Genomic DNA, 62,304 nt, shown 5'->3' on the forward strand with positions numbered 1-62,304 from the left:
TCATTTTGCCAAACTATCCACAAAATATCGTATATATTTGGGAGTCAGATTTCCGGTACGAGTTTGTTGTCTTTGTAATTAACCTCTTCAAGGATTGTCTGTAACCTTGGTCTAGCTAACATTAGTAATAATGCATGATTGAGTATTCTAACCGTTGGTCGATTAACGGCAGTTTGAGGTCAATTTGTAGTACATATATGTATATATCGTACTTAGAAAACTTTCCGAGCTGTAGCTTTTTATTTCTAAATTAATTGGTTCAGAAGTCTCTACTGGGTCGATTGTTACAGAAGTAATACTTTTGTCAGTTCGGTATACTGAATAACATATACTGGGACATTATCCGCCATTAGTCCGACTGGATGTTTCAGCCGGACAGCTATAAGTTTGCTGAAATACAGACGAATATCCAGGTTTCACAGAGTAATGAGCCTAGTACAAGAATTTTCCTTTGCGGTAAGTTATTTTGTAGCTAACAGTCAACATTTGCTAAGTACCTGAGTGGTTCTTCTGCATTTCTAAAGTCCGTATCAAGACCCAAGACCATGCGTCAATTATTGACGCCCGTGAGTTGATGAGACTAGAGCTCTAATCATTTATTTAAAAGAATTTGCACTCTAGGAATAGCGTAAAACAGTGGCATAAATTAATGGATTTTCTTTTTTCCATTGGTATCTTCGCCGCCCCCTCTCCCTTTCTGATTGGGCAAGAAGGGCTTTGTAATATAAAGTGGTTTTTCAGTCTGTTTAGCATCACTATTATGTATATTTCTTAATTCGCTTAGTATCTGGCAACAAAATGCTAGTTAATTGCTACCGAAGCTCCACCCACACGTTTTTAGATGTGGAAGTGGATTTTCACAACGTCAAACCTGCTAATAAACCTCTATCATGACGAGCATTCTAAAAGTTGACATGACAAAATACGTTGGCAATAACGGCGTTGCTTTACAGTAATTGGATCACACATTCGTCATCATTATGGCCGTTCAGATATTCACGAGTGAGATAAATTTGGACATTCCTCACAATCATTCATCTGTTGGTCAGGTGACCACGCTGATTATGTATTAGCTAATTAGGCAATTGAGACGACGCCGTTGTCGTTCACTTTACCTGTCTAAAACGACCCCACTTATGGGAACCCATCACGTGATGATTTTTGTCTAATAAGACAATGACTAAACTGTGTAATTGTGTATGTCTCAGGTTAACACGTACGCTGTGGTTCTGATTCAAAAGACCTTCTACGAAGTACATATGGTTAGAAATACCTTATACAAAGTATGTTTAGCTAAGAGTTGTGCTAATTACCGCAAAGTAGATGTTAAAGCGACATAATCTCATTGAGATTCGAGTACTAATACAACATTTTGCCTCGTGATCATAACGCTCGTCTCATGACACGAAAGGTGAATTAGTGCATAGCATGTAATAACCCAATGGGTTCTCACAGGATGTCGTAAATCATCGCATAGGGCAACGAAATCCAAATTCCAAGTCGCTGCAAAGTTTAATCTTTTACGGGGCGACGCTTGTCAATTTCTATGACAGTGTACTTTTTCGCACAGCACAACTTTACTCATGTTGTCTCTAATGACGAATCATGTCTGCACAATGAATGATCTCCTTTGTCATATCACGAGGCGATGCCCTATCGGATCGTGGGCCCTATCTTTTCATAGGCCAGGTTATCTAATGGGACCTCATCTGTCGTTTCAAAACATCTTTTGTGTCCTGTCACCTCACGAGGCGAAGCTATGACTTTTCAAGGGACGAACCTATGTCGTCTCACGGGACGTCGCTCTGTCTCGTCTTACGTGAGCGTGGCATTTGTCCCTTATATTCTTTATGACGGTGCATAGGATTACACTGCGTCCCATCGCTGTCAATTTTCTTCATCGTCTCCATGCCACCACACAGGAACACACCCTGTCGTCTCGCGGGACAATGCAATGTCGTCTCATTGGACGACGCCTGTCGTGTCACAGCACGACGCCATGTCGTCTAACGGGACGACACCTGTCGTCTCACGGGACGATGCTTGTTGTATCACGGGACTACGCCATGTCATCTCACTGGACGACGTCATGTCGTCTCACGGGACGACGTCTTTCGTCTCACGGGGCGACGTCTGTTGTCTCACGGGACGACATCTGTCGTCTCACAGGACGACGTCTGTCGTCTCACAGGACAACGTCTATCGTCTTACGGGACGACATCTTTCGTCTCACGGGACGACGTCTGTCGTCTCACAGGACGACGTCTGTCGTCTCATGGGCCGACGTCTGTCGTTTCACGGGACGACGTCTGTCGTCTCACGGGACGACGTCTGTCGTCTCACGGGACGACGCCATGTCAGTCTCACGTGAGTGAGGCATATGTATCCGCGTATTTATGACGGTGCCTACAGGAGGTCACTGCGTCTCGTCGCTGGGCCAAAGGCACCGAGCGGAATATCACGAAGTTAGAAGTAATCATAATCTTTTCGATGTTTTAAATTTCTCGAACTTTTTAAGACTTGCTTTTGTAAACGTGTTGCTCGGCCGAGTTACAAAAGCGTACTGAGGAAAAAGCAGCCGAGCGCTGGTAACCGGGCGACACTAGTACTTGACTGGCGCGCCAGATGGCGCTACTAGTCGAGGAATTCACTCGATTAGGGCCGAGTTATGAAGGTGTTAATCTCATTAGTGGTTCAAGCGAAGGACACCTAAATAACGGACACCTAAATAACACAGGTACACCAACATTAAAGCTAAGAACATACTACGCGGACGTCCGTCGTCGATCGACCGCGGACGCGGATCTGGACAATGAATATACACTTAACCGTGCAAATTATCGGTCGACGGTCGTGGTCGTGGCCTTGAGCGCATGGACTTCCGAACGAAATGGCTCGCTGGATGTTTGAAGACCGTGCACACTGATCGGTCGCGGTCGCGGTTGCTCGACGGCAGACGTCCGCGTAGTATGTTCCAGGGATGTAACGGAGTTCTGCTTCTGCTTCCGTTACTGCGGAACTTCCGTTTTGTTTTACACATCCGCTTCTGTTCCGGTTCTGTTATTTTTCAAACGGAAGTTATAACGGATGTCGGAACCTAACGCGACGGTGGGACATGAGCGGCGTACATCAAAGACCAACAGGTCTATACCTATCATTCGCTCATCTCTCCGCTTGCCACGTGCTGCGATACTAAACATTAATCGCTTCATTCCATTGCGCGCCAATATTTGTCCTGTCCACCTAGTTAGTAGCGAGTGAACAACTATTCAGTGGTGCAGGGCTTATCTACGATCCCCTTAGAAGCTCCCCTTAGATTTGTTTATTAAATACAGTTTACTTCTTTTACAATCACTCCATTTAATTTAAAAATTTAATTGTGTGCTAACAATTACACATATAATTTTTACTGGTTAGTTTTGGATTGTATTATACTACCTACGAGTAAGTTTTCTTTTCGTTTCTAAAACCTTTTACGGCATAATAAAGGTTTAAAAGGATTCTTATGTGATTTTTAGTGATTACCTAAACAACAAACAATCTTAAAGTTCAAGGTGATTTAAATTTTTGGATTGTAATGAATGATATACTTAAGATAAAATATCAGGTAACTTTTCTTTTCGTTTTTAAAACCTAAGTGGGCCTAAAGGCTGATTACAAACTGCTGATTACAGGCTGAACAGTAAACACCTAAAAGTTCTAGGTAATTTAATTAGTTTTGGTTTATGTTATACCTATGTGGTATTTTTTCATTTCGTTTTTAACATCTATAACTTCCGCTTCTGGTTCCGGTTCCGCTTCTGCTTCCGTTAAACTAAATTCAAAACTTCCGCTTCCGCTTCCGGTTCCGTTAAAACCACATCCGTTACATCCCTGGTATGTTCCTAGCTTAAGGCTGATTTTACACATAAAGCGTTTTCCCGCTCGCAATTCGCGCTCGTTAGTTCCTGCCGGCGTCCGCTGGGCGCAACGCCAGCGTCCGGCGCACCGCTATCATTGCGCTTCGCTAAAAGTGTCCCAGAATTTTCATAAATGTTTGTTACTTTCCTCTTATGTTACCCCATACAAGATGTATGGAAAATGATAACAAAATAGGAAAAATCCTATAAGGCAAATGTTTTATCTATAAGGAATTAAGGATTGAAAATATTAGTGATTTTTAGTAGATATACCTAACAAAATTTATCCAAAATAATATCACATTTCCATTAAGTGGCAAAAAAAAAGAAACGCTCTTCTGATAAGTTTAAAAAAACACAACAATTTTTAGATATAAAACAACAAATGCTTTACATTTTAAGCCAGTTATTCCGTGTTTTCACTTCAGAGACAAACTGCATTCGGGGGTCGACTACGATATCGTTCGATATCATACTAATCATACTAATATTATAAATGGGAAAGTGTGTGTGTTTGTTTGTTTGTCCGTCATTCACTTCGTGATTTTTTATGTGGAGATAGTTGAAGGGATGGAGAGTGACATAGGCTACTTTTTGTCTTTCTAACGCGAGCGAAGCCGTGGGCAAAAGCTAGTTTGTCATAATTGTTTGTTTTTAATTGTAATAAATATTTAACATTTTTATTGATTTATTTGTGTTATGAAGAACCAACAGCTATTAAACTAACAGTGTACAACAAGATATATACCTACAAAGTAATATTAATTAAACGAATGTCAGCATTTTTATTAAATAAATGTTTTATTTTCAACAGCAATCATTCTTGGGCTTCCCCTGGGCTACTTCATGGACAGATATGGTCGGAAGTTCATGAGTATAGTCACATTATCGACAATAATGGTAAGTAACTAAGTCACTAGGCATAAAATAGTACATTACTTACGATACAAGTTGTGCGTAAAAAAGGAAATTCGTAACTCGTGTCGTATAATAGTTCTTGGCAGAACACTTGGCACGTTTGGCAGAAACACCTTACGCAGAATATGCTTTGGCATAAATCATTTCGCAGATTTTTGTATTACCGAATCGTCTGTTGTCACAATGTTGATGAGCATAATAGTCTTCTAGTCGAACAATACTTTTGCAGATAATATTTGTGCATAATATTTAGGCGGCATAAAGTTGCAATTTGCTATTTGATAGCGAGTTGGATGTGTTGGGGATGCAAGATACCTAACACTCCTCCTCGCTTCGCTCGTCGTCGTACCTAACGGTGACTCTGGGGCAGTTTTTCTTTTTTGATAGCGTGTAATAATTTTGCTAATGTAATATTATGCTATAAGGTTATTATGGTATATACATTATGCTAAATCAAAGTCGACCAAAGTAATATTTTGTAAAACAATATTCTGCCAAATGTGGCTTATGCGTGGTAGTAATAATGCCAACTAAGTTTTCTGCAAAATTACCATTCGACTGAAAGTGTTTCTGCGAAACATGTTATGCGAAGTTTGTTTCGGACTAAAATTATTCTGCCAGATGAGGGTAACCCGAATCAACGTTTTCTTGTCTGTTTTTTTCATGGTTACGGTCCCCCGAGTCATGCTGGTTTTACGCAAAATTATGCTACTTAAACGATGCAACCATACATTTTTCTGGTGTTAACAAGCCCTTTCCTTTATTTGCCACCTACAAACATGGACTATATTTTGCGTAAAACCAGCGTGACTCAGGAGACCGTAACCATGGCAAAAACAGGCAAAAAAAGTTGATTCACCCAAATACTTAAAGGCAAATTGACGTGTAAATTATTAATTCTCACGTTCTCAAAGGCTCATTTTGTCGCTCACCATAAAGACGATATTTGCCTGTAATTTTATATGGATAACGTGTTAAAACGTTCTTATGTCTAATGTGGTACCTTTTCTTGAGACCGACACATACGGCTTTAAATTTGACTGCTTTTGTTTTAATGATAATTTCGCAGAAACCGATAATAATAACATAAACGTTTTAGTCACAAAAAGTTTGCGACGCTTGATAAAGCAGACACGGTATTAGGTGAATGAAAGAAACGCATACAATGATGTCTAAAGTTACAGAAATTCGTCATAATTATGTTTACTACAGACAACAAGCTAAGCACAAGTTAAATAATACTGGACATCTTATCGTAAAGTATCTTTTTAGGGTTCCGTAGTCAACTAGGAACCCTTATAGTTTCGCCATGTCTGTCTGTCCGTCCGTCCGTCCGTCCGTCCGTCCGTCCGTCCGCGGATAATCTCAGTAACCGTAAGCACTAGAAAGCTGAAATTTGGTACCAATATGTATATCAATCACGCCAACAAAGTGCAAAAATAAAAAATGGAAAAAAATGTTTAATTAGGGTACCCCCCCTTACATGTAAAGTGGGGGCTGATATTTTTTTTCATTACAACCCCAACGTGTCATATATTGTTAGATAGGTATTTAAAAATGAAAAGGGTTTACTATGATCGTTTTTTGACAATATTAATATTTTCGGAAATAATCGCTTATAAATGAAAAAAAAAAGTGCGCCCCCCCTCTAACTTTTGAACCATATGTTTAAAAAATATGGAAAAAATCACAAAAGTAGAACTTTATAAAAATTTTCTAGGAAAATTGTTTTGAACTTGATAGGTTCAGTAGTTTTTGAGAAAAATACGAAAAACTACGGAACCCTACATTGAGCGTGGCCCGATACGCTCTTGGCCGTTTTTTTTATCAGTTAAAAATATAGGAACTGTCACAAAATGCTTCTGCTTGCCAAAAAGGATCGAGTAAATACAGCGCATTACTGTCAAAGAAAAACTAAAAAAAACAGCTTTCAAAAACAGTAACAAAAGAAAAAAAAAAAACTGTATGCAATACTCCTTAACCAACATTTGTTCAGCGAGTTTACCATAGCGAGCGTCTATTTATCATCGGATCGGAAGTACGGAAGCGTCGGAAGTAGGTAATTAGATATCTACTAAAAAGTCAATTAAATAGTCACGTCAGGTAGGTACGTTTTTGTTTTTGAATTAATTTGTTTAAATTGGTAATTAAACTGTGTCTCCAAAGCGTCCCTCTTCGACCTTCGTCAAGTTCAAATTCGTTTTGTTTTGTTTTTGCCCCCTCCCCCATCAAAAAAAATCTAGGTCCAGCGCTGCTAAAAGGTTACTAGTTTATTAAATTATGAATATGAAAAAAAAACCCGACATAGTGGACCGATTTTCATCAAACATGACTAAGACAACTCCCGATTAATTCAGCTTTAAAAAAAATGAAATCGAAATCGGTTCAATCGTTCGAAAGCTACAATGCCACAGACAGACACACACACACAGACTGACAGACACGTCAAACTTATAACACCCCGTCGTTTTTGCGTCGGGCGTTAAAAATCATAATACTTACATTTTACATGATCTTACTATCGACTAACTTATCCATCTTATCTTAAATCTGCGGGGGCCCTTACGGATACACTTCGACCCATCGGGATCTTTTGTGCAATTACCCCCTCTTATCCATACTTCCATACTAATATTATAAATGGGAAAGTGTGTGTGTCTGTTTGTTTTTCCATCTTTCACGGCTAAACGGAGCGACGAATAGACGTGATTTTTTAAGTGGAGATAGTTGAAGGGATGGAAAGTGACATAGGCTTTTTGTCTCTTTCTAACGCGAGCGAAGCCTCGCTCAAAAGCTAGTATGTATATATAGCCACATAGATGTATTGTACTATCACCACAAAAGAAAAAATACCGTTGTCTAAGTTTCCGTGCGTTTTTACTAACGTCAGAACTGAAGACAAAAACAGTTCCTCTTACATTACAATATGAAAAGAAGTCACCCGTGAAAATGGTAACAATAGCTACCTATTGCTACCGAAATAGAATCTATTTGGATAGTCTTAATTAAATTTCTTATACTTTCCGGATTACACTTCGGTATACGGACTTGAAGTACCTATTTAAAATTTTTTTTTTTTTTTTTTTTTTTAATTTTGACTGTTTAGACGATACAGGAGGAGTGAATTACACAAACGCTCTAGACTATTTCCTCCCTGGTTTTTGAAGATAGAGCACTGATTTTTTTAAAACACAGATTTGATTTTTTTGATCCCTACTTATTCTTATTTTTAAAGACGCTAGAGCCCATCAAAATATTGGAAAACGGCCTTATTGATTATGGCGCAAAAAAAGGTGTGGTACTTATTCAAAACTGTTAACAATTTGCCAAAAAAACTAAACGGTCCGGTACAAATAATTTTTATTGTTATTCAGATTCTCAAATTTTGATAGTCAAGAGCAGAACTTCGATTTTAAAGATTTTTTCGCAATATCTTTTAACTGAGTTGGTCTGAATGGACGATTTTTTTTCGATAAATCTAGTTAACAACAATAACAACACTAGTATATTTAACTAAAATTCCTAAATTGAAAGGCTCCTTTCTATTTTAACATTTTTGCTCCTATAGCGTCTTAAGACGATACGGTATCCTCAAGGTATCCTCTTTAAGAGGATACGGTAGCGAAAATGCTAAAATGGAAAGGAGCCCCCCTTTCAACTTGGGAATTTTAGTTAAATATACAAGTGTTATTAACTAGATTTATCGAAAAAAAAAAATGTCCATTAAGAACAACTGTCAAAAGATATTTCAAAAAAATCTTTAAAATCGAGGTTCCGCTCTCGACTCTTTCCTCCTTCAAAACTTAATCAATCGGAACGAAATTTGAGAATCTGAATAACAATGAAATAATCTATGTCGGACCGTTTAGCTTTTTGGGTTAATTGTTACCAATCTTGAGTATCACACCTTTTTTTGCGCCACAATGAAAAAGGCCGTTTTTGGAAATTTTTGATTGGCTCTAGAGTCTTTAAAAAGCAGAATATCAAAAAAATCAAAACGGTCCGACACAGATAAAAATAATACCAATCTGTGTTGAAAAAATCATTGCTCTATCTTCAAAAACCAGGGAGTAAATAGTCGAGAGCGTTTGTATTGGAGAAATGGGGGGTACCGTATCGTCTTAATTATTAGTAAACAAAGATATCCGTGCCTCGGAAAAACGCTTTCGTATGTACGTATGTTCCCAATTTCATCTATATATACACCGTGTCCAATAAGTCCGAATACTCACATTTTACCTCAGTTCTAAAGATATAGGGATCACAGGCCATCAAATTCTTATTTAAACTAAAGAGTATATTCCTCTTAATAAAATACAAGCACAAAGTACATGAAATTTCCGAAGTGTCTAAGAAAAACAAAGAGGTAAAGTGCCAACAAAATACTTGCTCGGCACGCAGGTGACGAGTTATTTTTTATAAGGAGAATCTGTATGTGATAAAACAGACGCCACGTGTCCAAAATAAACTATTATGGGTACCGAGGATAGATAACGTTCCGGGCAACTAGAAAAATGTGCCTAGGTTCCAGAGCTCACCATCGGCCCAGGCACAGTATAAAACCAGTAATAACTCTTCTTACAAACTTCACGCCGCGCGGTGTGTCCCCCTCCCGCCCCTCGCATGCGGCGAAAACATGCGAAACTGGTGATTATTGGGCTGGACAGTCGGGGCCGCGTTTGCGCGCTGTGTTGACGTGTTGAGTTCGGGAGAAAATGACGTCAGCACCGAAGACATATTTTCGTTACTGTAGTGTTTATGGGTGTATGGAAAGTTCTCAAAATGCGGAAATGTCATTCTTTAGAATTCCTAGACACCCAGAAAAGTAAGTGGTTGTTATATATTTGCAGTGTTAGGTACATTATTGCTTACGTAAATGGCGTAAAAGTGAGATTTAAAGCTAGAATGACACATTAAAATCAATAAGGATTTATCTGTAACGACATTTAGGTAGATGCTGCGATCTATCTAGCTCGAAAGTTTGGTACCTACTTAAATATTGTGCAAACATCTATTCAAACATTTTATGTAAATATGATTTCGTCAGTATTTAAGAAACAAATACGTACTTGAATCTTTATTAGATAAAAAGGTAGAAAGAGCGTTGGTACTAGCATAGCGCCATACACAGTTACTAATACGAGTAGGACAGTAGGTACCTACGTTTCTAGTTCAAACGAATCTTTTTTTTATTGTGATGGATTGGGTGTATTCTAGAGAAAACATATAAAATGAACACTTAAATTAACGCTTTTGCAATTATTGTTACACAATCTACTATTGCGCGTATGAGAGTAATATATTTATAATGATTTTTTGTATCTTCAATACTGACTAATGTGGTGTCATGACGTGGTATTGTTATACTAAAACCTACTTACAGTTAATAGTACCTATTAGATTTACAACAACTTACATTGTACGAAGTCGATTATAGTAACGTTGTACAACCCTGCGTGACCTTGCGCAGTAGTAACGACCGCGCCGCCGCTGCCGGAGATTAACTACTGATATATCCTTATACTGTGGCCCAGGTGTGGGATGCAGTATGTAAGCGAGGTAAACTACCTTCAGTACTTACAGATAAAAGCGTTAAAATCAACGTTTTTTTCTTTAAAACCAAGGTTTTGGAGAAAAAAATGCCTTAAAGTTAAAAAGGATGCTTGGGAATGAAATGAGTATCATGTGTCCCAACAAGACGCACCTCCAGCACATTCGGCAAATGGTATTCTAGCGTAATTTCAGACTAATTTGGCAGTTTTTTATCCGAAACATGAGTGGCCACCCAGGAGTAGTAGGGTACCCCCGTTACCAGCCCGGGTCTGGGGCCTGCTCCCAGGACCCCACCACCGCCCATCCATGGTCTTACTAAAAAACAAAAAAAAAAAAAAAAAAAAAAAAAAAAAAAAAAAAAAAAAAAAAAAAAAAAAAACAATAGCCCCCCATTTAGATTCATTGCGCTGGGTCTCGACGCTCTCAGAAGCCTCCTTCTAGTATTTACAGAATACGTTCTTTACACAATAAACCTTGTGCACGACGGTCACAAAAGGATTACCGACCCTTTCTATTGTTCGATCTGGACTCGGCGCTAGACCATTGTTACCCTACCCAGCTACCTGGCAGTGTCATGCACACCTTTTCCTTGTGTCTCATACTGATAGGTATTTTATAATTAATTTTTAGTATAACTTTGTAATCATATGGATTGCGATTCTAACCTAACCTAACCTAATTAAAATACCTAACTTTTCCATTCGTAACCTAACCAAATTTAATTAAAACCTACTCTTAGTTAACCTAAGTAGTCTAGACTTACCTTTATGAAACCTAACTGAGTTTCACCTACTTTTACTTTTATTTCTATAAATGTAGGTATTTATGAAATGTATTATAATTACGTTTTAACTTAAGAACTTCTGAGTTACATTTAAGTTTATCCAAATACCTAAACTTAACGATCCTATCTAGCGTATCTTTCTTTTTCTCGAATATTTATGATATCTTATACCTATTTCTATCATACATCTCTTTGTTGTATTACCAAATTTGTACATATGATTAATAAGTCAATTTTTTGATTACGTCTTAATAAAAGTTAATTTCCCATCTTATCAAACTTTTTTTTTTTTTACATATATTTCAATGTTTTGTATCTGAATAAACCTCGGTAATTTTGTGAAGTTGCGTTTTTGCTTAATTGCTTTATTTATTGTACCTTCTTTGAATAATTTACTTACCTATGTCTATTATTATTTTTTATGACTTGTGTATTGTTTAAGAGAATGCATACTTTCAATAAACTTGTTACGACGTGAGAAACTGAGAACCGGTTAAAACATGTTTAAGGCTAATTCTATGTGAATAAAAATGTCTTTTGTGCATTTTTAAAGATAATATATATTTATTGTTTCCGCTTATTTGAATAATTCGGGTTTTGGGTAAAGAGATCCTTCGACGAACATGTCAAGGCATGATACTTTCTATTCATATTTAACAAAGAGCATTAACTGGTGTAAACATGTTTTAGACTAACGCACCGGTAATTCTTGTGACTTGAATTTATTATTGTAACAACTTAGTTGCTTTATTATAGATGTTTATTGTATTGTAAAATGACAAAAAGTTTATTGTTTGCGTTCAGGTATAAGATGAACTGGTTGAAACAAGATTTATGGTACGTTCCCCTGCTCTCTACCATATTACGAGTATAAAAGCCAAAGAGAGTCGAGGCTGAATAAGTATTCCTGTAGAGGCAGCCTTCTGTACCAGAGCTCCTTGTATCTAGTGTGGTATATAGAGAAGTGGAGTGTGCGTTCAAAAGTGAAGTGTTTATAGACAGATCCAACAATGGACGTGAGTATGTTTTTCTTTTTAAATTACTGTAACCCATATTGCCTTTTTATAATATTGTTTCGTCTAGTGTTTTTTGTATTTAATTAATAGAATTGTTAATAGTGTTTAAAATATTGTCTTTCATTGTTTCAGTTCTCTGAAAATACTTTCAAGAACTATTACTACCCGGAAAATCAGGGTGATTCAACCGATGAGGAAGGTACAGCTGGTTTCAAAGTTAAGCAAGCCCTCGCAAAGAAACGTCCTGGAAATAATATTGACAGCTTCTTTGAACGACCTAAAAAGCAGTGTAAAACCTTGAAACGGTCTTCGAATGTAAGCAAAAGTTCGCCAGAAGGCGTGGCTAATTTATCATCTGGACAAGATGATGGGGCGTATTCATCTCACTTAATTAAAATAGAGATATATGATATGCAAACAATCAAAAACATCCCATCCACGGAACACTGGAAGCACGCGGACGTCAGACTGAAGTATTTTGCGTTGGAAGACGACTTGGAATTACAAAATACGCGAAATATTGTATATAATATTACAAAACAATTAGCTTCTAAGGACACATGTGTAAAATATTTTATAGATAATAAGAAACAGTGATAAATATAATTTTTAACGATCGCAGTAGGATAGTGTTAAACTGTTTCACATTTCTTATCTTTCCTTTTTATGATTTAAGTAAATTTCCTTGTAAGATATTCTTTTGCATTGTTTCACATTAAAAATGACGAAAAGTGTTAAGTCGGTCCACTACATTTGTTAATATGTAATAACCCTCTTTGTTTTATAAAATGTATACTCTTTATTGAATTACTTAACGCAGAAACTCAATGTGGGGAGGCGGCTTCGTTTGACAATGGATTCTCTGAACTGTGATGTTTATGATGCGGAACTTATAAGACTCTGTGAAGTAATCGAACTAGATGAAGAGTTATATGAAGCCGCCCGACTTGTGAGCCAATGTCACGGAGAGACGTAAGTTATTTCCACTTAAAATATTCATGTTCCTGCATGTTCAAACCATTTAACGAATACCTGCTTCATGTTGAGTTTTAACTTGTTATGACCGGATCTTGTTTCTACTTGTAGCGATTATTCCATTACCTGCTGAACAATAGGATAGTTTTTTAACGAGGCGATACTTGATCTTATTGTTACGTTGATGGTGAGGTGGGAGAGCCCACATATATAAACGGGGTATCTGAGATTGTTATCATTCAGTGTTTTACCACCGTGCTTCAATAATTGTAATACTTATTTGTGACGTTCATTTCCAAAATGGTTTTTACTTACTATCATATTGGTCCCACTTTACCTCGTGACAAGATTGCACAATTAAGTAAAGAATTTATTTTAAAATGTTTCCATAACAGTATAAGGCTCTGGTACACAGAAAATAAGTTACCTTCTACATTAGTGGAAGATTTTGATATTAAACCATACTTTACACCATGTAGTGGTCATTATATCAACGATTCCAAGAAGAAAACTGTATCTGAAGATGTAATTGACGGTGTTTTAATGATGCAAGCCTATTGTCAGCAGTGTCGAAAAGATTTGAGTTAGTATAAATGAAGTAACATTTAAATATTTTTAATTATATCTCGCATCAGAGTATTTATAAATGTATATGTTTTCGTTGTTTTAGATCTTCTCAAATAGGAGGTGGATTGAAAAGGTCGGCTACAGTTTTAGAGACAGAAGAAGAAGTATCTGTTAAGAAAAGTCGCCTAGCTGTTGAGCCTACATCATCAACGTCATCTAAACCAACCCCTTCTGTCATTGTAAGTACAAATAATAATGCTGAAATTGAATGTTCTGTATGTAAAAAGTTAGTGTCTAAAAGATATTTTAAAAATCATTTAAACAGTAATCTTCATAAAAATAATGTTATAAGATCTGACTTAGAATGGTTTGATGTTCAATTAATTGAGAATGCGTTTAAGAATAGGGTGGCCACTTATAGAATACTACTTAATGAAAAAGTTTACCAACCTTTTACACCTGAAACTATTTTACAAAAGAATAGAGATAAAATCTCTGCATTATTGGATCGTTCCCTTAGTAATCATTTTGCATTGAAAGTTAACTTTATTCTAAATGCCGATTTTACACAAGAGAGCAAACAAATCAATAATACTTTTGATTTCCAATTATGTAACAATATTATTGATACTAGTAGCGACAAGGATGAAATTTTCGAGTCCGTGATTAAGGATATATTAACAAAATTATCTAACTTTGAAAGAAAAGACAGTGGGTGGGGTTTAGTAAAATTTAACTATCTAGATGTTAATGTTAACAAATTTAATCCGTTGCGCGGTTCTTCTTATATTGAGTTACCACGAGATATTCAAAATAAAAAAGCAGTTATTAATGTAAAAAATAGTGATCAAGAATGTTTTAGATGGGCAGTATTGTCAGGATTATACCCCCAACAAACCATCGTTCAAACTGTACTAAATCGTATATTGTTCATAAAAATAAATTGAATTTTAGAGATTTAACTTTTCCAATAAAATTGGGGGATATTCCAAAATTTGAAAATAATAATAATATGAGCATAAACGTTTTTGGAATTGAATACAATTCTCAAAATAAAAAACATGATATAGTAGGACCATTGCATTTAACAAAGTGTAGAAAAGATATCCATTTGAACTTATTGTATATATCCAAAAATAGTAACGGACATTATTGCTTTATCAAAAACTTATCTAGATTAGTATCTAAGCAATTATCAAATACACAGCATGCTGTTCATATTTGCGATGGATGCTTATCCAACTTCACAACTCACGAAAATTTAATGAAACATCAAAAAAACGATTGTTTCCATGTTTGCACACATTTACCTTCAGAACAAGATAAAAAGAAAAACTGGTTCAATGAAAACGTTCCCACCAATGAAGTTACCTTCGATAATTACGAACGTAAATTAAGGGTGCCTTTTGTTGTTTATGCTGATTTTGAAGCCTTTTTAAACCCAATAGCAACACAGTCAAATAACCCTACAACATCTTCTACTACAAATATTCAAAAACATGAGGTATATAGTTTTGGATATTATATTAAGTGTTCTTATAATGATAAATTGTCTGTGTATAGAACATACAAAGGTAAAGATTGCATCCAGGTATTTATGAAGTACATAGAAAAAGATTTAAAAAGCATTTGTAAGAGGAATACTTTCGGAAAAACTCCATTGCCTTTATCCATTGAAAATAATAAACATATTGCTCAGAGTAGGACATGTTACATTTGTGATAGAAATTTAAATAGTGATTCTATCATTTCCTACAATTTCCATACTGGTCTTTACGAAGGCGTAGCACATACATTTTGTTCTGAAAAATACAAAGCACCTCAATTTATACCTGTATTTTTTCATAATTTGACTAACTATGATAGTCATTTCATAGTACATGGACTTGGTTTGGTGGAAGGGGACATTGAATTGATTCCACAGAACAAAGAAAAATACATTTCATTTTCTAAGAAGTTACAAATAAATAATCTCACAATCAAATTGAGGTTTGTAGATTCACTTAAATTTATGCCCAGCAGTCTTGATAAACTAGCAAAAAACTTGTTTCCTAAACAATTTCATGAATTAAAATTGAATTTCACTTGTGAGGACGATTTTAAACGCTTATTACGAAAGGGTGTGTATCCGTATGAATACATGACATCATACGATTCTTTAAAGTTAACTGATCTTCCCTCTAAAGACAATTTTTTTAGTTCTTTGACTGATAGTCACATCTCAGAAGATGATTATAATCATGCAAAAGATGTTTGGTCCCATTTTCGTTGCAAAAATATGGGCGATTACTCCGATTTATACCTAAAAACAGATGTTTTGTTACTGGCTGACGTATTTGAAAATTTTAGAAACCTTTGTCTTAAGACGTATGGTTTAGATCCCGCTCATTATTATACTGCTCCAGGATTAAGTTGGGATGCAATGTTATTTACTACAAAAATAAAATTAGAACTCCTAACTGATATAGATAAAATATCATTCATTGCAAAAAATATTCGAGGTGGCATATCGCAATGTAGTAACAGATATGCGAAAGCTAATAATAAATTTATGGGTGATTTTGATTCAAACATACCATCGTCCTATCTTATGTATTTTGATGCAAACAACCTTTACGGATGGGCTATGTCTCAATGTCTCCCTACAGGTAAATTTGAATGGGTTCATGTAGATACAGACTTCAATATAGCCGATGACGCTGATCATGGTTTCATATTAGAAGTTGACCTCGAATACCCTAACGAAATTCATGACTCACATTCAGATTTACCATTCTGTCCTGAAAACGTTTGTTTGGGTAATTGTAAAGAAAAAAAAACTGATTCCTAATTTAAATAGAAAAACTAATTATGTAATTCATTATCGAAATCTAAAACAGTGTTTGAAGAATGGTTTGGTATTAAGTAAAATACATCGCATTCTTAAATTTCAGCAGTCTATGTGGTTAAAAAGTTACATAGATTTAAATACCCACATGAGATCGCTGGCATCATCTGATTTTGAAAAAGATTTTTTTAAACTAATGAACAATTCAGTGTTCGGTAAGACTATGGAAAATGTTGCAAAACGTGTAAACGTCAAATTGTTAAATCACTGGGAAAATCGAGGGAAATCGCAAGGGGTTCAGTCTTTGATAGCTAGACCTGAGTTCCACAGTCTATCCATATTCTCAGAGAATTTAGTAGCTGTTCAATTGAAAAAAACTAAAGTCTTTTATAATAAACCGATTTATTTGGGGTTTTGTGTATTAGATATATCAAAAACTTTAATGTATGACTTTCACTACAACTACATGAAAATCAAATATCCTAACAAACTCAAACTTCTTTATACAGATACGGATAGTTTAATTTATCAAATTTTCACTGAAAATTTTTATGCAGATATAAAAAAAGATCTTAATTTCTATTTTGATACATCTGACTATCCTCCTATCAATAAATATAATTTCCCACTTATAAATAAAAAGCGATTAGGATTTTTCAAAGATGAAAATAATGGTAGAATTTTAAAAGAGTTCGTTGGTCTAAAATCTAAAATGTATGCCTTAGATGTTGAAAAATATGATGAGAATGATGACAAAAAAGGTAAATATGGTGTTTTATCAAAAGCTAAAGGAGTCAATGTATGTGTTACAAAGAAATTTACTCTAAATAATTTCAAAACATGTTTATTGAACAAAAATGTGCAACGTGCTCAAATGCTAAGATTTAAATCTATAAAACATGTAATATTCACTCAAAAAATTAATAAAATATCATTATCTCATGATGATACAAAACGTTACTTATTATAAAACACTTGTGACACCCTTGCGTGGGGACATTGTAAAATAAAAAAATAATTTAAATTTTGTCATGTAAATGACAGAACATTCAAATTCGAATTATTGTTTGTAATATATATTTTGTATGTAAATTTGAATAGTTAACTTAAATTTAATTGTAAATTATATTTTAATTAATTGTTTAATTTAACATTTATTCGTGTTTTGGCATAAGAATATTGTAAACATAGATTTATTGTTTTTTATGTTTAAATTTAAATTGGTGGTTGGGTATATAAAATGTAACAATAGATTAGAAAGAAAAGTGTTAATATCAGAATAAATATACATATTTTTTATCAGTTTTTTTTTTTTACTCTACTTTAGTTTAAATAGTAATATGTTTATTGAATAGCACCATTTAATGTCTATCCGCATTCATATCAACACTGTTAAACATATTACAGCATTCAAAGATGATTCATTTTTATCATCCTTTCACTACCATTGTCGCAGGTCCCAGTGGGTGTGGCAAAACTCAATTTGTTACAAATTTTTTGAATAATACTAAAGAGATATGTAACATAGAATTTGATGAAATTATTTGGTGTTATGATGAAATGCAACCTCTTTATAATCTAGAAAATGTAAATTATAGTCAAGGAATACCAGATTTTTCAACTTTCGATGGGAAAAAACCTAAACTTCTAATAATAGATGATTTAATGAGAGAATCAGATGGACGAGTTGTTGATATTTTTACTAATAGAGTTTGCATTATCCGACGGATTTTTAATATTCGAATAATTCGGATAATACAATTTTTATTATTCGAATATTCGAATAATTCGGATAATTTCGGATAATTTATGAAATGGAACAAAATTAATGTTACAGGTGCGTATAAGCGTGGAATTGATAACGGCTGACATAGATGAGCGCCATAATGCGAAATTTACCTACATATTTTATTTATTTTTTGCGTAAATCAGCAAACTGTACAAATTAAAACACACCTAGCTCTCTATCTTTAGTTCTATGACTAGAATCTTGCAATCAGATAGTGAGCTGTTGATATAAGACAGTTAGTAGTAGTGATTAGTTAGGTGTTAGGTATAACGAGAAGTTTTTCTGACAACACCTTTACCTTGGAAATGGATGGTAGAGAGGATGGCTTGTGTAGAGTGGAACGTGAGACAACATCATTGGATATGATGATGGTTATAGGGCCATACAGCGTTGTCATATTATCCGATCCGATATCGGATGTAGGAAGGATGTCAAAGGCAAAAATCAAAGATGTCGCCTTGAATGATTTCGAGAATGTATAGGAGTCGGTCCTTCGCTCGATCGGATCGGATACTCATCTTATCTTAAATCTGCGGGGGCCCTTCCGGATACACTTTGACCCATCGGGATCTTTTGTGCAATTTCCCCCTTCGATCTTAAGATCCTTCAGCTATTCAGGAGCTTCTCGACCATCTCCACGTATCGGATGATGAGGCTCATGGGTAGCTCTCTGATGTCCTTTGGTACTAGGTAGCCTGCTCCAAAGTTCTTCATTCTTTATCTGGCGAGGGCGTGACATTCACACATTAGATGTCTGACGGTCTCTTCCTCTCCGCCGCACATGCGACAATCTGTGTAGTCAGCGTGTCCCATCTTGGCCAAAATTCCTTTGATCCCGTAATGGCCTGTGAACACCCCCGTTATAATTTGGAGTTGTCTTTTGCCTAGCTTTCCTAGCTTTTTGCTCCATCCAGATTCTACCCTCTGCATAAAGAGCTTTGAATGCTTCAGACCTACCAGGGTATCCCACTCTTTTTGGTGATTAGCCTTTGTATGGTCTTTCATAGCCGTTTTAATGGTTCCTTGTGACGTTGTCTTCAGACCTGGCCTTGGCAAGTTCATCAGCATTTTCATTGCCAATGAAGCCTTCGTGCCCCGGTATCCATACCAGTTGCACCTTGTTTTGCCTTCCAAGCTTGTTAAGAGCTTGGATGCCGTTTAATACCAGTCTAGAGTCAACTCTTGGCGATGTGAAGGCTTTGAATGCCTGACTATCGCTGAATATTCTTTCCTTGGGTTTGTCTAACTATATTCTTATGTACACAGGTAATTATTGCGTATGTCTCGGCTTGAAAGACAGTGGCATAATTGTCCATGCTGATACTACCACAGTAGTCACTAGTCATTTGCATAAATGCCTACGCCCGTACCAGATGCCATCTTGGACCGGATCGGATACTTAATATAAAAAGTTGAAAACTCTTTTCGTAGGCTATAAACAAAAGCTTCCTGGTTAGGGTCTTAGAACAGGAATGAGCAAAGATATAGGTACTCGTTCAAAACAGAATAACCAAAAAAAGAGAAGACTAATTAGTCGAAGACACTTCCTATCCAGGTGTGGATCATTTTAGACCTTAGTTGCACAGTGGCTGGTACCAAAGTACCAATGGAAGGGGAGAGGTGATAAATAAGTAAGTAAGTAAATTCTTTATTGTACCACCAACATAAAATATATAAGACATAAAATTTAAAAGAATGAAGAAGGAGGAGGTACAAAGGCGAACTTATTTAAAATTCAAATCCAAAACGCCTCAAATTGCTCGGCAGCGATTTGATGGGTTTTAGTTTCCAAGCTGATCAGTAGATCGACTAAGATTTCAAAGTATAAGTAGTAATTAGACCGATTTTTGTGTATGCATGTAACTAAGGACTTAAAAGGAAAATGCCTTATATTTCTTAGTGAAGTGGAGGGAATTCTGGCGTACTAAATTGCCATGGAACTGATAACAGCTAAATTCGGAGTGAGGCGCTAAATTTCAATTTCAAAAAAACAAGGGACCAGGAATTCTAGGTATAAATCTCCCTTATTAAGTACGGTTTTACAGATAACTTCACGTTAGCTATTAGCAGTAATGAAAGTAGGTTGGGGTAACGTTTTCATATTAAAAAATAATACTTGAACGTTTTTCTGTTTTTTTAAATCATCCAATTAATCGAATATTTGATAAGAACAGTGCGTGGGGGTGAGGCATTCTGCTTACTTCTTGTCCACGAATGCTTTCTTTGTTTTGTAAATATTAGTTTGATTTTGAAGATAAATAGGTGTTAACTTGTTAGCAATAACATTGTCCGTATTAAGAATTGATCGAAATTGGTTTCAGTGACGTCTATCTATTAAATATATTACTTATAAATAAAAAATAATGTTTATAGAAATTATCCGTTTATCCGGATAATTTCACTTGATTATTCGAATATTTTCGGATAAAAATATTGGCGGATATTCGAATAATTCGGATATTCGAATATCCGGATTGCAAACCCTAGAAAAATGGATGCTTTATTCTCAAGCATTGCAGCGGTTTCTACATTTTATTGAAACAGATCGAAAACCGTTTAAGATACCTATAGTAATGGAGGGGTTCGATCAATTCAACAAAGAAAGTAATGATATCATAAATTCAAAGATACCCAAAAAGGAGGAGACAGAATATAAGGAATCAGCGAAAGGTGATGTAACTGAGATAGCTGCACCATCTTTGTTTAACACGACACCTGGTGAAATAAATCAAGAATCAATGCCGATCAGTCCATCAAAAATAATAGAGATATTACCTAAATCTTATGAAAAAAAAGCTAGAACGCTATTAGATTACATTGTTTTAAGTAAACCTAAAATTTGGTGGAAGCAGACTGGTGAAGTTGTTATAAACAACCAGACTATTCAAAATAGCAATATTACTGATTTGGTGAGCGACACGGTTAGATGTCTTAAACGTCCTAAACCAATTGGCTGGGAAGTGTTTGCTTTACTTTTAAAAGATATCAAAGTTCCTAAGTCATGCATAGGTAATCCTACAAATTTAGCATTTATTAATGACACTACTTTGATTGAGCCCTTTACCCCCTCTACTTCTATAAGAACACGAGCCTCGTTAGATAAAGAAAACAACACATCTACTCCTCTTACTACACGAGTACAAAAATCATCTGCAAAAACTATAAATTGGGAAAGATGGACTCCTTATTAGATATTAACAGAATCTACTATGATATCTCTCATCCCGCTGGTTATAGCAGTTTAAATAATTTAACAAAGGAAATGAAAGGTCAAATGAATAAAGAAGATGTAAAAAAATGGTTACAATCTCAAGACACGTATACACTACATAAACCTGTTCATAGGCGGTTTACTAGAAATAGATACATTCTATCTAACTTTAATGAACTTTGGCAAGCTGATTTGAGTGACATGAGTACATATAGTCAATTTAATGATGGTTACAAATATATTCTTTGTGTTATCGATGTATTTAGTAAATATGCTTTTGCAAGAGCCATGAAGAAGAAGGATTCAGCAACAGTTAAACATTGTTTTGAAAGCATATTTACTGAAGCCAACTCAGTTCCTCGTCATATCCAATCTGATAAAGGTACGGAATTCGTTTCAAAGGTGGTAAGAGATTATTTCAAAAGTAAAAATATTAATTATTATACCACTAATAACCCTGATATTAAAGCAAGTATAGTAGAAAGGTTCCAGAGAACTCTTAAAACGAAAATGTGGCGTTACTTCACTCATAAGAATACATATAATTACATAAATGTTCTACAAGATCTTCTTTATTCTTACAACCACAGCTATCATTCAAGCATAAAAATGTGTCCAGTTGATGTTAACTCTAATAATATTATGACTGTTTGGTGTAATTTATATGATCGCAATACAGATAGACAAATCTCACCAGAAACTGCAAAACTAAACGTAGGAGATCATGTTAGAATCACTAAATACAAACATATATTTCAAAAAGGTTACGAAAGTAATTGGAGTGATGAAATATTTATAATTAATTCAATTATTAAAAGATCTCCTCGCATTGTTTATACACTAAGGGATTTGGAAGGCGAACGCATAATTGGGACGTTTTATTCAAAAGAAATACAAAAAGTAACTTACCTCCCCTCCAACGAGTATAAAATTGATAAAATATTACGTTCACGTCGAGTTGCTGGCAGAAAGGAAATACTAGTGAAGTGGCAAGGTTATCCTAATAAATTTAATTCTTGGATACCTGAATCAAGCTTAAAGAAAATATGAGTGATAATAGCTTTTATTTAACTTTGTTAAGTAATAGTTCATCCGATTATTACACAGATAATACGACTGCACATTTTTTAACAAAATTACCAAAGACCATTAAATTGGATGGAGAATGGGTAGTTGGTTTGGTGGAATTTCAATACCCTTGTTCTATGTATAATGTACAAGAGCATGAAAACATAATTTATATAAAGAAAAAAGTGTTTTCGCCTGCTGACAAGACTTCAAAAATTGTGGATATAAAAGCTCATATACCAGCCACTACTTACGATAATATAGATCACTTTCTTCAAGCGTTTAATGAAAACCCTCAGTTAAAAAATAATGTTAAATTTCGTTATGATGAACTAACAAAAATGATAGGAGTAACAACATCAAATAAAGATATCACTTCTATCATAACAACTCCAATACTAAGTCTTCAAATGGGTTTTAAACCAAGAACAAATTTGAAACAAATCACATTGGGAAAAAACCCAGCAAATTTATATTTAGGTTTACCATCTCAAATATTTGTTTATACAGATATCATTCATCCACAAGTAGTTGGAGATGTTATAACATCGTTACTTAGAATAATACCTTTAGATCCAACTAAGTTCATTTATGGAGCTTATAAAACACATATTTTCTCACCTGCTCACTATGTACCAGTTTTACGAAGAGAGTTTGATACAATTGAAATAGATATAAGAACAACAACCGGTGTCAGAGTACCATTTCAATTTGGGTCTTCTTGCGTGAAACTACACTTTCAACGTGTAAAATGATGTATAACAGATCATCAACCTCTTGTCCTTACGAACATTATTATTCACACCAAGCCGGCTCTGGTGTAGGAATTGTCTATAAGGGAGTTCCATATCAAAGAGGACATGGTATAGGCAGTTTTTTGGGAGGACTATTTAGATCCGTACTCCCTTTATTATCTAGTGGTTTAAGAACCATTGGAAAAGAAACTTTAGGAGCAGGAGTTGGACTCTTATCTGATATGGTAAATGCTCGCCCTATAGACAGTTCCATACGATCACGATTCAAGGAAGCAAGTGCAAACCTGAAAAGAAAGGCCGATGAAAAAATTGATTCCCTTATGTCAGGATCTGGGTATAAAATGTCCAATAAAAGAAGGGAACCGCTCATTGCTCTAAAAGCATCGCGACGAAGAGGAAGTAAAAAAAATAAAAAAGATATAAATAACGATATATTTTCAAACTAAATAATGTCATTTTTACATAATCATTCATGTGAGTGTGCGAAATCTGAATTAGATATATTTGCCCTTCCATCAACTCAAACAAGCATTGAAAGCGGACAGTGGATTCATTATAAACCAATTTCATCTTTAAGCGATGACGGTCCAATCGAATTTCAAGTACCTGGATCAGGTGATGACTACATAGATCTATCACACACAATGATACACATTACTGCTAAAGTGTTGAACCAAGATGGTACTAAATTAAAAGCAGATGCTGCAGTTGGACCCACCAATAACTGGTTACATTCTCTTTTTAATCAACTTGATGTATATTTAAATCAAAAACTCATATCACCACCAAACAATACATATGCCTACCGTGCTTATATGGAAAATCTTCTCAACTACGGACCAGCAGCCAAAACAACTCATCTTACTTGTGGATTGTGGTATGAAGATACGCCGGGCTATATGGATACTGTTGACGTTAACAACAAAGGGTTTAACAAAAGGCTGGAATTTATCAAGGAGAGTAAGGAAGTAGAAATGATTGGTCATTTACATGGTGATATATTTAATCAAGAGAAATTCTTAATAAATGGTGTAGAACTACGTATTAAGTTAGTTCGCTCAAAAGAATCATTCAATCTTATTTGCCATCAAGATAAAAAATTCAAAGTACAAATAATGGATGCCAGCCTCATTGTAAGGAGAACGAGAATCAATCCTAGTGTTTTGTTAGCCCATCAAAAAGTATTAGCCACAACAACTGCGAAATACCCCATTACGAGGGCAGAAGTTAAGGTTCTCACAATACCAACGGGGGTTCAGGGTAAAACATTAGATAATATATTTCTCGGACAAATTCCTAAAAGATGTATTATTGGATTTGTATCAAATTCAGGTTTTAATGGTAATTTAGCATTAAATCCGTTTAATTTTCAACATTATAATATGAATTCATTTAGTTTGTTCGTAGATGGTCATGAAGTTCCTTCTAAAACATTACAACCTTCATTTAGTTCTGGTACAATAGCAGCAGCATATCACACTCTATTTTCTGGAACTGGTATTCATTTCCATAACGAGGGTAATGGAATAAGCAGAACAGATTTTGGTCAAGGTTATTGTTTATTGTGTTTTGATTTAACTCCTGATTTATCTGCTAATTCAACTTCACACTGGAATCTTGTTAGACATGGTAGCGTTCGGATAGAAGTACGTTTTGATTCCGCTCTAACTAGTACCATTAATTGTATTGTGTATGCAGAATTTGATAATATAATTGAAATAAATAAAAATCGTGATGTATCTGTAGATTACAATAGTTAAGAAACATATAAATACCCCGTTCTCTTTAATTTATTTTATTTGGAATTCACCATTGTTTGCATGATCATCAATAATTTGTATATGTTACTTAACTATGGATACTAAAGAAATTCAATTTTGTATGAGGAAACTAAACCCATTGTTTAATTCAAATGTTTTTGCTGCCAACAAAATACCTATTCGGGTTAATCTACCTACCTTTATTGTCAGTAATTTGGACCCTGATTCAAAACCGGGTTCCCATTGGGTTGCTATACACATTGATGTAAATGGTGTAGGTGAATATTTTGACTCCTTTGGCAGGAAACCTTCCGGTTATCATAAGTCATTTCTAGATAGAAATACGAGACGGTGGTTTTACAATAATAAATCACTTCAAAACCATTTCACTTCTGTTTGTGGTGAATATTGTTTAGTTTATTTGTATTTTAAGTTTCATGGAAAATCTATGAAACATATGCTTAACTTGTTTTCTGATAATTCTTTATGTAATGATCTAGTATTACGAAACATGTTTAAGACCTTTTTTGTGAAATAAATAAAAATACGTGTACTGGTAATAATGATTTTTATTTTGAATTCTCACATAGTAACCTTTATAAAACTACAGACATTTGACACCATTTTATTTCTTATTTATTTTGTTTGGAATGTGAAACAATGCAAAAGAATATCTTACAAGGAAATTTACTTAAATCATAAAAAGGAAAGATAAGAAATGTGAAACACTTTAACACTATCCTACTGCTATCGTTAAAAATTATATTTATCACTGTTTCTTATTATCTATAAAATATTTTACACATGTGTCCTTAGAAGCTAATTGTTTTGTAATATTATATACAATATTTCGCGTATTTTGTAATTCCAAGTCGTCTTCCAACGCAAAATACTTCAGTCTGACGTCCGCGTGCTTCCAGTGTTCCGTGGATGGGATGTTTTTGATTGTTTGCATATCATATATCTCTATTTTAATTAAGTGAGATGAATACGCCCCATCATCTTGTCCAGATGATAAATTAGCCACGCCTTCTGGCGAACTTTTGCTTACATTCGAAGACCGTTTCAAGGTTTTACACTGCTTTTTAGGTCGTTCAAAGAAGCTGTCAATATTATTTCCAGGACGTTTCTTTGCGAGGGCTTGCTTAACTTTGAAACCAGCTGTACCTTCCTCATCGGTTGAATCACCCTGATTTTCCGGGTAGTAATAGTTCTTGAAAGTATTTTCAGAGAACTGAAACAATGAAAGACAATATTTTAAACACTATTAACAATTCTATTAATTAAATACAAAAAACACTAGACGAAACAATATTATAAAAAGGCAATATGGGTTACAGTAATTTAAAAAGAAAAACATACTCACGTCCATTGTTGGATCTGTCTATAAACACTTCACTTTTGAACGCACACTCCACTTCTCTATATACCACACTAGATACAAGGAGCTCTGGTACAGAAGGCTGCCTCTACAGGAATACTTATTCAGCCTCGACTCTCTTTGGCTTTTATACTCGTAATATGGTAGAGAGCAGGGGAACGTACCATAAATCTTGTTTCAACCAGTTCATCTTATACCTGAACGCAAACAATAAACTTTTTGTCATTTTACAATACAATAAACATCTATAATAAAGCAACTAAGTTGTTACAATAATAAATTCAAGTCACAAGAATTACCGGTGTGTTAGTCTAAAACATGTTTACACCAGTTAATGCTCTTTGTTAAATATGAATAGAAAGTATCATGCCTTGACATGTTCGTCGAAGGATCTCTTTACCCAAAACCCGAATTATTCAAATAAGCGGAAACAATAAATATATATTATCTTTAAAAATGCACAAAAGACATTTTTATTCACATAGAATTAGCCTTAAACATGTTTTAACCGGTTCTCAGTTTCTCACGTCGTAACAAGTTTATTGAAAGTATGCATTCTCTTAAACAATACACAAGTCATAAAAAATAATAATAGACATAGGTAAGTAAATTATTCAAAGAAGGTACAATAAATAAAGCAATTAAGCAAAAACGCAACTTCACAAAATTACCGAGGTTTATTCAGATACAAAACATTGAAATATATGTAAAAAAAAAGTTTGATAAGATGGGAAATTAACTTTTATTAAGACGTAATCAAAAAATTGACTTATTAATCATATGTACAAATTTGGTAATACAACAAAGAGATGTATGATAGAAATAGGTATAAGATATCATAAATATTCGAGAAAAAGAAAGATACGCTAGATAGGATCGTTAAGTTTAGGTATTTGGATAAACTTAAATGTAACTCAGAAGTTCTTAAGTTAAAACGTAATTATAATACATTTCATAAATACCTACATTTATAGAAATAAAAGTAAAAGTAGGTGAAACTCAGTTAGGTTTCATAAAGGTAAGTCTAGACTACTTAGGTTAACTAAGAGTAGGTTTTAATTAAATTTGGTTAGGTTACGAATGGAAAAGTTAGGTATTTTAATTAGGTTAGGTTAGAATCGCAATCCATATGATTACAAAGTTATACTAAAAATTAATTATAAAATACCTATCAGTATGAGACACAAGGAAAAGGTGTGCATGACACTGCCAGGTAGCTGGGTAGGGTAACAATGGTCTAGCGCCGAGTCCAGATCGAACAATAGAAAGGGTCGGTAATCCTTTTGTGACCGTCGTGCACAAGGTTTATTGTGTAAAGAACGTATTCTGTAAATACTAGAAGGAGGCTTCTGAGAGCGTCGAGACCCAGCGCAATGAATCTAAATGGGGGGCTATTGTTTTTTTTTTTTTTTTTTTTTTTTTTTTTTTTTTTTTTTTTTTTTTTTTTTTTTTTTTTTTTTTTTTTTTTTTTTTTTTTTAGTAAGACCATGGATGGGCGGTGGTGGGGTCCTGGGAGCAGGCCCCAGACCCGGGCTGGTAACGGGGGTACCCTACTACTCCCAGGCCTCCAGGTTTAGGCGTATTAGACTATTTTGTATGGTCATACATACTTTGAAGACTAAATTTTTATAAAATCATAAACCTAGATCATTTCAAAAAGGTTATCGAGAGTATTTGGGATGAAATGTGAAGAAAACGGTGCGTGCCGCGTGTGATCCGTTTGAGAAGCGTTTGAGGCTGGTAAACAAGTTAATGCTGGAGTTATTCCAAAACATTTGTTGTGAATGTAGTAAATAAGAGTGCCATTCATAAAATATAATAATAATGTAGTAACTATTTGTTCATTTTGTTTTATTGGCTATTTGTGCTGTATTCAAACTTATTGGACACGGTGTAAGTATGTAGAGGTCGAAATTCAACCGATTCTCGTGAGTACATTTCTTTTCGATTCACTTATTGGAACTTAGCAAGACTTTTTAGGGTTCCGTAGTCAACTAGGAACCCTTATAGTTTCGCCATGTCTGTCCGTCCGTCCGTCCGTCCGTGGATAATCTCAGTGACCTTTAGCACTAGAAAGCTGAAATTTGGCAACAATATGTATATCAATCACGCCGGCAAAGTGGTAAAATAAAAATTGGAAAAAAATTTTTTGTTAGGGTACCCCCCCCCTACATGTAAAGTGGGGACTGATTTATTTTTTCATGTCAAACCCAACATGTGATATGTTGTTGGATAGGTATTTAAAAATGAATAGAGGTTCACTAAAATCGTTTTTTGATAAAATGTATATTTTCGGAAATAATCGCTCCTAAAGTAAAAAAAAAGTGTGTCCCCCGCCTCTAACTTTTGAACCATTTGTTTAAAAAATAAGAAAAATATCACAAAAGTAGAACTTTATAAAGACTTTCTAGGAAAATTATTTTGATCTTGTTAGGTTGAACAGTTTTTGAAAAAAATACGGGAAACTACGGAACCCTACACTGAGCGTGGCCCGACACGCTCTTGGGCGGTTTTTTGTCTAATACCTAATTCTTGGTCAGATTAACTAATTGTCTCATTTTCAAGCAAAAGGTATTGTCGCTCTAGCAGGTTATTGATACAAAAATACGAGCAAATTTCGCCCATATGGTAAGCTACAATGTGGTATCTTTTACTAGATAACCTCACAATTAATGCTGGCGGTGGTGGCGGTTCCAATTTTAAATATATACCTATTTGTGTGACAACCAAGCCAGGTGTTATTTAGAATATTCATAGTTATTATCTTTATAATTCACTAAGGTACTTACGAGTAAGTATTTGAACTAAATAAAGAGCTATTAATTACTCTATAAATACCATGTTAAAATCCAAGGTCTTCCACAAACGTCAGTTATTAATTGCTGAAAACCTTTTGTTATCCTCCCTTTTGTTTATCTATTATAGTAATAAATATCTCGTTTTGTACAATAGATGAAGCCCACATGAAGTATTATTTTCAATAAGGAAATCTATTCATTATTTTAGACATTTAAGCACCAGCTATTTTGTAGCGTTTGAACACTGCTGATAAAAAATACAACCAGTTTTAATGTTCGTTCAACAAGTTTTTTGGTTAAAATAGCGCCTACGTGCTCTTTGGTTCAAACAACAAGCTACTTGTCATTTGAATCGGCAATATATTTGAATCAACAAGTCGATTTTATAAAAACAACCTGACACATATTGTTTTAAACATACGTTTGGCTGATTCAAACGGATAAACCGCAACAAGTCGAACTTGTTAAATTCACAATGCAAATTTCTCTCAGTGAAAGAAGAGTCTTAATAAGTTACTAGCGGCCCGCGCTCCGGTCACGCACAGGGATAATCATAAAAATGGGTACCTATAAATTGAAATAGATATCATACACGAAAGAAAAAAACGACAAGGCCCACTGGTGGCCGAGCCGGGAATCGAACCCGGGTCTTCAGCTTACGCGGCTAACGTCTTTACCACTAGACCACCCGCCCACCGTGGTACCCGACGAAATTTCTCTAGTGTATGTTATCTCTGCCTTTTTGGTTACCCATAGTACATAAATATACATTTGCCATCGCGGATTTTTTTGTACACCATTAGGGAGGCACAATTTCGCAATAGGTTATGTTTTGATATATAGCTCAAACGGTTTGGGCAGCGTTTTCGATTAAAGCTCTCAGCCAGCGGGATTTTGTCCGACTCTATTAGAAAATATCGTTATATTTATATAAATTATGACAAAATCTCAACAAATTATATACCTAAAACTTCCTCAAGAATCACTCTATTCATAAGTGAAAGCTGCATGAAAATCCATTCAGTAGTTTTTGAGTTTATCGCGAACGCACACACAGACAACATACGCGGCGGGGGACTTTATTTTATAAGGTGTAGAGAAGAGATAGAGAAGAGAAGATAGAGATATGTACAGTTGCTAAGATTTCATATTTTCCAAGTGAAATTTCGGTATATGATACATTTCATATTTTGAATAAAATAAAAAATACATCGCCTTCGTAGCAACAAGGGGTTTGTTTCAATATATAGTACGCATTACGCATTTAATTATCTGTTAAACGACTAGGTACCTTCTGCAATATCACAAATAACCGGCTGGTTATCTTAATTTTTCTACTCCCGAACTGTTATCCGTCATTTACAGGGTCGTGCACAGATCTTTAAAACCCTGCATAAAGGTCTATTCCCCAAAGCCAGCGTCCGCCGGCTTTCCGCGCATGCGCGCAGTATCGAAAAAACTGAAAACGCATTGTTTGGCTCTGTAACCATGGCAACGCCTTATAACGACACTGCGGGCGTGCGCGGGAAAGCTTTGGGCAGCCGAGCTGACAGTGCAAACCTTTGAGTCAAAATACAGGAAACAGTGTGAATTTCACGAAAGTTATTCAAGAAAACTATTAAAAACTAAGTGCATGGTCGTAGAAAAAGTATTGTATGCAACGGTGTTTAACTGAGTCAAAAAATACTCGTGGCGTCTCAATAACAATTTTCGGCTTCGCCTCAAATTGTTACCCACGCCACTCGTCTTTTTTGACCTCCTTTAAACGCCTGTTGCATAAAATACTATTACGTCACTATTGAATTGCAGATGGAGTATAAAATATACACTACAGTCACGTGTATAAATGTAAATTTTGCTCAAAAATATGTCCCATAGACCCATAGTTCTTAATTCGTCGACATTTGTACGAGATATACATAGGACATCTTTTTGAGCAACTTTTGTACACCAATATTTAAGTTATAAGTATGCTGTGCTAATAAACGTCTTTTCTTTCTTCTTTTCTTTCAATATTTTTACACTAGACTGTACTAAGTAGGTTTGGTGATATTGCAATTGAGCGCTTATCTTTGAAACCGACTTAGCCAAAGTTACAAGAATTAACGCTCCGCGGCTATCAAAGCGCAATTCTGTCGCACCAATATACGGAAGAGCTATAGTGTGAGATAACCACGATACGATACGCTTCGGTATTTTGCATACGATGCGCCCATTGTATCATTACCTCATTTTATCATTACCTCATTTTATCATTACCTATTTCAATTATAATCGTTTATATAGAAAACACCAATTAAAACTTAAGAAATGTATGCACAAAAATATATATTTCTGGCAAAAAAGGTCTCCTTATGCTAAATATTTTAAATAGGACCTTTTGTGATAGAAAGCCATATTATGTATGTATAAATCTACTACGTCGCTGGATTTTTCCTAGCAACAGGAACCCCGACCCGACATATTACAACTTTTATTAAATACCAGTTTTTTTCCGCGGCTTCGCCCGCGTACTTGTTTCCCGATACAAACTTTGGACAACCATTTCATCCCCTTAGGAGGTGAATTTTGAAATATCCTTAGTGCTCCTCTACACCTTATAAGGAACCTACGTGCCATATTTGGAATTTCTAGGACCAGCGGTTTCGACTGTGCGTTGATATGTCAGTCAGTTAGTCAGTTTCTTCTTTTATATATTTTTAACCCCCGACGCAAAACCGAAGGGGTGTTATAAGTTTGATGTGTCTGTCTGTCTGTCTGTCCGTCTGTCTGTCTGTCTGTCTGTTTGTCTCTGTGTGTGTCTGTCTGTGGCATCGTAGCTCCCAAACGGATGAACCGATTTAAGTTTAGTTTTTTTTGTCTGAAAGCTGAGTTAGTCGGGATTATTCTTAGCCATGTTTCATGAAAATCGGTCTACTATGCCGCGGTCGGGGGTTTTTTCAAAATTTAAATTTTGTGGTTAGGTTATGATAATTTAAATTACGTTTCAGGCATATTGGCTGATAAAAATAATAAGTCTGGAGCCGTCCTCATTCATCATAGCTCGCGCTGTGGCTGGGTTTCCTTGCTCAGCGGTCTACATCATCATGCCTTGCTACATCAAGGAAATCAGCGACATTGACCTCAGGAGTGCTTTTGGATCACTCTACATATTAATCAGGTAGGTGTTATTTATGGTAACATATCCTTGTAGCGATCTTCATGCAGGTTTCATGTAAATCACAGATGTCATATATACCATAGATCAAGCAAACGTATCTACTTAGCGTGTCAAATGAACTCAGTGAAATCCACTGAGTTGTCCGTCTTTACTCGCAGCTTGCAGCTTTCGGGCGTCAATTTTTGTAAGTTGAAGTCAACCAAAACATAAAAAATGCCTCGTTACGTGATATTCAATTGCAACAACACAAAAATTATGAACAATCAAGAGCCTGAGACATATTTAAAATTACAGGCAAGAATCAACTTCAGTACAAAATTTGACACGCTCGGCCCCTATACAAATATATGAATTTGTTTCTTCTATCTAAATTAAGTTCTGTGATGTAAATATTCCCCACCCCCTACCATTTCTTATTATTTACCAATGTAAAAGTCCCAAATGACACAGGTCTCTTTATCTTCCACCCAGTCTGCATATCTTTATTAGCCTTTTCTCTTGTTCTACTGTCTACATCGTCATTAAAGAGTCGGGATGTACTTATATGAAGCAATAACCACCAACTCAAATGTTCCATCTGACTCCAATGTAACCTCTTTCCGTTCCAGAAACGTCGGTTACCTGACAAGTTACGTGCTAGCAGATCTGCTGAGCGTGTACGCAATGCTGTGGGTGGGCTTCGGCGTGGCAACATTTATATTTCTAGTCTTCCTTATGCTGCCGGAGACGCCTGAGTATCTCGTCAAGAGGGGGAAGGTTGACGTAAGTACTCATCTTAGGGTCAGTTGCATCAACCACATTTGACAACACACGCAGATATCTATGGAACTTCTCATACAGAACGCTAAATCGGTGACAGACGGTTTGATACAACTGACCTTTAATGATTTTCTAGAACTACGTCCTAAAGGCGTAAGATTCTCTTTGGCAATTTTATCCCAAGGATAAAAACTTAATTAAGGAACGGAAAGGAAGGAATTTTATTTACAAAAAAATAAACTGGCAGGTTTTGTGTACTTAATAACAGTATTAACTGGAGTAAAAAGAACGTCACAACGTCTGTATTAGAACGGGAGTTTAATTTCGTAAACAATTTCTTAAAAATGCCTAGAGTTCACATCGACATCTCCTTTTAAGTTGTGAATTTACGAACTACAGTGATGGCACTTTATAAAAAAAAACTGAAAGCTCAAATCTGTGCTCTTGTGGTTTTATTTGAAAGTTGCCATAATCCAAATCGCTAGAGCAATCAAGAAGGCAAGCCCTAGTAAATACCAGTTGTGGTTCAAAATGATATCCATTACGTGATACGTTGATCTCACCTGCCGCTCTATTTTTTTCTGCAGGAGGCCAAGGAAGTGATGGCGTGGCTCCGGGGTACGAGCTTAACTGACGACCGGCTGGTCCGGGATATTGACACTATCATCTACCGTGATAAGCAGACTACCTTGGAAGCGAAGTCCACGTGGGGCATTATATGTAAGTTTTTCTCTTTATTATTCCTGGCAGAGTGATCGTGGCTGTCACATTTTAAATGTCCCGTTCTTCATAAAATTGTTCAGCTATTAGCTTTAATTGCGTGTTTGTAATAACGAAAGTTGCTAAAAGGCACCGTGCCCTGCATGCCGTAATGAGACACGTGACCAAAGATTACCATGTAGGAGAAGTCCGTATAGAACAATTACAATTCCTGACTCCACTTCTTTCTGAGCAGTTGGAGTCAAGCTGGCGTAAGGCAGGGTAGAATTTAACAAAATCCATTGACTTAGGGGTATCTTCTTGGATCATATCATTCAGATTTGTCATGTTCTTAAATTTGTATTATATTCTGCTTTCATCACTTTTGTCTCGTTCTTATGTCGATGATCTTGACTTTGCCTTTTTATTATTAGGGCACATTCGGTAGGAGAACTTATTGTGATACTAACCAGTCAAGTCACCTGTCACTGCAATGTCACAGTTTCGTTTTCTTTCAACCCCTTATTTGCCAAGAGTGGCACTGAAGCTTTAGTAGTTTCATGTGTTCTGCCTACCCCTTTATGGGATACAGGCGTGATTGTATGTATGTATGTATATGTAACCAGTCAAGTTTTATATCCATCTTTTCAGTCCACGACGCAACCACGAGAAAAGCCTTCATAATAACCTGGGTGATCAAAGTGGCTCAACAGTTCGACGGGTACCTGATCGTACTCATCTACGCTAGCACCATCTTCGACGTGGCAGCTGACTCTGTCAACATCAAGCTGACTGCCAATCAGCAGGTTAGAATATTTATATGAGGAAACTACCGGAAAAGCCTTCATCATAACCTGGGTCATCAAAGTGGCCCAACAGTTTGACGGGTACCTGGGAAGTGCTAAAGCCGTCTTATTAGTACCTAATTATGGATTGTAGAACTTTTGATCAATTCTAATTAACACAGGTCAAATTATAATCTATTGAAAATATTTCAACTTGTGCTATCTTAAAATAGTCACACCACTATATATATAAATTAAATAGTTATTTGTTATACAAGGGGGCAAAGTTGTATTTTAACGCCGAGTGTGGAATTGAAAAACGAGCAAGTGAAAGGATTCTATAGTTGAACCACGAGCGAAGCGAGTGGTTCGAGAATAGAATCCCGAACTTACGAGTTTTTTAACACACGAGAAGTAAAATAAATTTGCACCCGAGTGTAACACAAAACTTTTCCCCTCACTATAGCGAGGAAACTACAACGCAAAAAATGCGTTTATCACTGCTTCCAGTAGTTCCACAGATGGTAAATCATCTTTATTACTAGATTCACCTACTTTTATCAATTTTAAAGCAGTTAATTTGACTTTATTCAAGGTCAAATTACTTTACCCACTAGTGGATAAAATGCGTTTTTACCCGCTGGTATTAAAGGACAAAACACGTGTTTCCGAGCTAGTGAGGGGAAAACCAGAATAAAGCACACCCACTAGAGGCCTCCATCCAATCCAGCCTCAGGCACTAGCCTTGGTCACTTTTTAGGGTTCCGTAGTCAACTAGGAACCCTTATAGTTTCGCCATGTCTGTCTGTCCGTCCGTCCGTCCGTCCGTCCGTCCGTCCGTCCGTCCGTCCGTCCGTCCGCGGATAATCTCAGTAACCGTTAGCACTAGAAACCTGAAATTTGGTACCAATATGTATATGAATCACGCCAACAAAGTGCAAAAATAAAAAATGGAAAAAAATGTTTTATTAGGGTACCCCCCCTACATGTAAAGTGGGGGCTGATATTTTTTTTCATTCCAACCCCAACGTGTGATATATTGTTGGATAGGTATTTTAAAATGAATAAGGGTTTACTAAGATCTTTTTTTGATAATATTAATATTTTCGGAAATAATCGCTCCTAAAGGAAAAAAAAGTGCGTCCCCCCCCCTCTAACTTTTGAACCATATGGATAAAAAATATGAAAAAAATCACAAAGTAAGAACTTTATAAAGACTTTGTAGGAAAATTGTTTTGAACTTGATAGGTTTAGTAGTTTTTGAGAAAAATACGGAAAACTACGGAACCCTACACTGAGCGTGGCCCGACACGCTCTTGGCCGGTTTTTCTTTCATATGTGTAATTTATTTCGGTTTTAACTTTTGATCACTAATCTATTGTTATCATTGATTTTAGGTAATGGTGGTAGGAGCAGTTCAGCTACTAGGTTCCATGTCTGCAACGGCACTGGTCGAGAAAACTGGAACGAAGGTACGTTATGTAATTAATGTATAGTTCCTAGACATCTTCTTTCTTTACCACCCACCACACTGAACTTCGTCTAACTCTTATTTTTCACTGACCTAATAAATACAAGTGTTTACTACTACTACTGCAAGTTTAATACTACCTTATCTCACGCGTATCGTACAACTTTTTACAGTACATAATATGGCCATAATACATACTGTAACATCTCGTTGGCCGTGTTAGTTAAATCACGATATTTTTGTCACGTGTATTAAATTGTTTACCGATTATTCTAATAAATTAATGATTGGCATGTCAAATTAACGTTTGACTATCGTTGTGATTATCGTAAATAGCAGTAATTGTGCATAGTTATCTCGATGTCAGTAAATTGGTTTATAATTGAGAAGTATTACACTAGTAGGCACATTCATTTATACTCATCATTTGTGACTGATATCGTTATAGCTGCATCCCTCGTGCATCAATTTACATAAAAAAATTCAAGCAAGATGATCAAGACTAGTAAAATCATTAATAAGGCTCATTTAGGCGAGACGCGAAGTCGCGTGCGATTTTAGTTAACTTTGCAGACTGGTGAACTTACATGCGATTCTTCACACCAATTAAATACCGCAATGTAGTGCTCTCGCATCGTGTAAATGTGACCTTATAATTTGTAAAGTTTACAGATGCAAATTGAAACAGATTTTTACGAAAAAGTATAAATTTAACTATTCGTCGCTATCTATAGGTAATATAAGGTACGTACACGTCAAATTCGGGGTTGCAACAGAGCAGATACAGTCACACAACCTCTGCAACCTCAAAATAGGCTCTTAATTTTTGTGGATTAGCAACATACCTATACAGTTACCTATAGGTAGCGGTTGCATTGGCGACAGCCTATTCAGTATGCCTGCTCATTAAATAATGCCTAAACTCATTAGGTCCAAATTTATACTAAACTTCTGTGCAATTTTGTAAAATCACCAATAGCCCGCTCCAAACAGAGCGAGGCGCGCCGCGAGGCAATGTGCTCATGTGGCAAACGTGTTAGGGTCCCCCCACATCTAGCGTCTCGCGAGCGTCGCGTCGGGCCAACTGTATGGAAAAAGACGCCGCGTCGACGCGACGTCGACGTGGCGTCAGGCTTTGCCCATACAGTTGGCCCGACGCGACGCTCGCGAGACGCTAGATGTGGGGGGACCCTTATATAGACGTGCCTCGGCCGAGGCATGCGCGCGTTTTGCTCGGTCGAAGCACGTTTTCCGCGTGAGCACATTGCCTTGCGGCGGGCCTCGCTTTGTGTGGACCCGGCTAATTCTTAATCGTCTATTTCAGAGACTCCTAGTAGGCACATCATTCACCATGGGCGTCGGCATGGGTATACTGTCAGTCTGGTTCTACCTGACAGCTGTGGGCGTGAACCTGCCCGGCTGGGTGCCGGTGATGGCGCTGTGTCTCGCCATCGTCTCCGACGCGGCCGGCTTCCAGCCCGTCTCCTACATCGTCATCACCGACATGTTCACCTTCCACGTGAGTAATAGTCCATATTTTCAAAGTTGTCCACCCCACTTTTTTTTTATTTGGAAATTTTTATGTGTTTTCCACTCAGAATCGCGAGCTCTTTCAATCCTAATAGGAGAAAAAGGTATCCTAAGGTTTTTTCCCATTCCGTTATCATTTTTTCATACATTTTGTATGGCGGTAACGGAATGGAAGGTTCGAAAAAATTTTTGGAAATCTTGGGATATTTTTTTTTCCTATCAGGATCGAAAGAGCTCTCGATTTTGAGTTTGAGTCGCGTAAAAAATACCCATGTTACAAAAAAACGGATGTAAGAAGCGCCTGACATCCGTTGGCTCGTTGGGTGGACATCTGAAAAACTGCGGGGCACTTCTGGATGCGATTATTCCAGGACTGGGATAAGTGGCGTACACGAAGGGAGCCCTATGCTCAGCAGTGGGATTAATGGCTGAAATGATGATGAGTTGAGTAAGTACCATCACCACCAACTCAAGGGTTGCACTAAATGTAGCTAGCAACTAGCAAGATAAGCAAAGCAAATGAGTTCTCATTCATTAAATATAAACAGACACTGAAGTTACATAAATAAGCTGCACTATATTTTGGTGGACTTGTAAGTATACGATGAGAAAAATGCCTGCAAAATTATTTTGCTATTCTATTTTTGTAGGCACTTATTATAAACTGGATGTTTAAAGCACTGACGACAGAGTTTTAACGTGAAAAATCTCAACACAAATACTACACTAACACCCTCTTATAGATATAGTGTCAAATGTTTTCCATCATACTTTCACGGAAAGACACGAATTATTTCAGCCAGCCATAAGTACAAGAAGTATTGCCGTTGAATGAAGCATGACAAATAGGAACATCCCGAGAAAATAAGATGGAAAATAGGCTAGTTTCCTATATTAAAATAAAATATTTTATGCAGTGCACGAAATAAAGCACTATTTAATAAGTCAAAGAGAAAGATATAAAGTAAATGAATTGACCGTGACGTCACCCCTCAGTATTTCATAGTAACTAATTCCATATTAGCAAATCGTTTTAACAGAGAAAAAGAAGCTGATTTGACTAGTAGGATACTAGGCTATTGTTATGCACAACATTTGTAGCCATTGTATTTTTTCCAGCTCCGCGGCCAAGTCTCCTCCATCGTAAACGTCTGCGGCAAAGGCGCCAACTTCATCCAAGTGAAAGGATTCCACGCCCTCAACCAAGCCATCGGCATCCACTTCACCTTCCTCATCTTCGCCCTCATCTGCTTCGGGTCCTGTCTGTTTGCCATCATCTTCTTCCCAGAGACCAGAGGAAGATCCTTGGATGAGATCTATAAGGAGTTGACTGGGATTAATAAGAAGGATGACAATCAGAGACCTCAGGTTTGAGTTGCAGCTAGTATTTTTATTGTCATATTTTACTCTCGTCTATATACTTCGGGTCCTGTCTGTTTGCCATCATCTTCTTCCCGGAGACGAGGGGACAGTCTCTGGATGAGATTTATAAGTTGACTGGGATTAATAATAAGGATGGCAATCAGAGACCTCAGGTTTGAGTTGCAGCTAGTAGATTTTTATTGTCATCGCTCTCATCTGCTTCGGGTCCTGTCTGTTTGCCATCATCTTCTTCCCAGAGACCAGAGGAAGATCCTTGGATGAGATCTATAAGGAGTTGACTGGGATTAATAAGAAGGATGACAATCAGAGACCTCAGGTTTGAGTTGCAGCTAGTATTTTTATTGTCATAATTTACTCTCGTCTATATTCTTCGGGTCTGTTTGCCATCATCTTCTTCCCGGAGACGAGGGGACGGTCTCTGGATAAGATTTATAAGTTGACTGGGATTAATAATAAGGATGGCAATCAGAGACCTCAGGTTTGAGTTGTAGCTAGTAGATTTTTATTGTCATCTTCGCTCTCATCTATTTCGGGTCCTGTCTGTTTGCCATCATGTTCTCGGAGACCAGAGGAAGGTCTCTTGATGAGATTTATAAGGAGTTGACTGGGATTATTGAGAAGAATGACAAACAGAGACCTCAGGTTTGAGTTGTAGCTAGTCTAGTAGATTTTTATTGAGAGTTTCTAGGGTATGATCAGATTCTGTTTGGGCTATACCTTGTTGGTTTTGAGTAGTACCTACTTAGGTACTGATTTAATTTGCTGGAAACTTCTTGACAGTCATCGAATGTCACCGATGTAAACAAGGAGAAATATGTATAGACTTATATTAACCGGGATATACGAGTATGATTACTTTTTTGATTTCCGTGATTTCCATGATCATGATGCATGCAACTGCGTCAAAATATCGGGAGCTCGACAAAAATCAAATAGGTAATCACGGTCTACATATATAAGTCTAATGAAAATAACCGTGAACCATTCAAAACTCTTAAGGAGAAAAATATTTCATTGTTGTAATCTATTACTGTAACTATTATAAATTATGTGCCTAATGTGCCTGAAAAAATATACAGATTATGTAAGCATTCTAATAAAATGGTAAACTCAAATCGGCACTGAGAGAAAAAATCGATAAGGAAAATACTGTCCTGGCTTTAAATGAATGCAGGTGCTCATGTTATTCTGGTAGCAAGCTGGGTTTAGTTTTACTATCTCAAGCCAAATAGAATCTTTACCTATAAGCGTGCCTAGAAGCACTTAGCTAGCAAAACTACTGATATGTGTCGTTGTGATACTAAGTTTCCTAAAGTAATACCAAAGATAAGGAAATGGTCAAAATGTCGTCACATAATAATCTATAATTATGGATTTTTAATATCCAACTGAGGAAAAAAAATACTAAGCGCCTTATGAATTTCTATTAGCAATGTTTATAAAGGCTCATTTAGACGGCGCCCGAACTCGCGTGCGATTACATCGCGAACTGTTGATGTTACACACTATCGACTCAGTTGTTTTAATAGCTATAGTTACCAGCTGTCGCCTTTATTTTACTTAACAATAGAGTCCAATAAAACATTTGTAAGCACACCAAAAATTTTGTTAGCAGAGCGTCGAATCGGTATATTCGACGCTCTGCTAACAAAATTTAATGGAGAGTTGCAGATGTAAAAAAAGTTCTTGCACAGTGTAAATGGGGTCATGCCCATAAGGGAATATGAAATGTACTCCAACAGCTAAAATATAAATGTTTGTACATAATGTGTGCATGTATGTATTTATGTATGTTCGTGTCAAATGTTTCACCTCGAACGATCAAGCCGATGCGACATATCGTCACTACTTTGAAAAAAACTTGTATCTTCTTCTGTCAATGAAAAGAATATTGTAGTAAGTATGTATGGAACGCATAGAGACTTACTGCGTTTTAACTTTGAGGAGCAGTGTGAGATACGAGATTTTTTCAAAGTAGTGACGATATGATGTGTGGATTTATTTCAGCTGTAGTCCTTTTAAGTATTTTCTATAGTTTTATTCCGTATAAAATATTAAGTAGGTAATGTACTATACTAGACGGTCAACCAAATCTTGGCACGCTCCTACATTTTCAATCAATTTTAAAGTTTTATACCTCGTCAATGATTCCGCCAACGTCAAGGTAGGCATCACGAGTTTTATGGAGTCAGTTTGGCGGCGAGCCTATATTTTTTTTCAAATTTACTGCCGGTTGGCCGTCTATATTGATGTAACATGGAAAGCTTTTTACTTATCTGTATTTGTCGATACGCAACAATGAAGTTTCTGTAATGAAATGAAATGAAATGAAAAATATTTTAATCCAGACTTTTTGGAGGTATGCGCGGAGTTGAAACCCTTTTGACACTTTTATGAAATGTAAGGGGTTTATTTGCGTGATTATTATTAAATTATTATTTATTTACAAGACTTAAATGAGTTGCTTCACTTTATTGTCACAAACAATTCAATTCGATACTTGTACGATAAAAAAATGATGTTCTGAGATCAAACGACGAAAGTCCAAAAGATTTGATGTAAGTACCTACCATAAAAAATGATGTTCCATATCGTCACTACTTTGAAAAAAACTTGTATCTTTTTCTGTCAATGAAAAAAAAATGTAATAAGTATGTATGCAATGCATATAGACTTACTGCGTTTTTACTTTGAGGAGCAGTAGTGTGAGATACGAGATTTTTTCAAAGTAGTGACGATATATCTGTCTAAATAATATATGTACCTATAGTGTAGCATACCTAAACACTAGGTATGTTATTTTATAAAAATAAATTAAATTTTGATTAAGTAATACGAGGAGCTGTGTTATAATGTAAATGTAGATAAGTAAGTAATCGTTGAATTGAAGAAAAGGAATAAAACATATTAGTTTTATTAAATTATAAAAAAATATCCTAGTGATATTCTGCTAGAAATATAAATATAATATAAAATAAATATAATGTTACGTACTTAATTTGCTTTTATTTTCGCGTAAATATTTAATAATAAATAAATAAATTAAGATAATTTTGAACTATGTGATAAAAATGTAATCATAAGTAGGATCCATATAATTATGCAATTTTAACTATTTTTAGGCGAAAATGTACTTGTATAATGTACTTGTGGAAAAATGCCATTGTTATTTAAGAAAATAAATTAAATTATGTTAACTTGGGATATTTTCTTATCCATATTTTAACCCTTATACGAGTATGGTATGAGCATAGAGAGGGGCCTTGGAAGTATTTTGAAATGATATGATAGTACGTAGTACGTTCCAGTAGGTAGGTACTTCATATTCATATACTTAAGTATAGCTCAGCAATTCCCGTCAACTTTGTACAATGCCACGTCAGCAAATTTTAATTGATCCTATTTTGTTACCAACATTTAGTAATATAATTCGACTTTCGCAAGATATATACAGGATAATTGTTATAATTAAGAAAATATAGATACTAGAGAACCTTAATGACGAAATAAAACTTAATAAAATCTCAATTCATCAACAAAATCTTGGTAACAAAATAGGAATTAATAAAAACAAATTTAACTTTTCCCTTAATTTTTGTACAAACTTTTCGAGAACTGCTGAGCTATCATTTTATTTCAATTTATTTTATGTCAATTTTGAAATGTACGTATGTTTTTATTTTGCTACAAAAACATTCCTGATTATTTTTTTCTTTTTTCATAGATTTTTAAATGATGAGGAATCGAGCGTTCGAAATTTAACACGTTCGCGGACGCGTATTCTATAGCATACGTTTTTGTACTCCTTCTGGTGACGCGTATGCTATAGAATACGTTATTTGGTTTGAATTTCTGCGTCTGTTTGCTTAGTAATCTTCTTGTTCACAGTATAATATTATTCACCAACATTTCCTCTACCATTCACTAGAATCATAGTATGCATACTGCAACATTACATAGTTTTATCGCAGTTAAAAAATATGCTGTGGCGTCACAGATCGAGTTCACCTTTTTGTGACGCGTATGCTATAGAATACCTCTTTGTATGGAAATTTGCGCAGTAGCCCCGCGAGTGTCACCGGGAGTTGGCCCGTGAAATGTGGCCAAATTTCGAGCGCAAACGCAATTTTACGGATTGTTTAAAAAATCATAAGTAATTATTTTTACAGTTTATATATATTTTTGTGTTGCGGTTTTGTTAACAAACATGTCCACTGTCGTTTTATAATAATACACCGTGATTTTGGTTACGATAAATTAAGAAAACCGAAGCATGTTTACACCTATTATTTGAGTAATTTCCTTCGTACTTAGTCATTGCTTTGCTCATATAATTGTGAATAAACCCTATTTCTGGTTGATACTGACTGTTTACGTTAAATTATATCTTTTTGAGTGAATTTTGTTGGTGTTTAACTACTTGAACTTGGTTTAGATGCTTGTAAAATAGCATATAAAGCTGGGCGAATCATCGCGTAGTGAGAGGTAGTGGATAAGTTCTACCCAGAAATCATCACACCAAATGAAGGCCTTTAGCACCTATACAACAGCAGGTTTGAACAAACATTATTCTAGTCTCAATGAGGAAACGGGTGACTACAGTTCTGACGAAAGTTAGGTACTCCAAAAGAGTCTGTAGGAGATACACATTTAGACAATTCTTCTTGTACCAAAAAACTCTGTATTCGTGAACAAGCTTTATACTTTTATTTGTGGGCATCATCCCCGCAGCCAGAAACACTAAATGTTTTATTTGATATGATTCTACAGAATGAATCTGCTGTATCACCATCTATGGATCGTATGCTATAGCATACGGTGTCATATAAGATCACATTTTGACTCAGTATTGTGTCACGGTATGCTATAGCATCGTATGCTATAGCATACGGTGTCACATAAGATCACATTTTAACTCTGTATTTTGTCAGGTATGCTATAGCATCCGAATGCTACAGCGTTCCTCGTCACATAATAACCCTAATATAAGCTGTCTAAGGACAGGTATGCTATAGCAGTCGAAAAATTCCCATACAAAATATTGGTGTCCCAGAGGGGTGACTGAGCGTCCGCGAACGTGTTAAAAATCGACCCCATTCCCACTCATTCCCCACTCACGTGTCAAATTACTATGTATTTCACGATCCTTGCGTGGGTAGTACCAAAATTATTGAAGTGCTATATTTAAATCAAACAGTAGTTATAAAATTATGACCTGCGAAAAGTAAATGAAAACATATTGCTGACTAGTCTAGTCTTTTCCTTTGGATATTATATGCGAGCGTGCACGGAAAAACGCCCCACTTTGTCGATTGCTATAAAGCCGCTTTTTTAGTTTATTCATATAAAGATACTTACAAGTAAATCTCGCCTTAATGGTAACCGACAAAGTGGGACGTTTTACTAAACACACTCACATATACATATTGTTTATGCGATAGGATACAAAAATTCCGGCCATGCAGGTTCTCACAAATATCGGCTGGTCGGTATAAAGGTATTTGTTATAATATGGGTCTTGATGACTTAATTTAATGTTACATAACCTAGTCACAAATTAAAATTTTGAAAAAACCCCGACATAGTGAACCGATTTTCATGAAACAAGGCAAAGAACACTCCCGACTAACTCACTTGTCATACAAAAAAACTAAATCTAAATCGGTTCATCCGTTCGGGAGCTACGATGCCACAGACAGACACACACACAGACAGACAGACAGACACGTCAAACTTATAACAATCCGTCGTTTTGCGTCGGGGGTTGGTAAATAAAAAAATGTTTGAGCATTGCTGTCGATATTTACTTAATTTACAGTATAACATGGCATTTCTTAACATACCGATCACGACGCGAGTGAAAATGGTTACATACATATATATATCTCAACAATATGGTTTTTACTATACTGTAGATCGCTTAAGAGGGGGTCGTACGAAATCCTCGAAAAGTGCATTCGGCGTTTAACAAATGCTGCTCACATTTCTAAATTAAATGAAATAAAATAAATGTAGTTATTATCTTAAAGAGTGTGTCTACAGCTTTTGACTATTCACAATCTCCAATTATTAACGGTGTAATAACTAAACCCACACAAAGTTGACCTAAAATGAGAAAAACGTATGTCGCCGTTTAGTAAACTTTGTTAAAAAAATTCAATACTTTAGTTATAACATTAAGTGATTCTAAAAGCCAGATAAATGGACTAGAAGTTTTGAGGTTTTTTATATTTTTCCTCTCAAAGGCAACAAAGAAATTTTACCTTAAATTTAAACTATCGTAAAATTTCCATACATTCGCCATTGCTGTCAGAATTCTCCTTTCGATTAGACGCCCTGAGCGGCTCATCGGAGGCAGACGTGTCGCCCGTCGCTCCGCGTTGACGTTTAAATTTGACAAATATTTTGACAGAAAATAGTGTACGTACACGAAAAACCATACCAGTGAAAAACTGTGCTCAAAATAAATAGGGTAAATCAATAATGTCAGGTGGAGATCCAATCTCATTTAAAGTTTAAAGGTGCAAGGCTTGTGCATAAAAAATAAATAAAAATATATCACATTATTAAAGAAAATAACGAACATAACCGAATGAGTATAAATGATTTCATTCTAGTTCGGTTAAATTGAAAAAAGTTTCATGTTTTCTTTTACTCATCGGAATACATTTTCATTACGCTGGTATTAACAGTACGTCATTTTAAAAATATATATGACAGCACCTACGTCAAATTTTGTCAACCAAACTTCACAGGTTGTATGTAAACAATTACAATTTAATTTATTCATACATATATTCAGATACTTATTAACTGATTCTTACTTAGAATAGAAAAAAGGGGAATGCGAGCGGGTATAGGTTTAGTGGTTCTAGTTCAAATTTAATTGTATATATAAAAAAATGTCTCAATTTCATTAAAGATTTTTTTTTTTTTTTTTTTTTTTTTATTGTTTTATCAAAAATTACAATTTGGGTACTTTACATTAATGTTTCGCCAAACTGCGGAGCAGTTTGTTGGCGTTGCGCTCAATCTATTTCTATAAAGTAAAGGTATGTAGGTACACTATTTGTCCAGTAACAGGTTACTCTATGTTAAGTAATGACAAATTACATTTAAAATACTTACTTATGCTTTCATATCTTAATCTTATCATGCGAGACAGCGTAGCTGTAAACTTAGGTAGATACAATAATAAACAGAAAAATAAAAAAAAAAAAAAAAAAAAAAATAATCTTATGCGACGAGTCATTGGAAGACTCAGTTAGGTATACTTATTTTTACAATTATAGGTAGGCACTAGCTAACATCCGAAAATAAGTAAGGTGCTTAATAGTTAACTTTCATATTTTTGCAGTAAAATTTCTTTCAATTTTGATTTTAAACTACCTATACTGATTTTAGGCGTTCTCAATAGAAAAGAATATTCATTATAAATCTTGGGTATCATATATTCTTTTGCTCTTTTCCCATAATAATTTTTTGCTGATGGTTGTATTAGACTCGGCTTCATAGCAGACCTAGTATTCCTTTTACTTATTTTCGGCAATTTATAATCATTAGTGTAATAACTATTTAATACATTTAGGTATATAGCTTTAGAGTGTACGGGAAGAATCTTGCATGTTGAGAATAGTACATCATAATTATGCCTGTGTTTTTTCCTAGTTTTATAACTGACTAAATATTTCAACAATCTTATCTGAAGCAGCTTTATTTGATCCAAATATGTTTTAAAAGTAAGTCCGTAGCAGCTGAGTCCATAGCTTATTAATGCGTCAGCGAGTGCGTGGTAGACAATGCGCAAAGTGCGTTTGTTTACAACTAGATTTAGATGGTAAAACTGACCTAGAATTGACCTGAGCCTATTGCATAGTTGATTAATGTGAGGTTTCCAATTGAAGTGCTTGTCAATTAACAATCCTAAATACTTAAATTTATCTACTACTTCTAATTTCTTACATGTACAATTAAAGTTGTTATTATGAAAACATTCATATGAATGCCCTATGACATTAATATCTCTATCTGTTACATTTTTTGCTACTCTGTTATATGGTGAAAATATATGCATACATTTTGTTTTATTTAAGTTTAATATTATTCCATTGTCATGGGCCCATTTCGTGACATTATCAAAATCCCTCTGCACTTTGTCCACCATTTCAATGACGTCCTTACCGGCGAACAACAGGCACATATCGTCCGCATACATGTAGACCGTGCAGTTTTGCACCACGTTGGCCACGCTGTTCACATGCATGATGTACCCAACCGGCCCATATACCGAACCGGTCGGCACGCCGAGCGTGACGTCAGCGTCCGCCCCGGACTCCCCGTTTATGGCCGTGCGCAGGGTCCTATTGCTTAGGTACTCACGCAGCCATGCGTTCGTAGGCCCCCTTATGCCACACTCATCCATCGCCTGCAACAGCTGCTCGTGATCCAAAGTGTCGAATGCTTTTTTGTAGTCAATAAATAAAGCAATTACCTGTTGTCCGCCGCCAAGGCTTTTGTTAACATAATTAGAGAACTGGGTCAAGGCCGTCGCGGTACTCCTTCCCCTCCTAAAGCCATGCTGAGCTTGCGATATTATATTAAAATGTTCTAAAAAAGAGCTCACTTGTTCTACGACAGCTTTTTCTACAATTTTATTTATAACAGGTAGGATAGCAATTGGCCTATAGTTCGCATAATCTAACTGAGAGCCCTGCTTGAAAATTGGCCTAATTAAGGATTTCTTTAATTGTTCTGGATATAAACCTTTTGACATACAGAGATTAATAAATTTGGCTAAAACTACGCTTAAGTCCTTTTTAACATATTTAATGTCCTGTACTCTAATCTTATCAATACCAGGTGCTTTGCCATAACTCAATTTATCAATAATTTTTTCGACATCGCTGCCATTTACATTTTTAAATCTAAAAGACACATTACTCTGGTTTACATACGAATTCCTATCTAGGAACTTGTGATTACAATTATGCTTTAAATTTACAATTTCCTGGGTAAATGTCTTTGAAAAGTGGTTACAGATATTTTCAATATTATCAGTTTTCCCTAAATATTTCATAATCGTGCTGTCTACATTTCCCTTATTTCGACCCATCCAATTATTAATTTTGCCCCATATTTTTCGAAAGTCACCCTCACACTTCATAATTTCATTTTGCCTAAACTTGTTCTTAGCATCATTTATAATTTTATTTAATTTATTTCTGTACCGCGTGTACTCAAGTCTTAAATTCATATTTTTAGGGTTGCGTTTCCAAATTCTAAATAATTTATCTCTCTGGTCAATCATACTTTCTAGCCCTTTATTTATCCATGGTTGAGATTCTCGTTTATTTTCCTGTTTACATTGTGTTAATGCCTTATTATAAATGTTGCTAAAAACAATACATATTTTCTCATACAGCATTAATGGACAATCTATTGTTAACATGTCAGACCAGTTAATTATTTTCAGCTGATCTACTATTTTACGGTTATTTAACACATAACGGCACGCGCGCACATTCGGGTCATTATTGCTTGCAACTATGTCCAGACGTATACCTATCATGTGGTGGTCGGATAACTTACAGGTGAGCATGTGTGCGGCGGCGCGCGTTACACTGCGCCTTCGCACCCATGCATGGTCGATGCACGACGACTGTAGCATTCCATCAACTATCGCCTCGCGCGTTATCTCTGTTGACGGAATAGCGCACTGGAGACCGTATTCACACAACATGGTTTTGTATTTTGTAACAATGGTATTCATGTCGTTTGATACAGTACCGGCCAAAAACATATCACATTTAGGATTTTTTAAGTAAAAATTTTTATGGTTAGAAGTATAGTTATTTTTCTAGAATACATATATTAATTACTGGTTTACAAAGTTAAATAATGAATATATATTTATAATTATGACAAAATTACTGTATACTCATAAAATAACTTAACACGACCTCACCCCAACTAAGTGAAGTTGGCTTTAAGTACCTCTAAAAATGAAAATAACGTATAATTATACATAATATTTAATTTATATAGTGTAAATACATTAGTATTTTGTAGCAAAGCCTTTTGCATCGATGACTGCTTTACAGCGTCTAGGCATAGACTCCACAAGAGCGTCAATGGTAGATTGAGGGATTCTTTGCCATTCTTCCTCGATTTGTGAAAACTTTTGATTGGCATTAGTGGCTCTTTTCCCTCTCAACCGCCTTTCTACCTCTTCCCACAGCGGTTCAATTATGTTTAAATCGGGGGATTGACTTGGCCAGTCCATTAGAGTCACACGTCGCCGTCCGAACCATTCTGTGACTCGTTTCGCACGGTGTTTTGGATCGTTATCCTGCTGAAAAATGAATCCACGGCCCAGAAATTGTCGTGCGTAAGGCAGCATTAAATTTTCCAGAATATCTAAGTATTTATTCTGGTCCATTATGGCCTCAATTCTGTAAAGTGGACCCATTCCTTTCGCGGAAAAAGCACCCCACACCATAACAGAACCTCCTCCGTGTTTTACAGTAGGAAGTTGATACTCAGGATTGTATCTGGTGCCGGTAGGACGACGGATCTACTTAATACCATCACTACCAAACAACATAAATTTACTCTCGTCACTCCATAACACATCGGCCCACTGTTGCGGTGTCCAGTGCTTTACACCAAGCTACGGGTATCTTTCTGTTCTTCTCAGATATAAGCGGTTTCTTGACAGGACGTCGGCCGTGTAACCCAGCGTCCTGCAAACGACGTCGGACAGTCCTTATAGATGGATTTGGCTGCCCAGGGGTTGATATTTCTTTGACAATGTCCGTCGCTGTTAACCGAGGATTTGCACGAGAGACACGCAAAATATTGCGGTCGACTACAGATGTAGTGCAACGTGGTCTGCCGCGTTTATTGTGACTAATTGAACACCTGGGAGACTTTAAACGTTTGAGTAACTTCGTTACCGTCGATGTTGATATGCCAAACTGCTGCGAAAGCTCTTTATGGGTACGCCCCTGTTTGTAGCCAGCAAAGATAGCTTTTTGTTGACAGGCGTCTAAATTTTTCGACCCACGTGTCTTCGGCATCTTCAGTTTCTTACACACATTAGGTTTTTTACGATATTTTAGAGATAATTTCGGGTTTACATCCGATTATACGAAACTGTCATATTGTGTCTAGGAAACAAAAATTACAAAAACCTAAAGAACTCCCTTAAGGTAACGGCGGCTATCAACGCGGGTATCGAAATCGACGTCCATTACCGCCGCATTTGCAAATACGCATTTTATAGGCAAACCGACCAATTTCTTAAAAAAAGTTACTCACACAAAGGAAGCCTGTTTAGTTGACTAACGCACATATAGGCGATAGAGAGTGTGAATGAAAGAAGACGCTCGCTATTTGACAGTTTTTGCCACGGGGCCGCGAGAAGAGTTTGTGTCATACTGACGTGTGACGCTAAACCTAAGTGAACTCCAATCTCATTTAGTAGTTTATGTAATAATTATGGCAAACAGGTGAAAGTTATGCATTTCAAATTATTGTTTATAGTTTTCTACATGACTTCTGAGTACTTTTTACGTATTGTTTAGCCTGGAAATGTGTTTAAAGTGGAAATTAAAAGACAGCGGTGAAAGGCGCCATTTCGTGAGTAGATTCTATTACTGTGGTATACCACGGTAATAGTTAAAGTAGTGATATTAGTTCTTTTTGCTTTATTTTAAGTATATGTGATCAGTTATATAATGTCTTACAGTTGTTTCAATCTTGATCTATTCACGCTATCAAAGAACTATTTACGCGGTATGAAAATTATTCAACAAAACCTTAATTTTTAGCAAAAACTTCATGACTGATTTCGTAGTTTCTATGAAAACCGTTAATTTGTCAATTTTTTTAAACATTGACATAAAGTCTGATGCTTACTTACCAGTTATGTAAACTTGGTTTTAATATAAGGTTGCAATATTTTATTTTGATTTGTAATGAAAATACATCTGTATGACTTTGTTTTTATGGGTCGGAATTAGATTTTATAATACTCCAATTTATGCCTATTACCGATGGTACGATCAGATAACCCTCGGTAATAGAATATATAAGAATCTATTACCGATCCATGCAATATTTGTTTGGGTCGGTAATGGGTTCCTATAGAAGTATCTATTACCGAGCGACATATTAGTCTTGTATCAAAATATGACATTTAGTGTATCGTAAGTACAGATTTTTTAGGTGAAACTGAGTCTTCTGTGGGTATTCATAAAGGAGGATAGTATAGGTATATGTATTTGTCATAATTTGTATATTCAACCGTCGGTATTAAGCTCCGAATTTTGAGATGGGTTTCTATTTACCGATGGCAGAAAAACACTGTCATTCATACCCTCGGTAATGAAATCTCAATTCGCGTTAATAGAACTGCAACCTGTTCATTACCACGGTAATAGAAAATTTAGGTATGTTGGCTTCAATAATCATTTTATGACATATAATAAACTAAAATGATCCTAAAACTCTTCAAAACTAATAGTTCAATAAATACTCTTCCATAAAAAAAATATTTGTGGTCGTTAATGAGCTTTGATACCCTTAATTTTTTGGTATCTTTTGAAATCTGCCTTAAGTACCACGTTAATAGGCGCCATTACCTTATTTGTGGCCAGGTTCTCTTATCGCTCGCCCAAAGAGTCTAGATACTGCCTATTTCATGATGTAGGAAGGTAAAAATGGTTTAAAAATGTACAAAAAAAGTTTTGCCCGAAAAACACAAATGTGATATATTTTTGGCCGGTACTGTAGATCTAGATTCATATCCCCGATAACGACTACATCCTCATTTGGGGTGATCTGCTTGAGTAGGTCTCTTACTTCTTCCACAAACCTTAGCTTGTTAGAACTAGGCGGTCTATAAATAGAGAACACATGAACTATTTTATCCTTGATCCTTAACTTTCCATGTAACATTTCCGACGATATGGTATGCTTTTTATCCGCAGTAAAATCAAGGTTGTTTTTTGCATATATTACTAATCCCCCTCCTCTACTTTCTTCTCTCGTGTTAGAATGCAAATTATATCCTGGTATAGAATAAAATGACAGTTCTTCCTCCCTCACATTTACTTCAGATAATATAACTAAGTCTATTTTGTCGTCACATTGTTTCAATAAGACAAGGAGCTCACCAAACTGCTTTCTGAGTGACCTAATATTCAAGTGTATTATATCCAACTCCTCTGTTTTATTCCTGATATTATAACTCCATAACGTTCTGCTATCGTATCTAATATATTCCATCTCCTCATCTAAAAAATCGAAAGTTCTGTTCATCACAAATATTAATACCTATTGAAAATCAAGTAGTGTGTAAGCGCTCAGTAATACTGTTTACTCTGCGGTATTTTCAATGTTATCAATTAGGACTTTAATGTCCTCTTCAGACTTTATATTATAAATTTTCTTTTCTGACTCACTCTTCCTCACTAATATGTTAGACTTCTGGAACCACACATAACTATATGTAGGCTTTAGCTGGTTCTTGGCGGACCAAAATAATTGGCGTTTGAACTTAGTCATATCCTCATTGATGTAGATCCTTTTTGTATTATTATTTCCAAATACTGCACCGTTAGTGAGTTGGGTCTTGCGCTTGTTTATCCATTGGTCGCGGGCCGCCTTGGTGCGCATAGTAACAACTATCGGCCGCGCGCGGGCCTGTTTATCGCTGTGTTCTGCGTCTACCTTCTTCTTCGGGGCACCCACTCTACGGATTTGCTCGATGTCGTCGGTTTTAAGCTCCAACTTTTGGGCAATGGATGCTACTACGCCTTCCAGCTTTTCATTTTCGACCTCGTCAACGCAGGCCAACTCAATTACTTTCTCCTTCTCTTTTTGTTCTAGTATTTCTACTCTCTCCTCCAGTGCGGCATTACACTTTTGTAGATATACATTTTTTCTCTCTAGCGCGATAATTTTATTTTCTGCTTTTTCTTTGAACTCCATTAGCTCCCCATAACGTTCGGAGTACAAATCTATCTGCTCCGACATCTCTTTCAACTTATTTTCAATGTTGAAGACTACCTCTAGCTTTTGGTTTACCTCCTTCAGTAAGGTCTCCACCGTGAGGTTTCCAGGTTCCAAAGAAATTCTGGGTATTATAGGTGAGCCTCTATTTACACACTCTTTACACATATCTTTTGGGCCCACCTTCTTCGCACATTTCTTATGCAAATATCCATCACATCCTCCTTTGCACTTGATGGTATCTTCCTTCGAAGTTGACACAAACGATTTACACTCTTTACACTGCACCATTACGTATAATTTACCGTGCACCGTAAACAAACTAATAGGAATTATCAATGCGTCCACACTCAGAGCGCTTCGAGCGAGTACTGATTTACTCTGTGCATACCACGAACACGTAACCGTAAGTTGAAAACAATAATAATTATAAAGTACCTAAATATATTGTTGTTTAGAAAGTTAACGCTCGTTTTGAATGGTACTTCTCCACTCAACTAGACTAGACCAAATATTCATGGAACAGTCACCAGCATAATTATATGACTATGAACGGCCGTGCAAAAATATCTAATTTTCTATAAGGGACCATAAGTATATGACGACATATTCCCGGCAAAAATTTGTGATGCTCCGTGACCGGCAAAAACATCGTCTCTCTTTCTAGCGTCTCGCGAGCGTAGCGTCGGGCCAACTGTATGGAAAAAGACGCCGCGTCGGCGCGGCTTAGCCATACAGTTGGCCCGACGCTACGATTGCTAGACGGCAGATGTGGGGAGTGTCCTTATCCGCAGAAATATCTGTATGATCGGGTAGCTTAAAAATATTTGATTCCTTATAAATAAAAATCTAAATTACACTCTCACTCGCATAAATATCTATCCATTGTTAAAGCAAATATATATCTTACGGGCTAGAAATCATTAATATGTAATTAAAGTGCAATAACAAACCCTACCTTAGTTGCCTTAGAGCGGTAAATTGTATGAGGTAATTTGACATCTCACGAAATACGTATTGTCAGTGCATATGTCTGTCTCATCTGTTGATAAACTATGACAAGTAAACTTATTACAAATCTGATATCAGAAGCCTTTTTACAAGCTTTTATTCAACTTGCCTTGTTAGTATTTATCTTAGTTTGGGCCAAAACGTAGAAGCTAAATTTGACCCGCTTTCCGATTTGCGATTGAGCTGAAATTTTGCATACTTATGTAAATCACGTGACAATGCAATATTCTGGTATCATGGAGGTGATCTGATGATGGAGCAGAAAGGTGGTCAGAGGAACTCTGTTATGAAACGTCGTATCCCCATTGAGTAAGTGGTATTTAGAGACATCTCGGAGAGCAATAGATGATTTTTGAAAGAAAGGTACAGTCGGCTAAGGTAAAGCCTGTGCCAAAAATGATTATAAATTGGGAGGTGAATTTTTATATTATTTTATATAAGAAAAACCGGCCAAGAGCGCATCGGACCACGGTCAGTGTAGGGTTCCGTTCCGTACTTTCCGACATTTTACATATTGACAATTTAATAAATACCGTAATTTGGGGTGAATAGGGTTCCCGGGGTATATAATGCTATTATATTTAAATAATATATTTTATTCAAAAATCTGAAATATGGTTTTTATGATTTATGTAAATAATATATTTACAGACATGAAAATGTCTGTCAAAGTAGGCATTCAAATTTATTGGATTTTTTACTCATTTTAACTTCATTTTTGTGTGAAATTTTGCTAAGAATTTGTTCATTATCCTTTTGAATGTAGTGTATACCTATACTTCTAAAGTTTATGTTTAACAGAAAATCATAAGACATATTTTCATTTTTATAATGGTTTTCATGAAGAAAGCGATGCAACTGTGTTGGGGAACTTTTACGGGATGAACAAATATCCGCGGCCTGAGGGGTGAATAGGATCAATAATGGGGGGAAACGGGTCGTAAAGGGGGTGAATAGGTTTACGAAGGGGGTGATTAGGGTCGGAAGAGGGGTGAATTGGGATGTGTAGTCAATGGTTGTCAAATTGTATAAAAGATATATAACTTACCTAAAGTGATGTTTTTATGAATGACCTCTCTGTATATGGACGCAATTTATACTAGGGCTTGTGATAAACGTGTTACACGCGGAACCGTAGCTACGTAGCCTTAGCACCGGCGGTGCTAAGATCCCGTACTACACGGTCACGTCAAAGATACGTATCCGTTTCTGGATTCGGCTACGTTCCCGCGAATCTCGGCTTCGGCTGCGCTCCGCTCGGTTGTTGAAAGAGAGCTTGTAAGTGTCGAACGGACCCTTCGCATTATGTGTTATACTCGTGGTCTTTGCATTGATTTGATTCCAGATGTTTTTTAAGTAATTACATATTGGTATTATTCTGTTCTCTGATAACCAGACATTATGAGTTTGTACAAAACAAACCAGAGGTGGTATTGGTGGGATTTTTGAATCTCACCGGTGCCTTGTTTTGTATGCAGCCGATGACTATTTAGTACGAAATAAGCCACCCGATGAGAATCAAAAATCGCACCTCAGGTAGGTACTAGGTACCTCCTTGGGGATGTCGATGAATATGAAAGTCCATCCAAATAAATATATTAATATCTCTAATTAATATTTACTCCCTAGTAAGAAATGCTACAGGTAGACCAATTCAACAATTTAAAAGTATTTTAAGTGAAATAATAATATACACCGTTGTTCATAAATATTATTACTGGCTGGACAACCGTCTTTCGTCGGTGAAAATACTAAGAAATAGTTGCACGTGCAGATAAAGATAACAAACAATAGTTTGCGGGCCATTGATAATAAATACCTTCAAGGCTTTGGGATTTACCTGTTAAGTACCATGTGTTCCTATTGTTTGTGAAGTTAAGTGAAAGCAAAAATAACAAACTATTTGACTACTTCGGATACTACCAACTATAAGACGCTGACTGTACATGTTAGATTATTTAAAAAAAGTTGATTAATTATAGTCTGTGTCATGTGAATGAAAATTAGAATTTTACCTATTTTTTTATACGTTGATTATACGCGAATTCTTTTGATACACATCTTTTACAATTTGTACTGGTCTATTATTTTTGCCTCCAAAATAATATTTGCACGTAGAACCGATGGCCGTTGGGGCGGAAAGGTTCTCGAGTGGCGACCGCGTACCGGAAGGCGAAGCGTGGGTAGGCCCCCAACAAGGTGGACTGATGACCTGGTGAAGGTCGCAGGAGTCCGCTGGATGCGGGTGGCGCAGGACAGGTCATTGTGGCAATCTTTGGGGAGGCCTATGTCCAGCAGTGGACGTCTTTCGGCTGATATGATGATGATGATGATGATAATATTTGCATCTTATTATTTTTGATCACTCTTAAAACTTTATTTAAAATGCAAAAATATGGAAACTGAAATTAAAAACTCGCCCCTTGCATTACATTCGGGGGTCTTAGTGACACGCATAAAATCTACACTAAACGTCACGGTCACGACTGGATCCGATCTACGTATAAATAAGATACGTATCTCCGTGTACACGTAGCTACGTATCTTAATTACACGTAGCCGAATCACACGGAGCAAACGGAGCGGATCTCCGTTGCCGAGTAACACGGCAACGGAGATTCGGCTACGGGTACACAAAACACGGTCACGACCAGGAGCTCTAGATAAATGTCAATGTATTGCTTCGTAGTTAGACTAGATACAATAAATTAACATTTAGAAATGTTAATCACACTTCTGTCAACCACAAGTCAACGTTTCTACTTAAGTCCACAAAAATCACCCATGGTTGCTATAATATAAACGGATTACTTTAAAATAAAAATCATAAGTATGAAACTATACATCTAGGGAAGAAATAAAATTATTTTATTGAATAATTTTTGATTTGTTATTTTCAAGTTTATATAAATAATAAATTCTCAATTCGCTCAAAGGTTGGAAGAGATCCCTTATAGGTATAAGTTCGCCTTTGTACACCATAACTATACTGTATTTTTATGTCCTAACTTGTCTTATGTACAATAAAGTGTTCACATACATACATACATAAATTGAAATAGATATCATACACGAAAGAAAAAACGATAAGGCCCACTGGTGGCCGAGCCGGGAATCGAACCCGGATCTTCAGCTTACGCAGCTAACGTCATTACCACTAGGCCACCCGCCCGCCGTGTGGTACCCGACGAAATTTCTCTAGTGTATGTTATCTCTGATAGGCACATTTTGACCACCTCGTATATGAATCTTTAAGGCCCTTTTGCACCAACCACTTAACTCAGGGTTAGTGGGCTGTCAACTGTCAAATTCCATGTAAAATGGTGGGTTAACCCTCAGGTTAACCTTCCATATTCGTTGGTGCAAGTGGCACTTAGAGGATTAGGGTATAGCGAGAGAGATGGCGGGTTCGATTCCCGGCTCAGCCACCAGGAGGCCTTGTCGTTCTTACTTTCGTGCGTGATATCTATTTCAATATGTAGATAAATACATCTACTTAGGTAAACAAATAGGTTTCAGCAAGTCCAGACACGAAGATGAAATAAATAGAAGAATAACCTTAACCTGGAACAAGTTTTGGAGTTACAAAGAAGTACTTAAGTCAGACCTCCCAGTAAAGCTCAAGAAAAAAGTTCTAGATTCATGTATACTTCCATGCCTTTCATATGGCAGCCAAACATGGATTTACAATAATTACACAACAAATAAAATACAGACATGTCAAAGAGCCATGGAACGAAGTATACTAAAAATAAGCAGAAGAGACAGACATCGTAATACAGACATAAGAAGGAAAACAAACGAAATAGACGCTCTACAACACTGTAAAAAGCTAAAATGGAAGTGGGCAGGCCATGTGGCACGAATGAACCAGGACAAATGGGCGTATAAAGTAACTACGTGGCCAGGACCACTCGGTACACGATCTCAAGGAAAACCGAAAGGACGATGGGCTGACGAGATAGTTAGAGCAGCTGGAAATAACTGGATTCTAAGGGCAATGGATAGAGACAATTGGAACGATATGGAGGAGGCCTTCACTCGTAGAGAGGTCCTTAAATAAATATTTTACAAAATAATAATACAGATATAAATTAATAATTATGTACAAATTAAATTAAATTAAATATTATTCTCAATTAAATTAATTATTATTAATGAAATAATATCTAAATTTTAATTGTAATGTTATATTTAAAAGCATGACAAGGAATGTTAATATAAAAATTTATATTTAATTATTTAATTATGGAATGATTATTTAAACTATGCTAGTTTTTTTAAGGAATAAAGAGGCTTTATTATTATTATTATTATTATCTATTTCAATGCATAAGTATGAAAACGGTTATGACTTTATTTTCAAGTAAGTAATTTTTGCTGATAAACTTTTTTTTCGGCATTCAATTTTGTAAGGTATGCTCCCAGCCGAAGATCAGCGCTGATGAAGAGGCACCAAAGAAAACACGTCCGTTCCATACAAGATTTATTAGCAGAGAGCGAAAATATAACCTACCCACAATCAGTCGGCGCCTAATTACTAAACTACCCACATTTGTCACAAATTTATTTCAAAAATAGTAGTCATTATCAGTTTGCCGTTAATATTTGTGGGATATTAAATTGGACCAGAAGTGATATTTAAAAAAAACTATACATTTATAACCTTTTGAATTTTGGAATTCAGTTAAAAAATCCGGCCAAATGAGAATCTATTTTCCCACAATTGTAAAACTAAATTATCTTTACTAGTTACCTCCAAAATACTAAATGAAATGACATCTATTGCGACTTAAGTAGTTTGCATAAACTAGTTACCCAATTCACCTAGGATGGCGCTGTACTTTGGGCTACTTAGTACATCATTTTCTGAAGATTTTGGGTTCATGGGGTCGGAACGGGTATGAACTAACTTAATTTGTGGTGAATAGGGCCAAAACCGACTTTTGAACGTCGATAGCAGTTTTTTTATATGTGCCATGATAATTTTTTACATAAAAAATCTTCCAGCGGTGTGAACTCCGGGTTGTCTTTGAAAATATGTCGTTTTATTTAGTAATTTTCGCTCACCCTAACGTTGGGATGAATGGGGTCGGGAAGGGGGTGAATAGGGAAAAGTGCTAGGGTTGACTTTTTTGGATTACGAACAAAACCTGACCTGTCACGAGCATATTATATTTATTTTATCAAAAAATAAGGAACTAATATGTTATGAGTAGGTAGTCGGTAATGTATTAATAAAATAAATTTATCGAAATCTAGACATATGATAACCCTAAACCAACCTTTATAGTTATATGGTGCTCTGACGCAGTGAACAAGTAAGTATGGTCGTGGGCAGTGCGGATAACGTGTCAAAATATAAGCATAGTTTGTTGCTATTTTTCATGTTTAAATAACTTCTAAACTAACGTAGTGGGTATTAAAGTAAAAGGTTCACAGTGAACATTAGCTTGCCAGACATGTGTTTAGCTATACCATTGTATTGAGTGTTGTATCATAAAGTCAAACTAGGCATTTATTACTAATTATTTACTATGTGGGGTGTCTTTGATCACTTGCATGGGGTAACATTGACCATAATGACACATAGTTGATTATTGTCTGATTATGTCACGGATAATTTGATCTCTTCTTGTGATAAATATTGAAACAATTGCAAATAAAGTTGGTTTTTCGAAGATGGTAATTTTTATTTTTAATCAAGTTAACCCCAAAATAGCGTTAAAGAGTTGTAATATTTGACTCTGCGAACCGTTTTTTATCTTTTCTTGAGATAAAATACTTTAGATTACCATTAAAAAAATACATAGGGTATCAAAGTAACCCCAATGTCAGTTTAAGTTTGATAACATCGTTTTTTTTTGCGTACATTATTTTGTTACCTTTCTATATTTTTAGCAGGAAAAGACTAAAAAAGTTGATGGTCCCATTTTTTTCTTTCTTTGTTACGTTACATTGACCAATTATGGAATTCATACTTCTCTAACTTCTACATTTAATGGGTAAAAATACCCATTAAATGTAGAAGCTAGAGAAGTTTAAATTCCCAAATTGGTCAATGTAACCCCAGTTTACGGCAGACACCGTGAACCTTTTCTAATAATTATCTTTTTATTTGAAAGAAAAATCGTTACGATACTAAAATATGCAATCTGAGATAAAAAAATGCTTTTCATATAGTTACAAACTTAGTTCAGAATTTTTTTCTGTAAAACTTTTATAAATTGTTCTACCTATCAAGTTCAAAATAATTTTCCTAGAAAGTCTTAATAAAGTTCTGCTTTTGAGATTTTTTCATATTTGAGAAAACAGCCCTTATTGCCTGAAATACGGCGACATTGATACATACATACATACATACAATCACGCCTGTATCCCATAAAGGGGTAGGCAGAGCACATGAAACTACTAAAGCTTCAGGGCCACTCTTGGCAAATAAGGGGTTAAAAGAAAACGAAACTGTGGTATTGATATATATTTGCTTTTTCGTATTTTGATGGTATTTTGACTGCACTGTTGTATTTTTTGCCATGCTAATTTGAACCTTATCTCTGAGCGATGTTTTTTAATTTTCAGTCACGTCACAGATGTTTATGACATAACATCTAGGTATTTAGCTATTTAAAAGAAACTACAAGTGGCTTTACAGACGTGGCGACTGCAACTGGTACAGGGCCTAAGCCATAATTTAAAATTATATTGTGATTTTATATGTATTTGTGTTTTATTTAATGCTAAGTATGAGTTTCAACATTTTCAACTCAAGAAACTGAAATTAAGAGAAGAGACTAGGAAATTGGGTAAGATCAAGAGTCTGATGCAGATAGCGATGGCGGTATTGGATATGATAAGATATGCGTCGATATTCCCTGTCTTCCTTTGGGTCTCTGACTTGACTGCTGCTAGCTGTACTCTATTCATTAGGTTTTTATTTTATACACATGCTTTATTTTTGTATAAACTAAATGATAAAAAAACGAAGCTAAAACGACCAAAAAGAATAAAGAAAATATCTGATAGTCTTTAATACAACCCGCATATACGTAATGCACAGCTCAGGCCTCTGAAGACCTGCAGGGCAATCATGGTCGCGCGATAAATGATAAAACATCGGACCGTCCCTATCGCACTTACAAATAAAGCGATAGGGCTGATGTTTTATCATTTAGCACGCGACCATAATTGTTTGCCTGGAGGTATCGGCCTTCACACACGTCTTTGAAAAATGTTTGCGGGGATAGGCAGGCTGACGATTTTTAATCTAAGTATAGAAAAGTAACGCAAAATGAAGTGCAAAGTAATTTGAAATACACCTAGGTAAACAATCAACTGAGTAAGGAACGTTATCTACATATTTAGGTAAATTAAAGTCACATGAGACATGGACAGAGAAGGAAAGCTAGATGACGCGTATTTTTTCTCTGTCTTCTTGTATGCTACCTTTTTTACAGTTTTAATTTCTCAAAGGAGGTCAGTAGTTGACTACAAACTCAAAATAACACTCTTGAAAAAAATTAAGGGTCACTGACCTTTCACAGTAAATTGAGGTAGTGTGAGTGAAGGGTGTTTGTGTGTGTAATGGGGTAATTTGACAGATTCTGAAAATTCTCCCTGCTCTACCCCCTCTTAAGCTGATTGACGAATTCAATGAAATTCATGCGGGTGAGACGAACGAAGACGTTAACGTCTTATCAAAACCGCTTAAAACTGTATCATGTTTTAAATCTGAATCTATTTATTTTATTCTCCTTCATAACTTTTATTGTGTGTTGGCGACTAAGGGCCAGTTGAACCAACCACAATTAACAGACACGTCAACGACACGCAACAGAGGTCTATGGACTTTTCCATACAAAAAAAATCAGTAACGGATGATTTGGTGCAAGCCACCCTAAGTAAGAGTATATTAGTGCCGGCATCGGCAGACCGCCACCTGGTTGACGACGGCCCAGAACCGGGAACAGTGGAAACGACAGAAAAGGAGAGCCGACCCCAAATGACGGGATAAGGCTTAGCATAAGAAGAAGAAGTAAAAGTATATTATAAAAGATACATATTATGCATTTGTTTCGCGCTACTGTTGAAATTAAATACGGAAAATCCTAAAAGATTTAAGCGGATGAAATTAAAGAATCTAGTCACGTCCAGTAAATAATATAAAATGTATTTACCTTCCAAACTAGAAG

The 62,304-nt window shown here is 35.8% G+C and overlaps 1 protein-coding gene across 2 annotated transcripts; it reads left to right on the forward strand.

The window, feature by feature from the left end:
* Window positions 1-4,715: 4,715 nt before the first annotated feature.
* Window positions 4,716-42,285, forward strand: LOC125238006 (facilitated trehalose transporter Tret1-like). 2 transcript variants are annotated; one of them, XM_048145277.1, is made up of 9 exons: window positions 4,716-4,799; window positions 32,292-32,461; window positions 33,070-33,223; window positions 33,808-33,940; window positions 34,571-34,725; window positions 36,102-36,176; window positions 37,500-37,694; window positions 38,825-39,006; window positions 39,338-42,285. In XM_048145277.1, the coding sequence occupies exons 1-9, from the start codon at window positions 4,746-4,748 to the stop codon at window positions 39,408-39,410; spliced, it is 1,191 nt and encodes a 396-aa protein (XP_048001234.1). In that variant the 5' UTR covers window positions 4,716-4,745; the 3' UTR covers window positions 39,411-42,285. The 2 variants fall into 2 exon arrangements, with proteins under 2 accessions (XP_048001234.1, XP_048001233.1); XM_048145276.1 differs by having other exon boundaries at window positions 38,825-42,285.
* The last annotated feature ends 20,019 nt before the right edge of the window (window positions 42,286-62,304 follow it).

This window comes from Leguminivora glycinivorella, chromosome 22 (genome assembly GCF_023078275.1).
Source record: "Leguminivora glycinivorella isolate SPB_JAAS2020 chromosome 22, LegGlyc_1.1, whole genome shotgun sequence".
Taxonomy (NCBI): domain Eukaryota; kingdom Metazoa; phylum Arthropoda; class Insecta; order Lepidoptera; family Tortricidae; genus Leguminivora; species Leguminivora glycinivorella.

Coding starts and splice junctions, on each gene's coding strand:
- LOC125238006 (XM_048145276.1), top strand. CDS start 4,746: ATGGACAGATATGGTCGGAAGTTCATGAGTATAGTCACATTATCGACA. Junction 34,726..36,101: donor AGCTGACTGCCAATCAGCAG/GTTAGAATATTT, acceptor CATTGATTTTAG/GTAATGGTGGTAGGAGCAGT. Junction 37,695..38,824: donor CCGACATGTTCACCTTCCAC/GTGAGTAATAGT, acceptor TATTTTTTCCAG/CTCCGCGGCCAAGTCTCCTC.